General features: G+C 37.0%; 4 pseudogenes; all 4 read left to right on the top strand.

Moving 5' to 3' along the window:
• Positions 1-25,501: 25,501 nt before the first annotated feature.
• LOC149242205 (acetyl-CoA carboxylase 1 pseudogene) lies at positions 25,502-26,787 on the top strand (annotated as a pseudogene).
• A 4,151-nt stretch (positions 26,788-30,938) lies between these two features.
• On the top strand, positions 30,939-32,251 carry LOC149242204 (acetyl-CoA carboxylase 1 pseudogene; annotated as a pseudogene).
• A 1,443-nt stretch (positions 32,252-33,694) lies between these two features.
• LOC149242203 (acetyl-CoA carboxylase 1 pseudogene) lies at positions 33,695-42,579 on the top strand (annotated as a pseudogene).
• Positions 42,580-43,844: 1,265 nt separating this feature from the next.
• Positions 43,845-45,339, top strand: LOC149242202 (acetyl-CoA carboxylase 1 pseudogene; annotated as a pseudogene).
• Positions 45,340-58,313: the final 12,974 nt, after the last annotated feature.

Here is a 58,313-nt window from a genome sequence, read left to right as displayed (position 1 = left end):
AACATTTCCTTCTCATAAATAGCTTTGTGTAAATATTTTCCTTTGATTGGATGACTTTCAAAAGAAACAGATCTTTCTTCTTGCATTAAAACAACACCAATTCCATTTCCTGAGGTAGCACATTCCAATATTACTTTCCTTGGGATTTTAAACGTTGACAAGTATGAATATTACTATGGATACTCTGAGATTCAACTTAAAAGAAATGAACCACAAATGCCTGAAATCCAAAATTATATCCCTATATGGAGGGGATACATGGAATGAGACCATTTTACTCGAAAATTTCAGAATAAAGATAGCAAGAAGAGCTATAGATCTTCAATTTCTTAAAAATTGCCGAGACAATAACCTAATTCCCTCTTTTGCCCATATTAATCATAGATTACATAACAGACATAATGATAAAGCATTTTTTAAACTAAGCAGATCTCTGGTGCGTGCAGAAATTAGAAAAATCATGGCTTCTCTGGATAGTCTTGGAAGATTAGCATTTTCTTCCCATCTAAAACTGGCCAATAGTATTAACAAAGATATCTGGTCTGTAGTTGATGCCAAGGCGGCTCTAAAAGTGCAGAATGAAGGCCATATTGCTCAAGCAAGATAGCACAAGAAAATCTCCAAATTATTAAACAGATCCATGATTATTAACAATAACATGATTAAAGGAAGTGACGAACCGATTCCATTCAACAACATAGGTTCATGTTCAAAATATTCAGGTCCATGGAGGTCTGAAGACTCCATAAGAACCGAAGTAACCAAGTCTGACACGAACAAAAAGCTAGGTTCCCACAGCATCGAGAACCATTCAACGGTTTCAAACTAGTTATTACCCTCCAACATGAGTAGCAACACGATAAATTCAGGTTCTAGAACAAGAATCGTGGTGAAAGCAGCAACTTTAAGAATAGAAAATAAGAAAACCGACCTCAGAAAGATAGAATGTAGATCAAAAGAAGGAAAAGGTTTTGAAGACACTGACAAACAAGTCAACAGCAAGACGGATGGGATAGAGGAAGCAGTAAGGTCATTGACACCGTCGACAACCTAAGCCAGGCTTCACAGTTATTAAACATATCCGCAGATGGAGTAATGACCAGTGATAACATGAACGACCCAAGCAAGGTTTTAGTAATGAAAGACATAAAATTCAGCACTAATGAATGGGATGAGATGATTGTCCCCATTGCCGCGGATGAATTAAAAACCTCCAAGATTAATTTTCTGTCAGATGAGATGAGAATGGAGACTATAAATTCCAACACCGGCAATGACCTTTGTTATGATAAACCGATTCCCATCTCTGCTGATGATCTAAGAAATTCAGGGTTGTCTTTAGACAGTTGTGTTTCAGTCAGTAAGGGAAGTAACAAAACTACAATGAATGAAGATAAAATCAAATAAGTTTGAAAATAGACTTAAATTAAATGATGATGACACTACCGTTGATATTAATAACAATAAACCAAATAGGAACCATGAGGTAGGAAGGACCATTAGCAGCAGCTTAGGCCCCAGTCAAATAGTTTAGAACAGCACTTGTGAATCCATTAGGAGTAGTTCTTTAGACTAAAACTCGCTGAATTCTGTGAACACATCACCATTCAATAACCTAGGTTCCATCTTATCCTCCAAAATAATTCCTAGAAGAAAGGTGGTTAATTTATCTTCTCAAGAATTAGACTCGAAAATTATTAATGTTCTCAACAAAGGTTTAGGGTTTGTAGTTGCCCCTAGGAACATCCCTCTTGAGAGTATCATTTGTAGCCTAGAGGATGGGATGAGTAACCTCTCTCTAGAAGAAAAGGAGGTACTAAGACAAGAATTTGCCCTCATAATGTGAAAGGCTAAAACTCCCAAGAGTAATTTAAGTAAGGAGGAGCAAATTGCCGTTAGGTCCCTTCGGAATAATGACAGGATTGTGGTTTTAAAGAAGATAAAGGAGGGGCAGCCATGATCCTTAATAAAGAAGACTAAAATTATAAAATGAATGAACACCTCAGTTGTGCCAGTTATAAGAAGCTTAAAACTAACCCCATTCCTAGGATTATGAGAGAAGTCAAGAAGGAAATCTCAGACTCCAAACTTGATGAAAAATTAAAAAAGAGACTAACTCCATCGTATGAAATCTTCCCAAGAATTTACGGGTTGCCCAAAATCCACAAGGAAGGGGTTCCTCTTAGACCAATAGACTTTAATACCATTGGTTCCCCAACCTATGAGCTCACTAGGTATGTTACAAAGATCCTTAGGCATCTCGTTGGGAATACCGATTCTTTTATCAAAGACTCCCATGATTTTGTGAAGCTTATTAGAAATGAAAGGGTAGACCAGGATGAAATCCTGGTATGTTTTGATGTGGTATCGTTATTCACCAAGATCTCCTTGGATGATGCTATTCAAGTTATAAATGAGGTTACTAACCCAGAAACCACAAAACTTACTGAGATTTGTTTGCAGTCAACGGTTTTCACATTTCAAGGAGATTATTATGAGCAGACATCTAGGGTGGCAATGGGATCACCCCTGTCACCGATTGTGGCCAACTTATACATGGAATACTTTGAAAAGAAATCCCTTGAAACATACCCTCTCAAGCCAGCATGGTGGAAGTGATTTGTCGATGATACCAACCTAAAATGGACTCATGGAAGGACAGAACTCAATAAGTTATTTATGCACCTTAACTCTATCTCTCCCAAAATAAAATTTACTATGGAGCTGAAAGAAAACAATAGTATCCCATTCCTAGACATTCTTATCGTCAGGAAGGAGGATGGCTCTTTAGGACTTAATTTTTTTAGGAAATAAACTCACATAGAAAGCTACCTCCACGCTGAATCCTACCATCACCCAACTCTAAAACTTGGTGTCCTTAACACTCTTGCCATTAGAGTCATTCGAATTTCTGACTCTGAGCATCTTGAGGAAGAGAAAAATCATTTATATTTCATATTTAAGGGTATAGGCTATAAAGGGAAAGACATCAAAAAATCTATAGAAAGAGCAGAAAGGAGACTGCTATCTCAGGAACCTAAAGCCCAAGACCTACCTCAGTGTGGTAGAGTTTTCCTACCATATCTTCAAGGGGTGACAGATAGGATTGCCAAAATATTGAAAAAGAAAAACATAGTCACTCAATTCTTAGCTCCTGGAACAATTAAACAAGGAATGAGATCAGTCAAAGATGCTATTGATAAACAACAACTCGAAGGGGTTTATAAAATTGATTGTTCTTGTGGAAAAAGTTACATTGGTGAAATGGGGCGTTCTCTATAGAAGAGACTAAAAGAACATGGAGCAGATATTAAGAATGGAAGGTCTCGTACATCATCCCTTGTGGAACATTCCTTAAAAAAAAAAAAAAATATTGTTTGGAGAGCACCTCAATTATCACTAGAGAAGAACAATACCAAAGATGGAAGATTAGGCAGGCTCTTGAAATTATTAAACATCCACAAAATCTTAACAAGGATAGTGGTATCGAGATTAGTGGAAGCTGGCTTCCTTTAATCAAAGGGATTAGGACCACCAGTGCATCTTAGGTAATCAGGTAACGACTTCCCTCATATTATATTTTATTAATACTTCTAATCTTATAATAAAAATACAAATATAAATAAAAAGAAAAATAAAAATAGTTAAGAATAAATTATTATTATGATTCTTAATAATATTTCCATTATAATAAATAATTATAGGTTAGTTACAATAATAATTATTTCGAACTACGCCAATCCCCAAATCGCTTCACCTTCTATCAAATCTCCTCGACTGCACCATTCCGTCCCTCCTCTTTCAGAACCGCCCCCCTGTGAATGTTCAGGTCACCTCTCTCAGCCTCGACTTAGTGTCATATCCGCACCCCGCCGCCAACCTCAGGCTCTGCTCAGACGGCAATCATTCCAATATCTTCATCGCGTGCAGTAAAATCTCCATCTGGCCTCATAGTCACTTCAGGATCCGATTTGATCATCACTAGACCTCCCGCTCAAGCTGCCTCTCTCCCTCTATTTATAGCAGAATACCCCTCCCCGCAATTCCATCTTTCTCTGTCTCGTTGGGCATTGCTGGTGCCTTCTCCCTGCACAGTCATTATCTTGAAGACGGGCGCAACCACCTGGAGATCGGATCTCGTCCTCCATCAGCGGTATACTCACGCATTTTTAATCTCAGTGTTTCGTTTTATACTAACAATCTGGTTGTTTGGCTGTGTCAGCACTTTCCCCTCCCCTCATACGCTCCCTCGTCTCCCTGCTCCTCTCATCTGGCCCCAGTCCTACTCTCCTCCTCCCTGTCTCTTCCCTTCATCACCTCCTCCCCCAGAAATCGTCCCTCCCTGCACCACCAGCCCGTTCGTTCCCTCCCCAAGATTGAAGAAATGGAGGACCAACAGCACCAGCAGGGAGCTCAGGAGCCTACTCCAAATCCCCTCGAAAATGTCATTACAAACAGTGAATGCACACTTTGCAAAGCGCACACCTTTATGATAGGTAGATTCATTAAGCGCTTCAATGATCTCAAAGATGACTATCAGGCGGATAGCAGAGCCAAAAGGAAGAAGCTGGAGAAATATAAAGCTGAGATCGAGGCCCTGAAGGACAGATGCACCCATCTAGAGGAAGCCATTGCCCATATCAGGAATGTCACCCAAAGTATGCATGCGGAAGCCTCAACCAAAGCTAGTGCAAGGAAGGAACCCCTACCAGATGACTCTGTTAACCAGAAGAACACCTAAGACTCATGAATTGCAAATTTTGTTGGCTTGCAGGCTCCTTTATCTGACAATATAGCCGTTACCTCTTTTATTTCAGTTACCGTTTCTATAGCAACAAGGATCAAGGGTCTGCGAACCCGTTTTGGATCCTCATTGCATTAGTTTGTCATCCCGATGTAATAGGACTCAGTCCTTTGAAGTTTTTATAATATACCAGTGTCCGATTTTGTCAAAAAAAAAAAAATTATTAGTATCAATTAATATTTTTAAACAACAATTAATTACTGTAATCTAGAATGAAAATACAATAATAATAATTAGTCATTATAATATTTATTTATTAATTAATCAATTAATTTATAATAAAATAAAATAATTTCAGATCCTATAGTAAGATAATATAAGTAAATAAAAATAATTAATATCAACATTAATTATTAGAATCTACAACAATAAGTAGCATCTAATTATAATCATAATATCTATTAACCATTTAATTAATTAAATCTATCTTTTATTAAAATAAAATTAGTTATCATAATTATTAAATAATTAATCAATTACTTAATTAAAATTAAGACATATTAATAATAAACTATTTAATCAATTAACATTATACATAATCTATTAATTTACAATAAAATTATTTTTAAAAAACATTTACATCTATTAATTAGTTAAACTAATTAATAATAAAATACAATAATAAAACTTTAAAACATGGTTAAAAAAAAACGGACCTCATCTTCTTCTATCATCATTCAACAAACGTCCTGATGATGGATCCCCATTGGAATTTGAAACATTGACAAGTATGAATATTACTGTGGATACTCCAAGATTCAACTTAAAATAAATGAACCACAGATGCCTGAAATCCAAATGACAATAAGAATCTAAGGGCACAACAATAACAATAAGGGGCTACAATGACAATAATAATAAGGGAATTCACTAGTATTATAGGGTCCTAACATAGTTTTCCCAGTTTTGACTCAGTGTGGGATTAGTGAGATGAAGTTGAAGAAGAAAAAGACTTGAGAATGACCACACACTTAGATCACTTGAAGACACAACACATGACACTTAGAACACATGAACGACACAATTTCCTCAGTGCAACAACATTGCAACAACTCACTCCAAGTGTGACACTAAAGATACACTTTCTGACGACAGTGACAACACTTATGCGACAATGCTTGAAACTTTGGAAATGAGTATGATACATGTTTACATGATGATAAAAACTCATTTTTTCAAATATTACCCTTTGAAACACACCAAAAATAGATTTTATACAATGTCCGAAACTTAACATGTTAAAAGACGACATTTGCAATATGAGCAGGAAAAGTGTGAATGACAGTAAAAGCGACACATACCAAAGAAAAAATAAAATGAAAGCGATACTAATTAGAGTGAAATAAAGAATAAGAGATAGACGAAAACATGAAAATGACACTTGCAAAAGTGAAGGTGCTTAAAATTGATAGTTTGAAAAACTCACCAAAATAGAAGTAAAAATGTAGCGAAAAGTGAGGGACTATCAATCACATTGCACACTCACTGTCAACATGGTTTGAACATTCAATAGGAACTATCTTGATGGATTTTTCTATGCTTGTTCAAGCTTGTGGAAAATAATGCGCTCATGAATTTGTTGCGAACTAAGCATCTGTGAGCCAGTGATTTTGACCAATCAATAAGTGACCAAGGAACAACCAATCACAAGATCCATAGTAGGCTCCAAAATTCAAGTGTAGGTAAAATTTTGGAGGGTGCTTGTTGCAGCAACAACACTTGGTGACACACTGGTAGATATCGAGCTTCTCTGCCTTGGTCAATTATTTCATGCAAGTTTTATTTCTTCTAGGAGTATTGATTCATCATTCATATTACCATGGATTCCCCACTTACCCCATGCATAAAAATAGTCCCCTTCATTCCGTTACTTGGTTAAACATAAACACAAGATCAACAATCACACAACGTTTTGAATCAAGAAAAGGTAATGAAGTTTGTGAGCTTTATATTTTCAGAGTATATTTTTTCATCTCTGGTGTTACTCTACTGCTAGCAGGCCTGGACAGTACCCCGATGGAGTCACTTCAGGGGCATAAACATTGCTCTACTACCAACAGGCTTGGACAATATCTCGACGTAGTTGCTTGCTTCACCTCTCTAAGAAGGAATCCTTTCTCTTCTTTCGTCTTTATTTATTTATTTTATATAGTATTGTGCATTGACACTTATTTATTTCATGGATGGAAGAGGGATCCCGACTTATTGAGATCATAAGAAGTTTTTCCTTTAGAGAAGCATATATGAAACCTCTAATATTGATTTTCTCATTTATATTTTCCCTTTGTCCTTCTCTGCTTGATTGGATCATCCTAAAAAAATGAAACATAAAGACCTGAGTGTAGGGATGGGGTTTCCATAATAGACATGGAGATCATGGTTCGACACAAACCTTTCCTTATGCAAGGATCGTATTTTATGTGGGAACATTATCGACAAAAAGATGCAACCAAGACAAGGAAGAAGGATAGAGAGTTAGCCAAATGTTCCAGTGTCACAAAATCCTTTTCTATTTTTCCACACTGTCTTTTGAGACTAAATGGGACACCCTTCATGCAAAGTCTCATTAAACAAACACAAAAAACAAAACACAACAAGGAAACAAAACTAGAGGACAAAACAAAAGGAAGGTAACTAAACATATGATGCAAAACAAAAATGAGAAAACAAAATACAAACTACAAAAAATGAATACAGGATGAATGTGCAAGTAAACTAATATGCAACTAGACCTACTCCTATTGTAACCAACTAGAAGGTCGGGGTCATGTATAATGAAATTTCCAATTAAGCCAATGTAGTTTTTCTTGACCTGTAATCACAAAGGTGTGATCGATTAAAATTGAGATAAAACAATGTGCAACATGAAAGATAAGAGCTTGAATATTTTGCACAAGAAATTGAAGTTCTCTCTTGCCAACAGAAATATGTCATAACCACTACTTCTAACCATTTCGCACTTTTACCTTTTTTTCTTCTGAAAACCATAAGAAGAAAAACCTTGAGGGCTTCTTACAGATGTATCTTCATCTACACTGTACTCCCTAGCAAAACCACGATAAAAGGATGAAATATGTTATTTAAGACGGAGCTTGTTAGGCACGATTGATCTAACCATTCCTCAATTGGGTCATGAAACTAGAAATAGTCCTCTTGAGAATCCTGAAATCTTTGAAAAGATGAATTTGCAATTAAAAGCATGGGATCAGTATGCGAATCTTTCAAGGGAACTGATGTGAAACAACTATCATCTGATATACTAGTGGGAAAATGATACAATGAATGGAAGTTAATATTATGATGAGATGGACTATTTTTGGAATGAGATTATCAGTTCAAAGATGGGTCAATTTGAACATATTTATGAATGCATTGAACAAATAAATCATCTTCCTTGCACGATAGATATGACAACCCATTTCCTTGTAATTCGTAACTTACTACACTAGCATCGTAATCATCGAAAGAAGTGAAAATGAATGTGTGTACAACAAAGACATGAAACCGGTCAAGATATGATAAGTAAAGAATAATTGTATTCGCCAAATAACTCATGCATTCATTATCACTCAAGAGGGTTTGAGGTGCGATGAAGAAAAATATTTGTAATATAAAATTAGCAAGAAAAACTAGGAACTAACTTTAAGAAATGAATATGATTCCTTCATCCAAATATAGTCTTTGAAATGATTAACTTCACAATTCCATGAATCTATGAGAGAAAAACATTCCATGACTCTATGAGCCTTGCATGGAGATGAATAATGTGAAATAGAATCTTGAATCCAATCAAAAACCAAATCTCAAAAGTTCAAAAGATTACATCTGAAATACCAAACATCTTTCAAAAAGAAATTTACATCGAGTGAAACCATGCAAAGAGAAGGATTTTGTGAGAGAAACCAATTTTGACTTAGTTCAGGGGACTTACTAGAGTTGCGAGATCTTAACATAACCATCAATGAAAGTTGAAATGCCTCAATTTCCTGACAAGTCGTAGAACTTTCAAGGATTGTAAAATCGCATCCTAAAGATTGAATCAGATCATGCATGGTGTGAGGATTTCTATTTCCTCTAATCTCAATCGGACCACTACTAACTGGATGGAAACCATCTCTATTAGTGATTTGACTGCATTCTATGATTTCAACGATGAGATTACTTAAATTGAAACACTAGTAGAAAATGATGAAATTAGAGACTAGGTGACTAAAAACATTAGTCACCACAATTCTTTCAAGTGAATTACTACTAAATATTGGCAATTTTAAGTGACCAAACTAAAAATTTCTAACTTAAACAACTAATTTAGTTTAGGGATAAAATATACAACTACTTAATAAGTGACCAAACTAAAAGTGACTAACTAAAATTACTAATTTAGTCCACGAATAGAATCTATGACTAGATAATAAGTGAAAAAATTATTAATGATTAACATAAATGACTACTATAGTCCAAAAATAAAAATATGGCCAAATAAGAATTACAACAAGTATATGAATTAGTAATTTATGTTAGTAATTTTTAAAGGTGTCACTCCAGAAATGGAAAATTGCAATTTTGATACTGAAGTTTTTCATTTCACTACAGGGGTCCTTGAATCCACCTGTAGTGTTAAAGTTTAGAGACAAATGGGTCTCTGAATTGATGTTAAAAATTTTAATACCCTTTTGTCTCCAAATTTTAACATTGCAGATGGATTTAGATATTCTCAACAATAGTCTGACCTTCCTTCACCATTGAGGAAAGGCTCTCCTTCATCAGTTCATCCAAGGAGGGCAAGGCCAATGACAATTGAGATGAAGGAAAACAAAAAAACAAACCAGAGAAAGTCATAACTTCTAAAAGCCCTAAGAAAGTCATAACAAATTGCATGCATTTCTCTAGTCTCTAGGATGAAAGGGAAACAAAACTCAAAGCTAGAGAGCCCCAATAAGATTTTTGCAGCCCCTTAGAAATGGCCTCGTGATGGGACCAGCCCAATACTTTACAGTCTGTCGTAATTAAAATGATTAATGTGGTAATTATATGTTTGGTTGAATAATTCGGTTGTGATTATGCGTGGAAGGAATGCGCCATTAGATATTTTGGGTTTGTATTGTGTGCCATTCAATTACACAATAATGAATGGGTACTTGCCTCGAATTTCGTATTCCCGCTCATTCCTATGCCTAAACCCTTTGTTCGTCATTCATTTTGGTCATTTTTTGTTGGCTTGTCGAGGGTTTTCTCCGTTATTCTCTACAAGTTTTGGTGGGAAGCTTTGCTGCGAGTCTTGGGCATGCCTCTGGTTGTTTCTGTAATAGTTCTTTGCTGTGAATGTGGTTGTTCTTAAACCTTGGTTTGTTGGCAGTTGTGGTTTTCCCTGTAGCCGCTTGGGTAGGTGATATTTCTATTGTGGTTTGTTTTCCTTCTGTTGTTGGTTCAACATGCCGCTGTATTTCAAGTTTTGTGCTGGTCCTTCTCGTTCTGGTTGGCAACTTAGTGATTGACTTGTCTCCAGGCTCAATTCGATGGAATTTTTTCGTCCTCAGCTTAAAATGCAGGTAGCCTTCATTCTCTGTTTCAATTTTTGATTCCCTTTCCACAGCTTCTGACCTGGTTTGCTCCTTCGTTGTTGTAGTTAGTCGGAACTTTGGGTGGAATGCCCGTCTTCGGCTCTCACTGCAAACTCTCAGGTAAAGTGGATGCAATTTCCATTGGTTGTTCTCTCCAGGTCCTGTACTTTCACTTTGGCAACATTACATTTGCTAACACCTGTGTATCATTCGTTGTACAGGTGTTGAGGGTTTGTGGTTGGAGGTCTCGGCGCTGTATGCCTCGGTCTTGTCTAGTAGGCTCTGCTTCTTTGTGTTTTCTTCAGTCCTTAGTTTGGTTTCAATTTAGGTTGTCTGGTCATATGGCTCAATGCTTGTCAATTGACTCATGCTATGAGTGATGCTCTATCGTTTTGAGGTCTGGACTTCCACTATTTCGTTGACTGCCATTTTCTATATATGGATGCAATTGTCTTTCGAAACCCTCAACTAGGCTTTGTTATTCAACGGTCTGCATGTCTATAGTTGTGTATGGGTAGGTGTTTGAAACCCTCACCTAAGGTTTATCGTTCACGGTTTGAACGTTTACAGCTTTGTTTTTACACTACCACTATGCAACTGTTATACACTAGACTTTGAAATTTTGAAAGAAAAAAATCCTTTAGGAAAATATAATGGGATTTGGTTTTGATTTTCCTGAATGACATTTTATTTTGGTTTACTCCGAATGCCTGGCCTGAACTACAGTTATGATTCTTCAGTTTTTCTTGTGATTATATGAATGTGCATGAACGCTGTAGATACACTGGTAATTATATATGACTGTCAATTTATATGTATGGTGGAAACTTTCGTCCGATCGTGGGTGCTTGGCCTGCACCAAAACTGTTTGTATCACTCTTGGTCTGTCTTCACTGTTTTCTTCAAATGAATTATAAACCCTCGTATTATATCTATTCTTCTGTCTCGTTATGAGAACTAGTTCTTTCTCTTAGGAAACAAGAAAAAGGAACCAAACTCAATAATCTGTATACAGTAGGTTGTCTGTTTAGATATTCTTCAATCGAAAAACACAATAGAATACAATAGAACACATAGATGGACAGAACCTAGTTTCTCTGTTATTTTTATTATTCGAGTGCGAGAGGTACCGAACCCCTTACATGATTTGTCATGTTACATTTATATGTTTATGGTTCCAGTTAATGAAGCTGTATAGTTGCTTTTCAGTTATAGAGTTTACAGTTACATGGTTATTAGTCATTCGGTTCTATCCTTATGACAAGATTTTCCTTTTAGAAACATTTGTCCTTTTCTTTTTAAAAGAATAGGACAATTATTAATCCATGACTTATTAGCAATAGACAAACAAATAACCCTAACCGATCAAACTACCCTTGACTACTTTAGAAATTAAGATAAAAATAAAAATCCTACCTCTTATTCTATCAACTAACATAAAGACAAATAAAAAGTTAACTCAACTCTTCGACATGGTAGAGACTGATACCCGGTCATGGTGCCTGAGCTGGATGCTCCTGCATCAGGCTCCCGGGCAAAAGAAAATCATGACTCCGGTCCATGAGCTCCTCAACTGAAGAACCTATCTGCTCAATCTGCCTGGCATCAAGCCACGGACTGTCCTCAATAGGACGTTCTTCCACTTCACCAGGTATTGTAGATACTCCTTCAGCCGAGTTCGTTTGGCCACCTAAGTGTCAAGAATGTGCTCGATCTCAGGATGCTGAACGTAAGGCATCTATATCATCCAAGCTTCTCCTCCATCCTTGGTATTCCGTGTAGGCCACATGGTTCTTTCATCTTCCTTCTCTTCTGGTTCAACCGTGTAGGGAAACAGATCTGGTACATTAAAGATAGGTGAAATGCCTATTCCAGGTGGCAACTGTATCTCATAGGCATTTGCTGAAATTTTTTCAAGGACTTTGCAGGGTCCTATCTTTTTATACTTTAACTTATTTTATGTACCCCTAGGGAAGCGTTCCTTGCGCAAATGTGTGAGGACTTCATCTCCCACATTAAATTGTACTTCCCTTCTCTTTAAATCTTCTTGTTGTTTATACTTTAGGTTGTTGTCCTGTAATTTGAATTTTACCTGCTCATGCAAATCTCTCATCGCGTTAGTGAAATCTTCCCCATCTGTGCTTCACCTTTCTTGCAGTCCAAGATCCCGCAACTCATGCACTCCGCGAGGATGCATGCCGTATAGGATTTGAAATGGACTGAAGCCTATGCTGCGGTTAGGTGATTCATTATTAGCGAACTCTACCTGTGCCAACACTCGATCCCACATCCGCGAATTCTCTCCAACTAGGCTTCGTAGTAGGTTTCCTAGACTCCTGTTTACAACTTTTGTTTATCCATCGGTTTGCGGATGATAAGCAGAACTATAACCCAACTATGTATCCATTTTCTTCCACAGGGTACGCCAAAAGTGTCCTGTAAACTTCACATCCCTGTACAATAGGATAAACTTAGGCAACCCATGTAACTTGAAAATCTCTGTGAAAAACAAGTGGGCCAAGTGAGTGGCATCACTGGTTTTTCTACAAGGGATGAAATGCGCCATTTTTGAGAATATGTACACTACTACCGTCACTAAGTCGTAACCTCACTGTGTCTTAGGTAGACCTAAGACAAAGTCCAAGCTAACTAAGTCCCACGGTCTGCCTAGAATAGGTAACGGTGTGTACAGTCCCATGTTTTGACTGTGACCCTTCACCAACTTGCACACTTTACATCTGGCCACAAATCAATGCACATCCCTTCGTATCTTTGGCCAAAAGTAGAAATGACTGAGCTACTCGAGTGTCTTGTCCATGTCGAAATGTCTGGCCAGACCTCCACTATGCTTCTCTTGAATAATATTATCCCTCATCGAGTAGTCAGGTATGCATATATGTCCTCCCTTAAACAACAGTTTCTCCTGTAGGCTGTAATCCAACCATGGACTGTTATCTCTCACCAAGGGATTCTGACATGCCTCATAGGCCTCCTTAAAATCTGTATCAGTCTGGTATAAGTCTTTTAAGTGCTCAAAACCCATCACTTGTACAGTGCATTCCTGCAGAAGTAGAGCTCTCCTACTTAGTGCATCCGCCACCTTGTTGGCCTACCCACTAATATGCTTCAATACGAAGTTGAAACTCTAAAAATACTCCACTCATTTGGTGTGTTTTTGGTTCAACTTGTGCTATTGCATTACATACTGTAGTGCAAAATTATCTGAAAACAGCACAAATTTGTTTCCCAACAGGTAATGCCTCCAGTGTTTTAATGCCTATATAATAGCATAGAACTCCTTATCATACGATGAATATTTCTGTCAAATTTCATTTAGCTTCTCACTGAAAAATTCTATGGGCTTATCCTCCTGGCTTAGTACATCTCCAATAGCTATACCACTAGCATCACAGCGAACTTGAAAAAGCTTCTTGAAATCTAGCAATCTCACGATCGGCCTCTCAGCGATCCTTCTCTTTAATAACTAGAAACTTCTCTCCACTGCATCTATCCATCGAAAAGGCTGAATGGCCTTTTTAATGGTGTCCAACATAGGTGCATAAATTTCGCTAAAATTCCTTATGAATTTCTGGTAAAAACTTGCTAGTCCACAAAAGCTACGTACCTCGAATAAAATTTTCGGAGATGGCGAATTAACTATTGCCGCAACCTTCTCTGGATCCATCTTCAGTTCATTTTCTGCTATTACAAAGCCCAAATAAATCAACTCCTTCTGTAGAAAGGTACATTTCTTCAAGTTTATGAGCAGTTTATTCTGCTGTAATTTTTCCAACACTTTTCGTACATGTTGAAGGTGTTCTTCCCTTGTCCTACTGAAAATTAGTATGTCGTCCAGGTACACTATCACAAATTTCTCGATGTACTCCTTCAGCATCTCATTCATCAACCTCATAAATGTACTAGGCGCATTGCTCAGTCCAAATCGCATGACCAGCCATTTGTACAGTCCATCATTCGTCTTAAAGGTTGTATTCCATTCGTCCCCCTCTCATATCCAAATCTGATGGTACCCGCTCTTCAAGTCTATCTTAGGAAATATGTTGCCCTGCTTAAGCAATCTATCATGTCATCCATCCATGGCAATGGGAACCTATCACTGATGGTGATTTTGTTGATGGCCCTTAAGTATTTGCACATCCGCCACTCTCCTCCCTTCTTGGGGGCGAGAACCGTTGGGACTGCACAAGGGCTCAAACTTTCCCTTATCAATCCCTTGTCTTGCAATTCTTGCACCTGCTTCCTAATCTCTTCATTGTCCTTGGGGCTCATTCAGTATGCCGCTTTGTTCGGCAAACTAGCTCTGGGTATGAAGTATGATGACTTATACTCCTCTTGGGGGGTAATTTGTCTGGCAAGTCATCCACCACTATATCTGTAAATTCCTGCAACATCTGCTAGATTTCTGTAGGTAAATCTGGTACCTCTATATGCAACAACACTATCCTTGCTTTCTTTATAACTGCATAACCTATCTCACTGTCCTCAACTTGTTTCAAAAATTGTTTTCCACTAACCAAAAATGATCTTGGTTCACCTGTCCCTGTTGTCCCTTCTCCTTTAACGGGCACAAGCGTATGCTTGATTCCATCCTTGACAAACTTATAACAGTTCATCAATCCATCGTGTACCACTTTCCTGTCGTACTGCCAAGGCCTGCCTAGCAGTATGTGACATACATTCATTGGCCTGATGTCACAAACGACTTTATCCTTATATCTACCTATTTGAAACTCCACCTCGCACTATTCATCCACCAACAACTGATGGCCTTTTTGCAGCCATGAGACTCTGTCAGGGTTGGGATGTTTCAAGCGCTTCAACTCCGACTTTTCTACCATCTCTATGGACACTAAGTTATCAGTACTACCACTGTCAATAATTAACTTACAACACTTACCTCATGACTTACAAATTGTTCTAAACAAAGCCTTCTATTGTGTTTGTTTGGTGACCTCCTTGACTAGTTGTAACAACACCTTCTGCATCAGCAGGGCTTCCCCTATCTCTGGATCATTTTCTACTTCTTGGGGAGGTTCTGCTACTTCTTCTAGTTGTGCAACATATGTACCTCGTTGTCCAACTTGATCTGCCTCTAGACATTCAAACGATCTGTGTCCCCATTTTTGACACCTGTAACATTGATAACCAGCCCCTCTTCCTCGACCATTTCCCCTGCCTCACTGGGATGACCTACTGCCTCTTGCATTATCACCTCTATCTGCTGATCCTGAAGTTCTGGAACTACTGCCTTCCACATTACTACTAGCAGCCTGCCCTCTACCATATGACTGGCCTTTTTCCCTGCCGGCTCCTAGTCCTCTCTGGGCATTCTGCCTTCTAGTAATTTTCTCTTTATCTTTCATCGCACTCTGATACGCTTCTTCTATGTTCTTTGGAGATAAAATACTAATTTCATCTAAAATTTCTAATCTTAACCCATTTACATACCTAGCTATTCTTTCTGCGATATCCCCTATATATCTGAATCATAAGTTCACTCGAGAGAAATCCTCCATGTACTCCCTTACTGTCATTCCTTTGTGTCTCAGATTCTTCACTTGCCTATGTAGTGCAATCTGATAATCTTTCGACAGAAATCTGCCCTTCAACTTGGCCACCATCCCTGACCAAGTTCTAATCGGCATCTTGTTCAATCTCTTTCTCTCCGTCTGGACCCTATCCCACCATAGGGCTGCATGTCCCTTCAATTCTGTCGCATCGAACCTAACTCTACGGTCTTCGCTAACTTCCTCACACTCGAAATACTTATCCATCTCACTGATCCAATCCAATAAAACCTCGATAGATAGGCTTCCATCATAGGTTGGGAGTTCTGGCTTGGGTTTACTGCTTGCCACTAAAACAGACCTCAACAGTCTCACTTCTAGGGTCTCACCTTCTAGTCCATCTGTTGCTGCTTCAGTTTCCTCTTCGCTGTCATTGCCTACCTCTGGGTCTCTTCTTCTCCCTGCCTCCACTGCCTCCAAACGGGCAGCAAGAATTTTGATCTCCTCTCTCAGTCCTTCCTCCGATATCATTTGAGCACCTCTGCCACGACCTCACCTTCCTATTTCCATGTCTTCAGTCAATTTAACATGCAATTTAACCTGCTCTGATACCACATTGATGGGACCAGCCCAACACTTTACAGTCTGTCGTAATTAAAATGATTAATGTGGTGATTATATGTTTGGTTGAATAATTCGGTTATGATTACACGTGGAAGGAATGGGCCATCAGATATTTTGGGTTTGTATTATGTGGCATTCAATTACACAATAATGAATGGCTACTTGCCTCGGATTTCGTATTCCCACTCATTCCTATGCCTGAACCCTTTGTTCGTCGCTCATTTTGGTAATTTGCCATTGGCTTGTTGAGGGTTTTCTCTGCTGTGCTCTACAAGTTTTGGTGGGCAGCTTTGTTACGAGTCTTGGGCATGCCTCTAGCTGTTTCTATAATGGCTCTTTGCTATGAATGTGGTTGTTCTTAAACCTTGGTTCGTTGGCAGTTGTGGTTTGCCCTGTAGCCACCTGGGTAAGAGATATATCTGTTGTGGTTTGTTTTCCTTCTGCTGTTGGTTCAACAGGCCGTCGTATTTCATGTTTTGTGCTGGTATTTCTCGTTCTGGTTGGAAACTTAGTGATTGGCTTGTCTCCAGGCTCAATTCGATGGCATTCTTTTGTCCTCGGCTTAAAATGCAAGTAGTCTTCCTTCTCTGTTTCAATTTGTGATTCTCTTTCCACAGCTTCTGACCTGGTTTGCTACTTCGTTGCCGCAGTTAGTCGAAACTTTGGGTGGAATGTCCATCTTCGGCTCTCACTGAAAACTCTCAAGTAAAGTGGATGCAATTTCCATTGGTTGTTCTCTCCAGGTTCTGTAACTTCACTTTGACAACATTGCATTTGCTAACACCTGTGTATCATTCGTTGTACAGGTGTTGAGGGTTTGTGGTTGGAGGTCTCAGCACTGTATGCCTCGGCCTTGTCGGTAGGCTCTGCTTCTTTGTATTTTCTTTAGTCCTCGGTCTGGTTTCAATTTAGGTTGTCTAGTCGTATGACTCAATGCTTGTCAATTGACTCACGCTGTGAGTGATGCTCTATCGTTTTGACGTCTGGACTTCCACTGTTTCGTTGATTGCCATCTTCTGTATATGGATGCAATTTTCTTTCGAAACCCTCACCTAGGGTTTGTCATTCAAGGGTCTGTGTGTCTATAGCTGTGTATGAGTAGGTGTTTGAAACCCTCACCTAGGGTGTATCGTTCACGGTTTGAATGTTTACATCTTTGTTTTTATAGTACCGCTATGTAACTGTTATACACTGGACTTTGCAATTTTGAAAGAAAAAAATCCTTGAGGAAAATATAATGGGATTTGGTTTTGATTTACCTGAATGACATTTTCTTTTGGTTTACTCTGAATGCCTAGCCTAAACTGCAGTTATGATTCTTTAGTTTTGCTTGTGATTATATGAACGTGCACGAACGTTGTAGATACGCTGGTAATTTTGTATTACTGTCAATTTATATGTATGGTGGAAACTTTCGTCCGGCCGTGGGTGCTTGGCCTGTACTGAAACTATTTTTATCACTCTTGGTCTGTCTTCATTGTCTACTTCAAATGAATTATAAACCCTCATATTGTATCTATTCTTTTGTCTCGTTATGAGAACTGGTTCTTTCTCTCAGGAAACAAGAAAAAGGAATTAAACTCAATAATCTGTATACAATAGGTTGTCTGTTCAGATATTTTTCAATTGGAAAACATAATAGAATACAATAGAACACATAGATGGATAGAACTTAGTTTCTCTGTTATTGTTATTATTCTAGTGCGAGAGGTACTGAACCCCTTACATGATTTGTCCTATTACATTTATATGTTTATGGTTCCAGTTAATGAAATTGTACAGTTGCTTTTCAGTTATAGACTTTACAGTTACATGGTTATTAGTCATTCAGTTCTGTCCTTATGACAAGATTTTCCTTTTAGACACATTTGTCTTTTTCTTTTTAAAATAACTAGACAATTATTAATCCATGACTTATTAGCAACAGACAAACAAATAACCCTAACCAATCAAACTACCCTTGACTACTTTAGAAATTAAGATAAAAATAAAAATCCTACCTCCTATTCTATCAACTAACATAAAGACACATAAAAAGTTAACTCAACTCTACGACCTGGCAGAGACTGACACCCAGTCATGGTGCCTGAGCTGGATGCTCCTGCATCACCTCAAGCCCTGAGCTAACCAAAACTAGAGGACCCTAGATGTGCATAATTGGAGTAGGGGTTAGGGCCTCCGAATTACTAGATGACCACCCTATCAAATTATTAACTTTCCTTTCTAAAGACCTGGTAGACCCAAAAACCAAGGCATGGTCATGAACTTTCGATATAACTTCCAAATGTGAATGGATCAAATCCTTGCGACTAACCAAACTTTGTTGAAAAGCCCCTTCTCTAGGTCATAATCCACCAACTTCTCCTCCTTCATGTGGGTCTGATAGTAAGAAACCAAGATATCATCTAAAAAACATATTTGATGAGTAGTTGTGTATCTTCAAAGGGTTTATCATGACAATGATCTATGTACTTAAAAAATATACATCATGTCAAAAAAAATGTCATGGTTATCATTTAATATTATTTTTAATTTTGGCAGGGATATCAGATCCTAACATTGTCTAGAGCCCATTCACTCTTCATTTGGGAATTATGCAAAGAATAATAATGATTCAAAGAATAATAATAATGCCCATATTCCTAGTTTAAAGCCCTTTTCATGTCCATTGGTAAAAGCCTTGAAAATTATTCCTAATGTGCAAAATCTGGAAATGTTGTGAAAATATTAGTAAAGATAAAAAGGCCAATATAAATTTGTGAATGGGTCATAACCTTTAATAATGCTAAATCTATATATTGGCTTCATTGTGATAGGTGGAAGATTAGTTAAAAAATAATAATTGTTACCTTTCTATATACAAATCATTTTTTTTTTACAAGTTGTGGGATTCAAACTTCAGATCTAAACAATATGAGGGTGCAATCGCTTTTTGCATTCCTACTAGGTTTTTCGCCCCGATCCATGTTTCAGTCGACGAACAATCCTCATTCTCTCTGGGGGTTGCCTGAAAAACCCTTTTTGTGTCTTCCGCTATCCATGAAGTTCTTCCTTCCAAGGTAAATTTTTCTCTTATTGAGAGTAATTTGAGTGCTGAGATTTGAATTTTTGTTGTTGATATTAAAAATAGATAATGGGATTACCTTGGTCATTTTTTTTATATGTTGGAATTCAACTTTTGTGTAGTTATTAGGTCCCAGATTCTTTTGTCGCAACATTTCTGCATTTATATATTCTTCTCAACTAGTTGGTCATTTGTACAAATAATAACCCAAATTTTCAATTTCTTGATGAATCAAGTAGCATCATACCTTTGTTGGGGTTACAAGAGAATTAATTTTAGGTTAACCTGATATCTAACTTTCTGCAGGCTTTTCCCTGATATTCCAAAACAGAATGCCAAAAATTAGTTTGGCTTGTTCAAAACAAACAAACAAACATATTTAGCAAATAACCAACCATACAAATTTTCACATTGCTTAACTTCTATTCAAACCACACAGAAGCCTCCTTTGAAGTTTTACCGTCAATTTTTTTCCTTTTTTGCTATTCTAGGCATCCTTTGGCTCAAATGATAGGTCCAAGGGGTAATTATTCTGTCAAGATTGCCCAAGTCTTGCAGAGGCCTTATCCTTTTCAATATCATTTGATTTAGGTGAGGAAAATCACTTTTGGAATGGAACCCTAATGGATGGCTTTATATTCCTTCTAATTCACTAGTCAATTAATGCACTGTTGGCGGTAGGCCTTGATTTATTTGATAGATTCCCACCTCAACATAGTTTATTTTAGGCCTTCAACAAATTATACCACTCAACCCATATAGCCACTATGAAACCCTAACACAATCCAAAGAGAGATTGTTGGATACCTTTCTAAAACCTAAAGGATTAGTAACCTTTGAACACAAGCCTTCAATACATTTATACTTTTGGATAGTTGTGTCTTTGAGCTCCACACATGCATAAGTAAAAGCAATAGATTGAGATCTTACTTGGGTACAATTACCCAAGCCTTGTATGGTTGAAAAGGTACAAACTCACCCCCAGAGGGTGCAAATATATTTCGAATACTGGCGAGCTATTTAGGTATACCTAGCTCATTGGGGCAAGACCAAAATGAAAGATTCTCAGATGATTCATTTGAGAAATTCAAAAATTATTTGTCCATCAGTATGCCCCCTTCATCCATCAATCAATCCTCAATTTTCATTTTGTATTCCAATGCTAAATCTCTTATTTGACAGACCACCAAAAATGATGAAATCTCCTTATCCTCTAAAATCATTTGATTCCTAGCTAGCCACACTCCTCAACATGACCAAACTCTAGAAATCAGAAATCCTATGTTGTTTTCTAAAGGAAAAAATGGAAAGAAGTTTTATTTTTATATAAAACTGGTTATTATTTTAGTGGGTCAACAAACCTGCAATTTCAGGAATATATGTAAACTATATATCAAAAACTACCATCCCAAAACTAGTCTGTACCTAAAATATGAAACTTCCACTACCCAAAAAATATTTACTATAATTCAAATCACCTGGCTAAACTTGATCCATTGTACAATTGTGTGAGATTTTAGGTAGTAGCTTGACCTATTCCTAAAGCATAGGTGAGTCTAACTTCCCCTCTCATCCTCAAGAAATCCTCTATCTTTACCTAGGTAGCTTATCATTGGTTGCTCTGTCAAATTTTAGACATATGAACACTTCAAGGATTGTTACAAACTTCAAAGTGAGGACGTTGGTTTACAAGTAATTTATTTCTTATTATAGCATTTTTGTTTCCTTTTGTATATCCATTAACTCCTTTAAGTTCCAACATTGATTATATTATTTCCCCCACAAGTAAGTAGCCTCATCTTGGTTTGCAGGGATTCCTTGACTGAGATGGTGACACCTCCATATGGTTGCTTCTCCACTGACTATATCCTCATAGGTCCAAACAATGATAAAAAAGTAAACTTCCAAAAATATTATTCTTTCAAAAAATAGGCAAAAATGTCTTTGCAAAATTGACAATACACTATTTTGTCCCTTATGGAACTATAAGCTCATGTATCTATTAGTCTTGCTCATAGAAACAAATGGTTGACCATCTTCTCAACTTCTCTTCGGCCCATGAAAGCCTCTCTTCTCAATATTATTATGGGTTAGAATCTTATCATGGCATGTAAGCCATGTAAATTCAAAGATTTGGATTTTGAAATGTTATCCCACAACCCATTTCTTACCTCTTGGTCCCATTGTCTAAGTAGGGGTATTTAATATCCCTATTGGCTATATGTTGTTTATTTATGTTTGGATCCTAACAAAGTAAAAAATAGTGTCCTCTATATGAACTTTAAACCCTTAGTGGTGTTTATATTCAAAATCATGCAATTGATTTGTCGAGGGTATATTCCCCTATCTTTTACAAATCTTCTACCTTTTTACAATGATGCTAATATTACATAGCTAGATCAATAAACTCAAGTGAATATGACTTCCAAGAATATTTTTCATGTTAAATATTTATATAACCTATTTTATGTTTCCTCAAACCCCTATGTCTGCCAAAAGCTATCTTTTAGGATTTCTTGTTAGGATTATATGGATATCCATTAACTCCTTTGTCAATGCTGAGCTAGGGTGATAGATTTCTAGGGTTTCTCAAACCATCCTTCTATTTATTTAGAATAAGTTTGATTACCAATTGAGAAAGGAGAATTTTACATTAATTGAGAGAATTTAATTGTTACCTACTGTTGTAATGAAAGATTGAAATAGATGCCTAAAACACATCACTCATCTAGTTGTTTGTTAATATACCATGATTTCAAAAGAATTCTAATTTAACACATGTGAAATATTAACTACCCTAATCATGGAATCTGATCTAAACAAGCACTTAACTATTGTGCACATGAATAAACATAACAACCTTTTTATTGTTATCTTTTTGTAAAAATATGAATGCTAATCCTTCTTGGTTGCATGGTAGGTGAGATAGGTGTGGAGGGAGATGAATGAAATGGGTCAGATGGATTGGGAGGAAAGCAGGGGTCTTCTCCTAACTTTTATGATGTTTTTTTCACAAATCGGGCTCAAAATAGGCCACTACAGGTTTTCCTATAGGATGTCTACAAGATGTCCTAGTTCACCTACAAGATCGCCTATTTTCCTACAGGAACAGGCCGAAAGCATAAGGAGTGATTTGGAAAGTTCCATGGAGCTTAGGGAAGGGGAGGAATGGAAGAAATAAGGTAAGGGCATGGTTGGAACTCACTCAGAACTCAAACCAAATCTTTATGATGGTTGGATTTGCTCAATAAGCATGGAAAGTTGTCTTTGTAAAACGATACTTTGAATTGAAAACTTAGTGGCCCTTGGTGATCATGGGTGGATATGGTTTGGTAGAGGCTGACGAAATAAGGTCTTCTTGCAATGTAGAAACTCCTACAACATATACATCATTGATAGCATTTATCCATAAATCATCTCAAAACAAGAAGGGTTTACAAAAATATAAGAAAACAGAATTTGCATCATTTATTTGCCAAGTTCATGCATGGAAATGCTTGAAACCTATTATGAAAGCAACATGAAATCTAATAAAAAACTTAATATATCAAAAATGACAACTGCAACCTATCTTCTAAAATTGAAAGAGGATGACCTAATTAGTAGAAGAACCCTAAATTTCATAAGAAACCAGAATTTTGTCTTTTTGGGATGAATGGGAGTTGTTCCTCAAGCCATGGTCCCTGAAGGGAGGAATGAGGTAGGAGCCACCTATTATCAGCCTTTTTTGAATATTTTATTATCTCTATAATTCTACTGTTAAAGTTATGGATAGATGGAAGCATTCTAATCAAATCTACCAATAATTTCAATTTAACAATACCAAAATCATTTTAACAACTAATCTATGAGATAACCTAAGCATACAAGTACAGTAAGAGGAACCTCTGATGCTAGGGCTGGGCCCTAACCAAAGATATTTAGCACTATGATTCAAATCAATGTTGGATCAAGGGAATGCTACTCATTTTCATTAAGATATTAAAAAAAATACATAATTGTGTTTGGTAACAATCTTTGAACTCAAAAACTGCTTAGATATCTTGCATAAAAAATCTGAATCCTAATGAGGCTCTAGGCCTCTTTATTTACACAACTAAATTTTATAACAACTTCCTTAAATCTAAGGTGGCTTGGCTCCAAATCTTGAGATTAACTGGTTCTTAATTATCATTGGCTTGGCTGCCAATGATCCTCATGACTCAGTTCCCTGGAACTCTGAGCTGGTGTGTTTTGATTGAGGGATCTTCGAGTGAGTGAGGATTTAATGAGGGAGATACATGTCCTATAATCTCTCTTTCTTGTCTCATTCGAGTTCTTGCACCCTAATTAGCCATAATTTGTTCCCAAAAACCTACAATCAATGCACATTAGACCACTAGACATGACATCTTACTTTTATTCATCCCATTAAGAAAATATAATTAAAACATGTAAAGAATTATGAGAAGAGTTGATTTTAGTAAGACTAGAGGTGTATTAAGGTCCATATGTTTTACCCAATGATGAGCCTCCTCACAAGCTTTAATCATTTGAATTCTCACTCAAGTCAGCCACCTATACCTCCAAGTTCAAACTCTCCATCTTTTACTTAAACTTGTCTAACAACACTTTTTGATGCCTCAACCAAACATCTTTATAGATCCTAAGTAAACACATTGTAAATTAACCCTTTTGAATCCCAAAATATCATAGATTTTCTTATTTCTTCTGTTAGATTTGTTTAGTAGATATACCTTTGATTTTAAATTATTCAATTTGTGTTTTGAGGTAATAAGTAGTTCAACCGATCTTCTTTAGAATTTTTAGTCCTATATATTTGGTTTTGCTGATAATTCAGTTTTTTTTGGTAGCATCACTATCATTACTATCATTTATAATTTGTAGATAGGTAAGGTTCAAAGTACTAGAATTAACCTTCATCCTCAAAATTGTCTCTTTCGTTTTCCTTTGAGTCTTTTCCCAAGTTTCATGCCTAACTATAATAGAGTATAATAGGTAGCACTACCTTTGACCCTCTTCTTGAATTAAATAAATATAGTTTTCCCACATAACATTACTATAATTTATAGGTTCAAAGCAGTGGAGGTAACCTTCATCCTCAAAATTGTCTCTATGTCTTATGTCTTCTTTGAGGTTGTTCATAAGGCTCATGCCTACTTCCTCGATCCTCTTATTGTTTTAAACTTTGAATAAATACGTTGGAAAAAACTTAATAAGAGTTGCAATATATTACCCATTCCTCCACTATTAAAAAAAATTAAACTTCATTATAGCTAGAAGTTCCTAATTTATGTTATTGAAGGCCTTCGCCATATCCATCTCACCTTTATAAGAAGAGTAAGCCTCTTCGTGATCTTTGTTACAAGGATTTCCCTGGGGGAATTTACATGGTTGTTAATTGTCAATTATCTGCCTTTTATGGGTGAAACACATGTTTTGAAAATAGTCCCATTAAAACATTTTACAATCTGCTTGTCATTACCTTTGTTTTTTGTAATTAGAAAGCTTATATATTCAAATAATTGTACAATAATTTGAAAAAATCACCTAGAAGTGGGTTTTTGTTGAAGGTGTTTGGACATGGTCTGAGAAATAAGACTGTGAACTACTTGTCCATTCCAAAAGAACTATCTAATAGGATACACCACAAACAGTTTATATACTTATCCTGATGACTAAAATTTATACAAAACCAATGACATTGGATGCCTTCATGGCCACTTTTGTTGATAAGGTCCAGGATGTTAAGAACTTTTGATTTAACTTGACTCATGGAAAATGCAGGCTCTTTTGGTACCAAGGTCCGGGTGAAATATTTGATAGGAGTTTTAGAATAATTAGAGTTTCATGCCCATAATGCCCATGATGCCCTTCAAAATTAAAATGGAAAATTTAGGTTCTTTTGTCACAAGAGAAGATGCCCTTTTTTGCTTCTGTGACTGATCTTGCTTGTCAAAAGAAATTTCCTTTGATATATTTGGCTGCCAACTCTGGTGCAAGAATTGGAGTGGCAGCAGAAGTCAAAGCTTGCTTTAAAGTTGGATGGTTTGATGAGTTGTCTATGAATTTTGGGTTTCAATATCTTTATCTCATTCCAGAAGACTATAAGCTCATTGGTCTGACTATAATAGCACATGAGCTAAATATAGAATCTATTGAAATCATATGGATTATATATGACATCATTGGTAAGGAAGATGGACTAGCTGTGGAGAATTTATCAGGCAATGGAGCAATTGTAGGTGCTTATTCAAGGGCATATCAGGAAAAGTTCAAATTGACATATGTAACAAGTAGAACAGTTGGTATTGGTGCATACCTTGCGAGGTTACAAATGCACAACATTCAACACCTTGATCAACCTATAATTTTCACTGGATACTCAACTCTAAGTAAGCTTCTTGGATGGGAAATGCATAGCCTCATATGAAATTAGGAGGCCCAAAAATCATGCAACCAAATGGTCTTGTTCATTTAGTTGTATCTGATGATTTAAAATGTGTCTTAGCCATCTTGAAGTAGCTTAGCTATATTCCTCCATATATAGGAGGACCTCTTCCTATTGTGAAACCTCTAGATCTTCCAAATAGACTAGTTGAATATGATCCAGAGAATTCATGTTATCCTTGCATAGTTATTCGTGGTGTAGAAGATAATGCTAGGTGGCTTGGTGGCCTCTTTGACAACGAGTGATTCATATAAACATTAGAAGCATAGCAAAAAATAATGGTTACTGGAAGAGCGAAGCTTAGAGGCATCCTTGTGGGTGTTATTATTGTTCAGACCCAAACAATGATGTGGGTGAATCCTACAGACCCTGGTCAACTTGATTTTGCTGAGAGAGAAGTACCTCAAGTAGACCAGGTGAATTTCCTAGATTTAGCATGTAAAATGACACAACCCCTACTAGATTTTAACAAGGAAGAGCTTCCTCTATTTTTCTTGGCAGATCAGACAAGGTTCTTTATTGGTCAAAGGGATATTTTTGAAGGATTTATTCAAGTTGAATCTACCATTGTGGAGAATCTCTACACATACAAGAAACATGTGTTTGTATGGTCCCCATTAATATTAGTTGTACAGTGCCCACGCAGAACCTGTGTTTTCAGGTTTGCAATGTTTAATCAAACCAATATGGCCCCAAAATTGGTGGGCCTAGATGGTTTTGCCAAACTCAGTATGATTTTGATAATGTTGCGCTAAACATTAATATATTGGGAGAAAACTACATCACAAACTTTAATCATTTGAGTCCCCACTCAAGTAAGCCACCTATAGCTCTAAGTTCAAACCCTCCATCTTTTACTTCAGCTTGTCTAACAACACTTTGTGATACCTCAACCAAACATATTTATAGATCCTAAGTAAACACACTGTAAATTAACTCTTTTGAATTCCAAAATATCATATATTTTTTTATTTCTTCTATTAGATCCATTTATTAGATGTACCTTTGATTTGAAATTATTCAATTTATGTTTTGAGGTAATAAGTAATTCAACAAGTCTTCTTTAGAATATTTAGTCTATTTTGTTTTTCTAATAATTTAGTTTTTTTGGTAACATCACTATCACTACTATCATTTATAATTTGTAGATAGGTAAGGTTCAAAGCACTGGAAGTAACCTTCATCCTCAAAATTGTTTCTTTTCCTTTTTCTTTCTTGAGGATTTTACCAAGTTTCAGGCCTAAGAATAATTGATTATAATGGGTAGCACTACCTTGACCCTCTTTTTGAATTAAATAAATATGGTTTCCATCATAACATTACCAACATTTATAGGTTCAAAGGAGTGGAAGTATGTTATGAAACCAGCTCAAGAAAAGATAGAAAAGATATATGAACGCCTTAGAAATCAACCTCTTTGAGGGGGCAACCTCCTTTACATTAAACGAATGAACAATTCTTGGATGATAAAAATGACAAGACCTCCTTCTATATATAGGAGTCTAAGGGGTCATAATATAATCAAAGACGACATAACAATAATAATGTAAGGGCACAACAATAACAATAGTTGGCTTCTATGGGGCACAATAATAACAATATGGGGACTACATGGGCACAACAATATAATAATGGGGTTGTACTAATAAAAATAGGGGTTACACTAGTATTATAGTGACCTAACATGCCCCTCTCCTTCAAAAAGTGTTGTCCTCAACGCTTGAGTAGTTCTTGATGATTCTGTGTAAAATTGTTGTCCTACCATGTGGAATCTTCAACAGGTAAGTTCTTCCACTTGATGAGATACTCTGAAATTGATCGATTTCATAGCTGTTGGGTTCTTGTTTCTATGACTGATCCATGCTCTAATATGATTTTTCCTTCCTCGTCAAGTTCTGGAAATATTGTTTGAACTGGGATCTTCTACAACTTTTGAATGAGTGGCCATACTTGTTTGTCCTTCTTCCATTCATCCCTTTCTTTGTTTATCCAATTTGGTTGGATAATAGAAATAGCATGAAACAATGCTTCCACATCCTCATCCTTTCTTGAGAGTGCATCTGCCACAACATTTTGCTTCCATTTTTGGTAGATGATTTCAAAGTCATAACCCAACATCTTTGTGACCCATTTTTGTTGCTCTTCAGAGGATAATCTTTGTTCCAAACAGTAATTAAGACTATCATGATCCGTTTTTATCTTGAAGTGTCTTCCCATTAGTTAGGGTCACCATTTCTTAAGTGCATGTAGTAGTGACAACATTTCCTTCTCATAAATAGCTTTGTGTAAATACTTTCCTTTGATTGGACAACTTTCGAAAGAAATGGGTCTTTCATCTTGCATTAAAAAAACACCAATTCCATTTCTTTAAGCATCACATTCCACAATAAAGATTTTTATTAAGTTCAACATAGCTAAGACCGGTGCTTGGCACATTGCCTCTTTAAGATGTTCGAAGCTCTTTGTTGCTTCTGGAGTCCATGAAAATGCATCTTTCTTCAGTAATGTTGTTAGAGGTGTTGCTATTCTCCCATACTTCTTAACAAACTTGCGATAATACCCTGTCAACCCAAGAAATACTCACAGATGCTTTATGGATGTGGGGATTTTCCATTCCTTAATGGCTTTAGCTTTGCTAGGGTCCACCTTAACACCTTCATGAGATACAATATGACCCAGATATTCCACCTCTTGTACTCCAAAGAAACATTTGGAGCTTTTTTCATATAATCGTTTCTCCTCCAATAGTTTGAGCACCCTGTCAACACGTTGAACATGATCCTTCCAAGACTTGTTGTAGATTAGTATATCATCAAAAAATACTAGGACAAATTTTCTAAGGAAGGGTTTGAAAATGGAATTCATAAAACCTTGAAATGTAGAAGGTGCATTGGTAAGGCCAAAAGGCATGACCAAAAATTCATAATGACCCTCATGAGTTCTAAATGATGTTTTCAAAATGTCTTCAGTCTTCATTATGGTTTGATGTTATCCCGAATGAATATCCAACTTGGTGAAGTAAATTGATACATGCAATTCATCCAATAATTCATCAATGACAGGGATGGGAAATTTATCTATAATAGTGAGATTGATTGAGCTCCCTATAATCCGTACACATGTGCCATGACCCATCCTTCTTGTGCATCAATACTACTAGAGCAGAGAAAGAACTTTGATTAGGTTGAATTATACCAGCCTCTAGCATTTCTGTAACCATACGTTCAATTTCACTCTTTTGGGCATAGGGATATCTGTAAGGCCTGATGTTTGGAGGAACACTTCCTGGAATGAAATGAATAGAATGATCATGATCACGAATATGTGGGAGGCCTTTGGGAGTCTCCAATACCTTGGGATGATTGTCTAAGACCTTTTGGATATCTGGAGAAATAGATGATTTCGATGTGGGAACCTCTAGCGAATGTAATTGTGCACTTACCCCTCATTTTTCTTTATTTAGAAGCTTTGTCAGTCCGTTAGAGCTGAATATCTCTCCCAGTTTCCCTGTGATACCCCTTAATTCAACTTCCTTTCCTTCTGAAGAAAATTTCATGAAAAGTTCTTGAAAATTAAAAGCTACTGTACCCAGGGATTGTAGCCATTGGACTCCTTGTACAACATCAGCACCAGCCATTGGAATGGAAAGCATTGGGCTATTCAATACATATTCTCCCATGGATAAATTGATATTATGGCACTTTCCGGATCAATTTATGGCTCCTCCACTTGCAACGATCACTTGACACACTCGTGCTAGATATAGGAAGCAATTCAATTCCTTGGCTATCTTATAATGAATAAAATTATGCGTACTTCCTGAATCAATCAACACTATTACCTTTTTCTTCTTAATATGTCCTTCTATCTTGATAGTTTTAGGAGTGGTAATTTTGGCCAATGCATTACAAGATATGCTTGGATTCATTTCTTTTTTATTGATGTGATCTTTCACTTCTTGAACCTTTTTCTTCTTGATATGTCCTTCTATCTTGAGAGTTTGATGAGTGGTAATTCTTTCAAATGCTTTACAAGATATGTTTGGATTCATTTCTTATTTCTTTGGGGTTGGTTCTTGGTGTATATCCTCTTCTTTTGATGTTTCTTAATCCTTTTCTTCCTCCACTTCACAATCTATGTAAAATAATTTCTTCTCAAAACACTTATGACCTTTAGTGTATTTTCTATCACAAATGTAACATAACAAGAGTTGCAATATCTTACCCATTCCTCCATTATTTAAAAAAATAAACTTCATTATAGCTAGGAGATCCTAATTAAGGTTATCAAATTCCTTGGCCATATCCATACCAGCTTTACAAGAAGTGTAAGCCTTTTCTTCGTATTTGTCATAAGGATTTTCCTTGGGGGAAGTTACATGGTTGTCACTTGTCAATTATCTCCTTTTCATGGGTAAAACGCTTGTTCTGAAAATAGTCCCATTAAAACATTTTACAATCTTCTAGTCATTATCTTTGTTTTTGGTAATTAGAAAGCTATTATATTCAAATAATGGCACAATAGTTTGCAAAAATAGGGCAGAAGTGCATTTTTCGTTGAAGGTGTTTGGACATGGTCTGAGAGATAAGATTGTGAACTACTTGTCCATTCCAAAATCACCATCTAATAGGATACACCACAAACATTTTATATACTTATCCTCATGACTAAAAGTTACATAAATGCAATGACATTGGATGCCTTCATGGCCACTTTTGCTGCTAAGGTCCAGAATATTAAGAACTTTTGATTTAACTTGTCTCAAGGGAAATGCAGGTTCTTTTGGTACCTTTATTGGTTTGCGTAAAATATTGGTCTCGGTCATGGTTTGAGTGAAATATTTGGTAGGGATTTTAGAAGAATTAGAGTTTCATGCACATGATGCCTGTAAAGATTGAAATGGAAAATGAAGGTTCTTTTGGAAAAAAGAGAAGATGATTTTTTTGCTTCTGTGACTAATCTTTCTTGTCAAAAGAAATTTACTTTGAAATATTTGACCACCAACTCTAGTGCAAGAATTGGAATGACAACATAAGTTAAAGCTTGCTTTAAAGTTCGATGGTTTGATGAGTTGTCTCAGAACTGTGGGTTTCAATATCTTTATCTCACTCCAGAAGAATATAATCTCATTAGTTTGACTGTAATAGAACATGAGTTAAAGCTAGAATCTGGTGAAATCAAATGGATTCTCTATGGCATCATTGGTAAGGAAGGTGGACTTGATGCAGAGAATTTATCAAGTAGCGGAGCAATTGTAGGTGTTTATTCAAGGGCATATTAGGAAATTATCACATTCACATATGTAACAAGAAAAACAGTTGGTATTGGTGCATACCTTGCAAGGTTAGGAATGCATTGCATTTAGTGCCTTGATCAACCTAAAATTTTCACTGAATACTCAACTCTAAATAAGTTTCTTGGATGGGAAGTGCATAACCTCATATGCGATCAGGAGGCCGAAAAATCATGGAAACAAATGTTGTTCTTCATCTAACTGTACCTGATTATTTAGAAGGTGTCTTAGCCATCTTGAAGTGGCTTAGCTATATTCCTCCATATATAGGAGGACCTATTCATATTATGAAGCCTCTAGATCCTCCATATAGACTAGTTGAATATGCTCCAAAGAATTCATGTGATCCTTAATCGGCTATTCGTGGTGTAGAATATAATGGTAGGTGGATTGGTGGCCTCTTAGATAGAGAGTACTTCATAGAGACACTAGAAGAGTGGGAAAAAACAGTGGTTACAAGACGAGCGAAGCTTGGGGGCATCCTTGTTGGTGTTATTGTTGTTGAGACCCAAACAATGATGCACGTAATTCATGCAAACCCTTGTCAACTTGATTCTTCTAAGAGAATAGTACGTCAAGTAGGCTAGGTCCAGTTTCTATATTTAGCATGTAAAACAACACAAACCCTGCTAGATTTTAACAAGGAAGAGCATCCTTTGTTCATCTTGGTGAACTGGAGAGAGTTATCTATTGGTTAAAGGGATATTTTTGAAGGAATTCCTCAAGTTGGATCTACCATTGTGGAGAATATCTGCACATACAATCAACTTCTGTTTGTATGGTCCCCATTAATATTAGTTGTACAGTTCCACACAAAACTTATGTTTTCAGGTTTGGAGCATTCAATCAAAACCAATATGCCCCCAAAATTGGTGGGCTTGGACGATTTTGCCAAAATTAGTCCAGTTCTGATAATGTTGTGCTAAACATTAATATATTAGGAGAAAACCACATCACAAAATTTAATCATTCGAGTCCTCACTCAAGTAAGTCACCTATAGCTCCAAGTTCAAACTCTCCATCTTTTACTTAACTTGTCTAACAACACTTTTTTATCCCTTAAGCAAACATCTTTATAGATCCTAAGTAAACACATTGTAAATTAACTCTTTTGAATCCCAAAATATCATATATTTTATTATTTATTTTGTTAGATCCATTCAGTCAATATACCTTTGATTTGAAATTATTCAATTTATGTTTTGCGCTAATAAGTAGTTCAACAAATATTCTTTAGAATATTTATTCCAGTATTTGGTTTTGTTGATAATTTAGTTTTTTTGGTAGCATCATTATCACTACTATCATTTATAATTTGTAGATAAGTAAGGTTTAAAGCACTGGAAGTAACCTTTCTTCTCAAAACTATCTCTTTCCTTTGACTTCTTTGATGCTTTTCCCAAGTTTCATGCCTAGGTATAATTGAGTATAATGGGCAGCGCTGCCTTGACCCACTTTTTGAATTAAATAAATATGGTTTCCCCCATAACATTACTAACATTTATAGGTTCAAAGCAGTAGAAGTAACCTTCGTCCTAAAATTTTTCTCTTTGTCCTTTTTATTTTTTGAGGTTGTTCCTAACGCTCATGACTACTGCCTTGACCCTATTATTCTTTTAAACTTTGAAGAAATATGTTGGAAAAATCTTAAAAGTTACAATATCTTACCCATTCCTTCGTTATTTAAAATAATTTAAACTTCATTATAATTAGGAGTTCCTAATTGATGTTACCGAAGGCCTTATCCATATACAACTCAATGTTATCAGAAGAGTAAGCCTCTTCTTGGTCTTTGTCAGAAGGATTTCCCTAGGAGCAATTACATGGTTGTCACTTTTCAAGTATCTTATTTTCATGGGTGAAACACTTGTTGTGAAAATAGTCCCATTAAAACAATCTACAATATGTTGTCATTACCTTTGTTTTGTGTAATTAGAAAGCTATTATATTAAAATAATGGTACAATAGTTTGCCAAAATTAGGCAGAAATGGGTTTGTCGACGAAGGTGTTTGGACATGGTCTAAGAAATAAGAATTGTGAACTACTTATTGATTCCAAAAGAACCATCTAATAGGATACACTACAAACAATTTATATGCTTATCATGATGACTAAAAGTTACACAAAACCAATGACATTGGATGCCTTCATGGCTACTTTTGTTGCTAAGCTTGAGGTTGTTAAGAACTTTTGATTTAACTTGTCTCATGGAAAATGCAAGCTCTTTTGGTACCTTTCTTGGTCCACATAAAATATTGGTCTGGGTCATGGTCTGGGTGAAATATTTGATAGGAGATTGGAGTTTTAGAAGAATTAGAGCTGCATGCCCATGATGTCCATCCAAATTAATATGGAGAGCGCATAATATTTTGGCACAAGAGAAGAACATAACTTTCTTTCTTTTGTGACTGATATCGCTTGTCAAAATAAATTGCCTTTGATATATTTGGATACCAACTCTGGTGCAAGAATTGGAGTGGTAGCAGAAGTCAAAGCTTTCTTTAAATTTGGATGGTTTGATAAGTTGTCACTGAACTGTGGCTTTCAATATCTTTATCTCACTCCAGAAGACTATATGCTCATTGGTTTGATTGTAATAACACATGAGATAAAGATAGAATCTAGTTAAATCAAATGGATTATCTATGACATCATTGGTAAGGAAGATGGACTTGGAGTGGAGAATTTATCAGGTATTGGAGAAATTGCAGGTGCTTATTCAAGGGCATATTAGGAAACTTTCACATTGACATATGTAATAGCCATAATATTTTGTATTAGTGCATACCTTGTGAGGTTAGGAATGTGTCGCATTCAACGCCTTGATCAACCTAAAATTTTCATTGGATACTCAACTCTAAATAAGTTTCTTCGATGGAAAGTGCATAGCCTCATATGAAATTAGGAGGCCAAAAAATCATGGCAACAAATAGTGTTGTTCATATAATTGTATTTAATGATTTAGCAGGTGCCTTATCCATCTTGAGGTGGCTTAGATATATTCCTTCATATATAGGAAGAACGCTTCATATTATGAATCCCTTGGATGTTCCCAATAGACTAGTTGAATATGCTCCAGAGAATTCATGTGATCCTTGCTCAACTATTAGTGGTGTAGAAGATAATGGTAGGTGGTTGGGTGGCCTCTTCGACAAAGAGTGCTTCACAAAGACTGATATGAAAATCACTCATGAATGATCTCAGTTAATTAATGAAGGTATTGTAGACCCATGTGCTGGGGGTGTGCCTATGTTATTTTAAGCAACAGATAGATAAGATTGTGAAATACAGAGGCACTTGAAACAGTAAGAGAAACACAGTAAGCAAATACAAAACACAACATATTTAATAAGGAGTTCACCCAATCCTCCTGGGCTACGTCTCCTAGTCCAGCCTTCAGTGGTGGCCTCTTCTATTGCGTCTTAAAGCAAAGCTTTTACAATAAGGAGCTCAATTTGAGTCTCACTTAATAGATGATGATCAGTAAGGTGGTACTTGGATTCCCCAAGCCTCTAGAGTACACAGACTCCTCCCTACTGAGTCTTGACCTCAACTAGTCTCATTGATATGAGTCCAATTTGGTACTCAATACCTGACAGGTATACACAGAGGAGCTGCTTGAACCTCTCAAGCCTTCTCTGGAGTTCACAAACTCTCGGACTCTCTCTGTTTTGTCTACTTGATGCTGCCTTTGCTCTGCAGGTCAGCTCGGCTTCTCTGTTCTCTACAATTAATTTCTTTCTCTACTTTTGTTCCCTCTGCTCTTTGTCTGTTTATGGCTTAAAGCTAATCTGCTCCCTGACTGTTCGTTTCTGCTTCCGAACTCTCTGGATCACCTACCTCTGTCTGTTGGAATTCCCCTGCTCTACATCACCATCGCTGTGTAATGCTTCTCAGAGAGGTGGCCATCTGTTTCCTCATGAATTGAGTGTCAATTCTCTTTGAATGGTTGTTATTTCTGTTACTCCAAGATCGCCCATGAAAATGATTCCTCTACCAACTCATTGGTGATATCAGACCTCAAATCTCATGCACCTCAGTGTATTTCCCCGTTAAATCCGGTCTTCCATCGGGTTGATTCTCCGCTGTTGATCTAGAGCCTCCAGATCCTACGGTCCTTGTCTATATCGCACGGGTAAGTTTCTCAACCATTACTCACATGATGTAAGTGGTTTCCTCTCTCATCCACTAGACACGTGTCACCCAGTGTGTGCAATTGCACTAAACTCAGCCAAACCTGCTTACCGCTCGAGGTGCATGCGATATGTTGCCAGTTTTGGGCATGGGACCCACCTTCTGACGATTTCCGCATGGTTTCCTATTTTCCTCATGACCGAGCACTCGGGGATTTCCTTTGCTAAGATTTTTACCCTGCGATACGCGATTAGCGCTTTGCGCTATCAGAAACTACCTCTGTTTTTGGATCTGGGCTTCCGATTGCCAACTTGCATCTGTGCGTAGTCTCCATGGGCCAACGATCAATGTGCTTTGATTGAGGGTCCTCATTGTTCTGTGTTGGCCACAAATTGCCATTGTACAAAGGTCATTTTTGATAAGCTCGTTATTCATAAGATTTTGAAGCCTGACATAATTTGAAATAGTCGTGGAAATGTTTAAGGATCCAATTCGGATCACAACCTTCCCACTGAAAAATCTTTTGGACCACCAAGAGTTGGTTTTCAAGAATAGACTAAGTGAGCGTATAGTTGTCTCACTTGTCCAATCTCTATCCATTTTGCACTGCTTGGCTTTGAACCCTTGAGTCCAATCCTAAGGTACTCAACATCTCCCTTGCGTGTCATCCTCACTTTCCTGTCCAGAACTGTGTCTTCCTGCAATTCGTTGAGATATTGAGGTAACAGATCATTAATAGAAAGCAATTGACTCTACTCTTCAGGATCTTCAATTAATGAAGGTTCAAATAGTCTCAAGCTGTCTGCATTAATGACTGAGTATATGTGCATGTAAGCTGGTAAATCAATGCGAAAAGCATTCTCAACAATTTTCTCAAGTATCTTGAAAGGTCCATACCTTATTGGCTTTAGCTTTTTACCTTCACCTTGTATTTTGTCCTTGCTAATATACAGCTAGACTTGATCACCAACTTGGAGACTATGCTCCATCCGATGCTTGTCATGCCTTGCCTTGTATTTGGCTTGGCTCCTTTCCAGCTATTCTTGTACTGCCTAGTGGATCTCTTGGAATTATTCAATGAACTTGGTTGCCTTGTCCACATCACTATGTCCATCAACTACTATGTCTTTACCAAAGATAAAATCTAAGGGAGACCTTGGTGTGAAACCAAAACAGGTCTCAAAAGGAGATCTTTGTGTAGAAGAATGTTTTGCTCGATTGTAAGGATGCTGCACATAACACAAATGTTCATCCCAAGGTTTGGGATGCTTGCTGCAATAGCCTCTGAGAAACTGGATTACTGTCTTGTTGACCACTTTCGTCTAGCCATCTGTTTGTGGCTGAAAGGCTATGCTTTTCTTCAGTTTGTTGTCCATCAGTTCCCACAGACTCGACCAAAACTTCCCAACAAATCAGGTGTCTCAATCAGATACAATGGAAGTGGGTAATCCAAAATGAACCTATACATGCTGAAAGAACAACTTTGCAGCTTGTTCATCTGTAATCTGTTTGTTACAAGGTATCAAAATACACATTTTGCTAAACCTGCCCAAAACAACATATAAACAGTCATGACCTTTTCTAGATTTAGGCAGTCCTCCAACAAAGTCCATGGAAACACTTTTCCAAGGATGAGAAGGAACTGGCAGTGGAGTGTACAAGCCTAGTTTTCTATTGTTGGGCTTGCTTTTAGCACACATGGTACACCCTCTTACATATCTACAAACTGCCTCATTCATTTTTGGCCAAAAACAAAATCTTTGCATCTGTGCAACCATTTTACTTACCCCAAAGTGACCTGATATTAGAGAAATGTGTGCTTCTCAAATTATCTTTACTCTTTCAGTTTTTGGAATGCATAACTTCCCACAATAATACAAGAGTTGGTCCTTAACATGATAATCCAATTGTTCTACTCATTTTCCTTGACTTAAAGTTGCTTATACATCTTTAAAATCTATATCTTGAGCATATTGTTCAATGTAGCTCTCGTGTAGTACTGAATTATGCTTAAGTATAGTGGATGCATTTATAATAGGTCTAGATAACATATCTACAACTTTATTGTGTATGCCCTTTTTATATCTGATGACTAAATGAAACTATTGTAGAAAACCCATTCATCTATAGTGTCTTGATTGCTGCAACTTAGTTTGGGAGTGTAGATATTGAAGTGGTTGATGATCAGTATGTATAATTGTCTCTTTTCCCATTAAGTAATGTTTCCACTTTTTCACACTCTATAATGATGCATACAATTCTTTATCATATCTAGGATAGTTAACTACTGCATATTTAAACGTCTCAGAAAGATAACATATGGGTTTACCATGTTGTATCAACACTGCTCCCATGGCATAGTCACTGGCATCTATTTGGATCTCAAATGGTCTTTGAAGATCGGGCAGTGCTAGTATTGGTACTGTACTAATCTTTTCTTTCAAGGTGTCGAAGGCTTTCTGCTGTTTGCCTCCCCACTGAAACACCTTGTTCAATCTTGTTAAAGCATGTAAGGGAGCTGCAATTAAGGAAAAGTTAGAAATGAACTTTCTCCAATATTATGTTGCTCCTAAGAAGCTTCTGACTTCTGTAGAAGATTTGGGTTTAGGCTAGTTTATAATGACTGCCACCTTAGAGGGATCTATCTTCAATTCACCACCCCCTACTATATGTCCCAAACAATTCAAATATGTTTTTCCAAATTCACATTTTGAGAGTTTAACATAAAGTTTTTCTCTTTTCAAAACATCTAACGTCTTCTTAACATGCTTTAAATGTTCTTCCCACATTTTGCTAAATATAAGAATGTCATCCAGATATACAATAACAAAATCATCAAGAAAAGGTATGAGTACATCATTCATTATTCTCATGAAAGTAGCAGGAGCATTAGTTAAGCCAAAAGGCATAACCAACCACACATACAATCCCTACTTTGTTTTGAAAGCAGTCTTCCATGCATCTTGCTCTGCAACTCTGACATGGTGATATCCACTATGCAAGTCTAACTTGGAAAAGTAAATAACTTCTTTTAGTTGATCTAATAAATCATCTATGCGAGGAAGGGGATAACGATTTTTTATCGTTATCTTATTCAGTGCTCGATAATCGATGCACATTCTCCACGAGCCATCTTTCTTTCTCACCAAAATGATTGGAGACCCATATGGTGATGTGATAGGTTTGATGAACCCCTTCTTGAGCAACTCCTGTACTTGCTTCTTGATTTTTGCATTCTCTAAAGCAGACAACCTGTACATTCTGATGTTAGGCAATGGAGCATCTTATTGCAAATTAATATCATGCACTATTTCCTTTTTGGGTGGCAGAGCTTTAGGTTCTTGAAACAATATATCGTATTCTGAAACAACTTTTTCTAAATCAGCTTGCTGTTTAGCATCATAGCCCTCAAATGCATTGGTTTTATCAAGTTTCTTTTCCTTTACAACCATCAGTAAAAATTGTTTGCATGAATTTAAAATTTGTTTCATTTGCCCTGAGTTTATGAGAGTATAATTATTCTTGAGCTTATGAGCTCTTACAAAGTATTCGATTCCATCTTTAACCGGTAGATACATGTTCTCAGCTCTATAGAAAATAGCTTTTCTATCGTACAAGTAAGGACTTCCTAAAACAATTCCACACATATCCAGAGGGACTATATCTAACTCAACCTCATCTACAAATGCTGACCCAAAAGAAAACTTAAGTTTACATTGTCTAGTCACTTGTAGTTGTGCTTTATCACTTAACCAACCTAATGGTTATCGTTTCTTGTGAGGTATAGTCAGTAATACCAACTTCTTTTCAATTTCTTCAGAAATTAAATTTACTTGTGAGCCACTATCAAACAAAGTCTCAATCTCTTGATTCTTGGAAATAACTTGAATATGGAAAAGCTCATGTCTTTTTCTCTCAGTTTCTTCATCATTAATAGATTGTGTAGAATTTTTAGTAGATGCTTTAGAATTTTTACCTTTTATACCTGTGGCTGCAATAGTTGATTCATCTCCTAAGTCCGACCCCAAATCTTTCTGAATGGCTGCAGCAATCTTCTTCTTCTTTCCCTCGAACTTCTTAGGTCTCAGCTCCAGATGCAGAATCCAACAGTGCTCATCATCATGCCCATCCTTCTTACAGTGAGTGCATGAAGACTTGATTTTCTGTGCAGTGTTGGCCTTCCTCTCTTCCCATTTCTTTTTTCTTTTCTCCTTATTCTTGCTTGCAATGGGCTTAGATGATCCTCCAACTTCTGGGTTCCCATTCCTTCCTCTAGCTTCTAGATGCGTAGCTTGAACAGATACCTCATCCATACTAGTGGGATTAAACATGAGGATAGTGTGCCTCATGTAGCTGTGTAGACCACCTATGTACTTCAACAGAGTCTCAAGTGAGTCTAATGAAATTCCTAGAATCAAAGCTCTGTTCCTAAATTCTTGGTTGTAACCTTGCACACTTTTCCCTTTCAATTAGTGAAGAGTTTACCAGCTCATCATGGTTTGCTACATGTAAGCTAGTGGATAAAACTGTTTTTTGATTGCAGAAACAAATTCACTCTAGACAGAAAGAATCTTACCATGTTTCTTCATGTCAACTTGGGTTCTACCTTCCCACCATACTAAGGCAGTGCCTCCAAGGCGTAGGCTGGCCAGCTGAATCTTACTCTTGTCTGAGTCAATACTCTGCACTCCGCAATAAACATCAATTTTTCTGATCCAATTATATAGCTTCTCTGCATTCAACTCTCCATCATATATTGGTAAATCAAATTTAACATCTAATTTAATCAAATATGTCTTCTTTTTATGTTCAGGGCTATTAGGAGGTGTGATGAAGTTTTCTTCTTTCCCTTTGCCTTGCGAGTGGTCATGGAGGAGAGACTCTTCTTTCCCTTTGTCTAGTTTGGAGCCTGATGAATCTTCATCTTTATGTTTTCTAAAGTCCTTATACATTTCCTCTACCATGGACCTCATGGCTAGGAAACTATCTATAAATTGAGGGTCTGGTCCCAAGGGAATTTCTTCTGACATTTTCTTCTGAAGATGGACTCTTCCAATTTCTGGGTTAGTTTCGACCAACTATCCTTCTCCTAATTTAAGTTCTGATCTAGTTAGCATTCAACAACAAAATCCAGCACAAGCTTGCCTAACCTTAAACAACCTAGAGCTCTGATACCACTTGATATGAAAATCACTCATGAATGATCTCGGTTAATTAATGAAGGTATTACAGACCCATGTGCTGGGGGTGTGCCTATGTTATTTTCAGCAATGGATCGATAAGATTGCAAAATACATAGGCACTTGAAATAATAAGAGAAACACAGTAAGCAAATACAAAACACAATAGATTTAATAAGGAGTTCACCCAATCCTCCTGGGCTACGTCTCCTAGTCCAGCCTTCAGTGGTGGCCTTTTCTATTGCGTCTTAAAGTAGAGTTTTTACAATAAGGATCTTAATTTGAGTCTCACTTAATAGATGATGATCAGTAAGGTGGTACTTGGATTCCCCAAGCCTCTAGAGTACACAGACTCCCCCTTACCAAGTCTTGACCTCAACTGGTCTCAATGGTATGAGTCCAATTTGGTAATCAATACTTGACAGGTATACACAGAAGAGTTGCTTGAACCTCTCAAGCCTTCTTTGGAGTTCACAGACTCTCGGACTCTCTTTGTTCTGTCTGCTCGATGCTACCTTTGCTTTGTAGGTCAGCTCGACTTCTCTGTTCTCTACAATTCACTTCTTTCTGTACTTCTATTCCCTCTGCTCTTTATCTATTCGTGGATTAAAGCCAATCTGCTCCTTGATTGTTCATTTCCGCTTCCTAGCTCTCTAGATTGCCTGCATCTATCCGTTGGAATTCCGCTACTCTGCATCATCATCAATGTGTAACACTTCTTAGAGAGGTGGTCACCTGTTTCCACACGAACTGAGTGTCAGTTCTCTTTGAACAGTCATTATTTCTATTGCTCCAAGATCGCCCATGAAATTGATTCCTCTGCCAGCTCAGCTGTCATGTCAGACCTCAAATCTCATGCACCTCAGTCTATTTCCCCGTTAAATCTGGTCTTCCATTGGGTTGATTCTCCGTCGTTGATCTAGGTCTCCATCTATATCACGAAGGTAAGTTTCTCGACCATTACTCACGTGATGTAAGCTATTTTCTCTCTCATCCGCTGGACATGTGTCATCTTGTGTGTGGCATCACGCTAAACTCTGCCAAACTCGCTTACCACTCGAGCTACACACGATATCTTGTTGGTTTTGGGCACGAGACCCGCCTTCTAATGGTTCCAACACAGTTTCCTATTTTCCTCGTGACCGAGCACTTGGGGCTTTCCTTTGCTGAGATTTTTGCCCTACGATACGTGAATCGCGTATAAGAAATTGCCTCTATTTTTGGATCTGGGCTTCCGAATGACAACTTGCATCCATGCATGTTCTCCATGGGCCAATGGTCAGCATGCTTTGATCGAGGGTCCTTGTTGTTCCATGCTGGCCACAAATTGCCATTGTTGAGAGGTCATTTCTGATAAGCTCGTTATTCATAAGATTTTGAAGCCTGACATAATTTGAAACAGTCATGGAAATGTTTAAGGATCCAATTTGGACTAGAGACATTAGAAGCATGGCCAAAAATAGTGGTCACTGGGCAAGCTAAGCTTGGGGGCATCCTTGTCGGTGTTATTGTTGTTGAGACTCAAACAATGATGCAAGTGATTCTTGCAGACCCTAGTGAACTTGATTCTGCTGAGAGAGTAGTACGTTAAGTAGACTAGGTCCAATTTCTATATTTAACATGTAAAACAACACAAATCTTGCTAGATTTTAACAAGGAAGAGCTTCCTCTATTTATCTTGGAGAACCAGAGAGGGTTCTCTATTGGTCAAAGGGATATTTTTGAAGGAATTCTTCAAGTTGGATCTACCATTGTGGAGAATATCTACACATATAGGCAACCTATGTTTGTATGGTCCCCCATTAACATTAGTTGTACAGTTCCACACAGAACCCATGTTTTCATGTTTGCAACGTTCAATCAAACCAACATGGCCCCAAAATTGGTGAGCCTGGATGGTTTTTCCAAAATTAGTTTGGTTCTAATAATGTTGTGCTAAACATTAATATATTGGGAGAAAACTATATCCCAAACTTTAATCATTTTAGTCCTACCTCGGGTCAGCCACCTGCAACTCCAAGTTCAAGCTCTCCATATTTTACTTCAACTCGTCTAACAACACTTTTTGATACCTCAACCAAACATCTTTATATATCCTAAAAACATATTGTAAATTAACTCTTTTGAATCCCAAAATATCATAGATTTTCTTATTTCTTTAGTTAGATCCATTTAGTAGATATAACTTGGATTTGAAATTATTCAATTTACGTTTTTAGGTAATAAGTAGTTTAACAAATATTGTTTAGAATATTTATCCCAGTATATTTGGTTTTGCTGAGAATTTAGTTTATTTTGGTAACATCGCTATCACTACTATCAGTTATAATTTGTAAGTAGGTAAGTTTCAAAGCCCTTGAAGTAACCTTCATCCTCAAAATTGTCTCCTTCCTTTGCCTTCTTTGAAGCTTTTCCCAAGTTTCATGCCTAAGTATAATTGAGTATAATGGGAAACATTGTCTTGACCCTCTTATTGTTTTAAACTTTGAAGAAATATGTTGGAAAAAACATAACAAGAGTTGTAATATCTTACCCATTCCTCCATTATTCAAAAAACATTAAACTTCATTATAGCTAGGAGTTCCTAATCGATGTTACTGAAGGCCTTAGCCATATCCTCCTCAGCTTTATAAGAAGAGTAGGCCTCTTCTTCGTATTTGTCAGAAGGATTTCCCTATGGGTAGTTACGTGGTTGTCACTTTCCAAGTATCTGGTTTTCACGGGTGAAACACTTGTTTTGAAAATAGTCCCATTAAACATTCTCTAATCTATTGTTCATTACCTTTTTTTTGGTAATTAGAAAGCTATTATATTCAAATAGTGGTACAATAGTTTGAAAAAGCCAGGTAGAAGTGGGTTTTGTTATGAAGATGTTTTGATATCGACTGAGAAATAAGAATGTAAATTACTTGTCCATTCCAAAAGCACCATATAATAGGATATGCCACAAACAATTTATATACATATCCTGGTGACTAAAGGTTACACAAAACCAATGGCATTGGATGCCTTCATGGCCACTTTTTCTGCGAAGGTCTAGGTTGTTAAGCACTTTTGATTTAACTTGTATCATGGAAAATGTAGGTTCTTTTGGTACCTTTCTTGCTCTACGTAAAATCTTGGTTTGGGTCATGGTACGGGTGAGATATTTGATAAGAGTTTTGGAAGAAGAGTTTCATTCCCAAGATGCCCCTCTAAATTAAAATGGAAAATGCAGGTTCTTTTGGCACAATAAAAGATACCTTTTTTTCTTTTGTGACTGATCCTTCTTGTCAAAAGAAATTTCCTTTGATATATTTGGCTACTAGCTTTGGTGCAAGAATTGGAGTGGCAGTAGAAGTCAAAGCTTGCTTTAAAGTTGGATGGTTTGAAGGTTTTTCTTTGAACTATGGGTTTCAATATATTTCTCTCACTCCAGAAGGCTATAAGTGCATTGGTCCAACTATAATAACACATGAGCTAAATCTAGAATCTCGTGAAATCAAATGGATTATCTATGACATCATTGCTAAGGAATATGGACATAGTGTGGAGAATTTATCAGGTAGTGGAGCAATTGCAAGTGCTTATTCCAGGGCATATTAGGAAACATTCACATTGACATATGTAACATGTAGAATAGTTGGTATTGATATCTACCTTTCGAGGATAGGAATGTGCTGCATTCAGCGCCTTGATCAACCTATAGTTTTCACTCGATACTCAACTCTAAATAAGCTTCTTGGATGGGAAGTGCATAGCCTAATATGCAGTTAGGAGGCCCAAAAATCATGGCAACAAATGGTGTTGTTAATCTAACTGTATCTAATGATTTAGAAGGTGTTAGCCGTCTTGAAGCGTCTTAGTTATATTCTTCCATATATAGGAGTACCTCTTCATATTATGAATCCTCTAGATGCTCCTGATAGACTAGTTGAATATGCTCCAGAGAATTCATGTTATCCTTGCATAGCTATTTTTGGTGTAGAAGATAATGGTAGGTGTCTTGGTGGCATCTTTGACAAAGTGTGCTTCTCAAATATATTAGAAGTGTGGGAAAAAACAATGGTTACTAGGTGAACAAAGCTTGGGGGCATCCATGTGGGTGTTATTTCTATTGAGACCCAAATAGTGATGCGGGTGATTCCTACAAATCTTCGTCATCTTGATTCTTCTAAGAGAGTAGTACCTCAAGTAGGCCATGTCTAGTTTGTAGATTTAGCATGTAAAACAATACAGACCTTGCTAGACTTTAACAAGGAAGAGATTCCTTTGCTTATCTTGGTGAACCATTGTGGAGAATATTTGCACATACAAGCAACCTGTGTTTGTTTACATACCAAAAACAAGGGAGCTATGGGGAGGAGCATGGGTGGTAGTTGATAGAAAGATTAATTAAGATGAAGTTGAAATGTATGAAGAAACAACAACAAAAGGTAGTGTACTATAACTAGAGGGAATGAATGAAATCAAATTTTGTACAAAAGATCTACTTGAATGCATGCATAGGCTTGACTCGAATCTCATTTCACTTATGATTAAGTTACATGAAGCCAAGGATGATGATACCTAGGCTGAAATAATACGCCAACAAATTAAATCATGGGAAAAATAGATGCTTCCATTTTATAACTAGATTTCCATCAGATTCGTTGATTTGCATGACACTTCCTTCAAATCCATGGAGTTGCATGACACACCCTTACCCAAATGTTCTTGATATAACTCTTGTGTAATTTCCTTGTATAAAAAAGGTTGCAGTGGGTGATCAACTTTCTGATATTTAATCCTAGATTAGGGCAATGATTTTGTCATACATTAAACATGAAACATGCATAATTCTAGAAGTTTCACTTGCAAATGCAAATTTGTCAAATTTTGAAGCCCTTCATATGGAAATAATTGTTGATCCTAATGGTAAGTACATTTTTAGGGTGTTTGAGATGGAAAATGGGATCTAAGTTTAGTTTTTTCCATTTTGACATCCAAGCTTTGATGGATGTTTTAGATGATTCTTGGAAAAAATATCCATTATTATATTTTTATTAAATTGGGGTATTCTAATTTTTTAACATAAATCTTCATGGTAGAGCACCGAACTATATGTGAGTTTACAAAGGTAAAATTGTTACAAAAATTAGTTGAACATATTATAGTATTGTAATGCTTTTGTATGGAGTTGTGAAAATGACGCGATTTTAATGCACTTTTCCAGCTATATATTATGGATCGAGGAACTGATCCAACTAATTTCCTTTTGGGAAGTGTAATCCCCCTATCCCTAGATTATATTGGAGTTGTCGATAAGTGTCAAGCATCTCATTTTTTTCTAGAAACTAACTTTTGTAATTTTAATGATTACACACTTGCACTCATACATAATATGCTTCACAAGTTTTGTATAAAGACACTATTAACATGTGCAATGAATTATCTACAATTTCAACTTTCTCCTATTTACTTCAGTCTAGATAATAGCAATTTAACTATTCTAGCTTTGCTTCCTTTTCATTTTTCACATTTTAAATTCCTTTTCCCATAACCTCTTATAAGGTTGGACATCAAAAGAACCTAACTTGCAAAAAGTGCACTATTGGCACAAACACAAACACAAATTGGAAGGTTGGTAGAATAGGTAATGAATGTGAAGAATTTAACCAACATGATTTAAGCTGAGGAAGTGATATGTTTGTTATTGATTAACTTGGTGAAAAATAATTTAATGTGCATTAATAGTATGAGTGACATGGTAGATCAAATCATTTAAGGCATGATCGATAAAGTTTCCATTATTCTAAAAAAACTAAATGTTCTGCTTGTGTCATTAAACTTGACATGAAAATTGTTATTAAATTTTATAGTTACTACATATGGTTGAAAGTAAAAGAGAAGATCTTGTTATTCAACCATTTCCTTGGTAAACAACACCACCTCATAGTGATGGAAAGGGCACTAGGTAACCTCCTATCTATATTTATTTACAAAGTAGAGGCACCAAGACTTGAGCTTGATAAGTACTTAACCATCCTTAATTATGTTAAATTTTTCCATACATGAACATATGAATTTTGTAACGCATTTGATGTGTGCAACTAGGTTTTGACATGGAACTAGCTTTTCATAATTATTTAGCTGTTGCATTCAGTTTATTTTTCAGAAAATTTTAATGATATAGCAACTAATGTGTTGGGAATCTTATTGAAAGAGTGTACTCATACTCACAAGGTATTCAACAAGCACAACTTCAAACAAGAAAGAAACATTATGTTGTCTCTATTAGGCTCTCTACTCAACTTACACACTAGACCACACCTTTTTCACTTGAAAATTTTGGAAAGTAAGATTTCAAAGCTAGCTTACATTCTCCTTGTTAGTATGTACATGTTTCTGTGATCCAATGCATTTTATGCCCTACATTTGAAGTAACCAATTGAAAACTAACCCAATTATTTACATCAACCAGATTGAAAGGGTCATGGAAGTGCCCGTGTTCATGCAACCATCCTCATTGGATGTCTCATCCATGAGATACATGTTTCAATCAAGATTATGTAGTGTCTAGTATTAAACTGTTCTCCTCTAGCCCACCAATTCCACTGGATGCACGATTCACTACCTATAATGGAGGTGGTCTGGATGGGAATGGATTTTTACACATGGGAAGTTTAGAAGGGTTTCCAGGATCTATTGAGAAGTTTCTCATGACTAGGATGACAACAAAGTTGAATACAAAGTTTCCAAATAAACAAGGTATGGAATATTTTCTAAATGTTTGAATTTCTTTGGAAGTTGAAATTTGATGTATTTGGATATTCAAAAGATGATTTTTATAGACAAAACTAACTAGGTTCAGGTATCAATTACCCTTCTAGAAAGTTTGTATGGTAATTATACATTTGTTTTCATCAGGTATGGATAATTTTATAAGTCCACGCTTCCAAAATACATGTAAATCTTCATTTCATTTCAGATATGTATCACTTATTATTTTCTTGAATCCTTGCAAGAGAATTTAATAATTTATGTTTGGGAAATCTAAGAATTATATAATACCCCCTGCAGGTGAGGGCATAATTGTGGAAGTTGTAACAGAAATAGTCTATAACTCATACCAAGACAGGGTATAATGACTTGCAATTTGGTTTCCTTGTGTAGAGATGAAGACAAAAAGGATGAAATTTGTAGAGATAAACGTATGAGAGAAAATAGGGATAGCTAAGAGATTATAAATATTTCAGCTTCCATGAGCAGAGTTAATTGTTAGTTGTTAAGTTGTCATTGTCAAAACTAGTAGTGTCTTTCCAAATCATCCAACTTTCCCATCCTAATGACATATTTGTTTATGCAGGGTCTAGATGATTACATTCTCATGTGCCATCCAAAATAATGAAAAAATAGCCATGCACTATAATTTGTGAAAAAAATGGTCGGAAAAGAACCCCCAAATTCCATATGTAATAAATGGAAGCACCATACTTTTTCACTGTAGGGTCAATATGACTATTCATTGGCTTTAGTTCCTAGAGAGAAATAAGTGTCCTCATAAGGTTGGGGATATTGTTATAGACATTTTTGTGCCTTACAGCTATAAGCATGAAATGTCCATAAACCAAGGGATCCTAAGTCCCTAAAGGTGTTGTTCCAGCTCCTAAAGAAACAAGGTCAACAAATTACAGCTTCTCCCAGAAGTTCTCCACTAGAAACTGCTCAGAACTAGTCAAATCAGGATCATTTCAGCTGCTCCACTAGCTAGTTGCGTTGCAAAGCACCCAAATACACTGGCTAGGTGCGTTGCAACACACTTGAATGCACTACCAGGGTGCGTTGAGCAGGAAATGACAAGTGGCAGAGTCATTCCACGAGGTGGAGAGACAATGGAAACTTCCAGAATCTTCTCCAATGACACTTGCCTCACTGAATTCGACCAGTGATGAGTAAGAGGCTCTCAGTCTCCAAGTGGAAGCAAGAACTGACAGAGAGAGGCCACTAATCAATTCATGAACTGACTCATCCTCTTTGCATACATCTATATATGGATCCCTCACCAAGAGATCCAGAGGCTGGAATTTTGTACATTGCAGAGAATTGCTGTTGGTTTTGAGATAGATATCAGAGTATTGGGTGATTTATGCTTTGTTGGAGGTGAAGAAGGGATTCTATGCTGGGAGGTTGATGCTGGATCAGGAATCATCGGTTGTAACTCCTCCTGGATCTTCTTGTTTTATCAATAAAACTATTTGAGTTTCTCCTACATGCTTGTATATCACTGATGTTTGTTATATTCGTATGTTTAGCTTAAATCTGATCCTAAGCTTTTTATGAACATAAATCCATGTCTTTGTGTAGTTTCCTCCTTCTGTGATCTTGCAGGAACTTGGTGACGCTGGGCAAGTAAGGGAGCAGGTAGCTGGAAGTTGTCAAAGAGAAGGGAGACTGGATCAAAGGACTAGCGCAAGACACAGGTTGGTTCATCCTATTCCTCTTCGTTTATAGTTCATAAAGGAGAATACAAGAGTAGTTTTCCTTGTTTGTTTCTGAGGTATCTGTCACAACCCAGTGGGATAGGGTCGTTCTGAATAGAAACTTTTCCCGATAACAAAATGGCGACTCCGCTGGGGAACGTGTCTAGTTAGTTTGTTTGTGTTTCTCTGATTGTTTGTTTCATAAACTTAGAAGTAGCGAATCGAACTGCATTTGCCATTTACAAATGCAAAGTAGACATCTGCTACTTCAATCCATTCACTGGATCTGTTTATGATCTGAACAGCTGATTCACAAATGATCTGATTACCCTTTGTGATAGCTCTTAAACCTCTTTTAAATCAACCCTCTGATTGTGCATTACTGATTGCTTTTACCCGGCCAAAAACCATAGATTAAACTGCAAACCGTGACCCAGAACCCAGAGAGAAATCTCGTTTTTGTCCCAGCGCAGGCTCTGTGAAGAGATTCTGCATTTCAACGCAGTTCCCGAGAGGGCTACCTGCGTTGCAATCCAGTTTCTCTGTGTAGCAGGTGCGTTGATCAGCTTAGCCCTGTGTAGCTGAGGTTCTTTGCTCATTTTTTTCCAGTTTTACCTCTGATTTTTGCAGCCTGTGTTCAGTGTGTGTGTCTATTTAAAAACCCCTTTTCTTTGCCTTAATTCTGCCTCAGTTGTATAAAAGAAACTGTATCTATTTTTGTGTGTTTGTTACGTCATTTACAATTTCCCATTGCAAAAGTAGACTAGTCATACTGTCGTCCTTGGATTTAGATCTGTCGTAAGTGTCGATTTTGATCTTAGGAGAAAGTTTATTTGTTGTTGACAGTCGATTATGCTTTTACTTTTGCCTTTGGCTTGAATTTGTGAATTTCTAGTGTCTAAACAAGTGTTTACTTCAAAATCACAAAGTGTCGTAATCATCTCTACCTTTTGATTTCGAAAAGAAGCTTGTTTGTGTTTTTCACCTGAAAGCGAATTCAAATTTGTACAACAACTTTCTTTTTAGGCATCAATATTAAGAAAGTGAAAAACAAATACATGCACATGTGCATTTGCATATTGACAGTCTGTTTGGCTTGATTTAGGAAAAGTGCATTTACAGTGTGCTCTTTGCTCTTTGAGAAAAGATTGTGTCTTTCTTTTCCCCTTGTAGCTAGGATTTTCATTGCTGAAAAGAGATAAAAGCTTGCTTATCATCTTTAGATTGCATTTTAGGAATTACATCTACATCTCGTGGTGAACCCAAAAGGCAAACTTCATAAGAAAGATCAACCTAAAATAAATTCAATGAACTTAACAACGCTTTGTAACTTAATGCACAACATCTAGAGGTCTAGGCTAGAGATGTATTCTGGCATCATAAAGCCTGGTAACTGTTGTCCTCACTGATGGTTGGGTGGTTCCTCCACTTTGAGACGATAAGTGCCAGTACGGACTTGTGCTCCCACGTACCGTCGAGTATATATTGGGAGACCCCTATAGGCATAAAACCTTTATCCATAGGAAGCCGTGTCGGCCGCCCTACTGATCGCAATGCACCGAACACAGCATTCGGGAAGATTGACTACCGTACCGTAAAAAGTATTCTGCAGTTTTGTGATTGGTTTGGTACTCCCTCTACCTAGACCTCCAGAGCAGTCCCTTTCATTCCTTTTCAGACTCCTTAACGGAAAAGGTCCATCTGAGCACTTGTCACCTCAGGCTCATTAAAAATCGAAGGAGACTAGAGTCATCTTTTGTTTTTTCTCGACTCTTTAAAACTGAAAAAACAAGTTGTGTCAAAGCGTGTTAAAATTTATTTTAAATGGAATATTCATCCCCTTTTCCTACATTGAATCTTTAGGATGAGAAAATGGAGCCTACCAACCAAGGAATTCCCCTTGGTGGAAATCCTAGTCCCTTCTCCTCTTGGGGAGATGTTGGTGCGCCCCATATGGCCACATTGTCGCTTCCAGGACTGAAAATTGGCTTGCCAGTATGGCTCTTCTCAACCAATGTCGTTCAGAACACCACTATTCCTGAACAATCAAATCAGCAATTAGACGAGTCCAGAGTTACCCACCAGCCTTCTACTTCCTCTAATTCTTCCTCTCCTCCTTCCTCTTCGCTTGATGGGACTGGTAAAGCTAGAAGCCAAGTTCCTAAGGAGAAGAAGGAAAAGAAGAAGAAAGAGAAAAAGAAGAAGGAGCCAAAGGCAAATGGGGGAAAACGAGTGTCGTCTAATGAAAATCCACACACAGCACCGACCAGGCCTAAATCACCATGTGTCATTTGCAAAGGAGACCACTTTCACAGAGATTGTCCTTACATCCCCCGGATACTAAGGGACTGGTCTCCTCGTTTGCACAATCCGGTGTCATCAACCTCTGGAGATCATGTTGAAAACACACCGTCAACTAGTGAAAGTGAAGCCCTAGGACAAAAAGGAAAAGCTAGATTTCCTTGTAAACTGTGCGAAGGCGACCATGCCCTCCACCGTTGTCCCTTCTTAGACGAAGCTAAAAGAGTTTTGGATGATCATCCTGTTTCACCGTTACGACTTCCTCCTGGATATAAAAAACTCTTGCCAAGTCCATCACTAGTTGAGAATCCAGCTGGCCCGCTCAGGTGGTCGGCTGAAGTGCCTATCATTGAAGATAAACCAACTGAATCCATACCAGATGAAAGTCAAAAGGTCGAGGCGGCAGTTGACCCGGTTTTGCCTTCAGAGGTTTTATCTTCAGATGATACAGTCACTGAAGAGAACAAGGATGACACCGTCCAAATTCTCTTCATCAACACAAACTCCGACGAACATGGGGGCAATCTACCCATTCCTTTAACGCAAGAAGGAAGTTCGTCAGAGCCATACCCGGCCGTCTACTCGGTCCCACCTCCAAGCAACCTAGTTGTCTCTTTCGATTGGAATCAACTAGGCAGACCCCGCTTACCAACAAGTGTACCATTCCGAATTATCGTTCAAATATATAGAATGGTCATGGCTGGTACCATCATAGATTAGGGGGCTTCTGTGAGTATCCTTTCCTCTATTGCTTGGAAAGCGCTTGGTTCGCCATCGTTGTTGCCTGAAATGAGAAATATGACAGGCTTTGATAAAGGAACCAGTCGACCTTTAGGGATCCTTCCCGATGTGCCCATAACATTGAGAGGGAAGACAGTTCGCATGAACGTCATGATCATTCAAGGACCCTTGGATTATAACCTACTCCTTGGATGAGATTATATTTATTGCATGGGAGCCATCGTCTCCTCACTCTTTAGAGTAATGTGTTTTCCGCACGAAGGAAGAGTGGTCAAGCTCGTGGACCAGCTTTCATTTCCCAGATCACGCATAGCAAATAGTCATATACCATCCCTAAATGGTCTCTTCACGCAAGAAATGTCTCAAGTCCTAGTCCGTCCTCCCGATGAGCGTGAGTAATTCGGAGGGATATGACTGAAACCCAGGGGGCATGCGTCCTGGTCTGCTTCGGCGGGAAAACTTCGGGTATAGAGTAGGTTTCCGCGGGAGAATATGACTAGTCTGTACCCCGTCCGTCGGTGGAAGAGGGGTTATTCTAGAATAAGATTCTTTTGTCAAAGTTATGTGAGTTGGTTGATCTCGCCACTCACCTTTGTTTATCTCGGTAGACATCACCGAAGAAATGTTTTGTTTACGACGTAAATAGAACAATCTTTGGGTAACCTGTAAGAGGTAGGCCTCTCTCGGGAAAACAAATGTTTTAACGGACTGAAGTGGAGGTAACTTTGAAACTCTGTTTTATACCTGGGGGCATGCAAACCTTTTGGAGTGCAAGCGAAGGGCAACTATTTATTTTTTAAATTTTTAGGTCCTCCCTTTAAACCCGTAGGCTAACCCTTTAAACTCGTAGGATTAGTCGTCATCTAACTTGCATAAAGGAAGGATGTGGAGCGAAAATCTAAAAGCTGCCGTTTTTATATGAGACATTCTTATCATATGACTGGATTAATCGAGCAGTTTTAGCGCATAGTTCAAGCTCGTTAAAAAATAAACATAAGACTGAGCAAGTGTTTCCACCCGCGTTTAAGCTCGTTAAAAAATGAACTATCCCTGGTAAATAACCACCGTGAATGTAGTACTTCAGCCATTAAAGCCTTGGTCGTGTTTGCACCATCACCTCCACTTTTCCATTGGCCGATCATTCACCTCCATTTGATTGTTTACCCATTTTGAGGAACAGCTGCGAAGAGTGATTTCACTAGCCATCCTTGTGACACTGCCATGATTGGAAAATTCCAAACCTTACCTGGAATCAGCTGCTACCCGTTTTTATCACTCGTTCCTCAAAAGACGAGTCTTCTTTAAGCTCTTTTCATCTGACTCGTAAAATATGAAAAGATTGCCGAGTTTTGGCCTTCCAGCTCGTTAAAGCGACCGGAAGTGCTATCCCTCCTCTAGATTTTAATCTTTTTGGACCTGAGGGATTATTGCACAAAAAGATCGAGCGCTTGTTTTGTTCGGCTCGTTAAAACTATCGAAAACTCATCCCTTCTGTATTGTTTTATACTTTTTCGGACTTAAGGGATTAGATGACGAAAAAGGAACTTTGGAGTTACCTTTACGTACCTTTTCATACTCTCTAAAAATGAAAAGGACCGAATTATCTTTGTCGTTAGACTCGTTAAAAAGATTAATAGCGACAAACTTGTCTTTAGGCGAGAACGAGTTTCACTATCGCTAGGCTCGTTAAAACATAGCGATGGGTTTGCCCGAAGGGCAAATTATAGAACAAGCATATGTTATCCTCCTCAAGCTTGACAAAAATAAAGAGGTACTGGTCAGCAATGACTGGGGAAAAATTGGGAAGAAAACTCAAAGAAACTTTTTTGGTAGCAAGTCGCTCTTGAACATGACACTTCCACTCCGTGCCAGAGTCGGGTTGGGTTGTTTCATTCACCGGTCACATCACCATGGTCACGCCATACCATCCACATTTGGGGTAAATGCTACCCATCCATCACATAAGTGTCGCCGACATGTTCAAGAGAAGTCATCCAGAGAAGTCACCCGTGTCCCATCCACTACCATACATTATACTTCATTCTTTCATGACCGCCACCCTGAATCATATATCACCAGATCGTTTTCACCTCCATCAAAATCATTTGCTCCGTTTCATGTCATTGATGTGGGATTCATTAAGGCCCTCCTCTGACGAATCGCTTCTTGTCGACATCAGCTCATTATCCAAGAAGTTGATCTAGGAACAACCCCTTCAGTACTTTGAAGCTTGCATGCCTCAATGGCAAGTTTCTCACTTCCGACGACATGTATACATCAATGACCTTCGACCGAAAGATTTTGCATGGTGTTCGACGCCAAGTCCTTTATTCACACCACGTGAATTGTACTGCAGTACCTTGAGGGTCATTATCATTATCGGTGATTCCTCTCGCGCTTGTTAATAGTTTACATCATTGACTGGTAATCAAGCGATGTCTTTCCATGTTCGACTTCAAAACATCTCTCACATGGATTGACTTGTACTTCGAGTGAAGATCGGATGAGATTGAAGACCCCGGATCTAGTTTCATCCATCTGGGCTGCGATATATATTCAGGAAAAATAAAGACATTGAAATGTACAGCATTACAGCACAGATAATCATCCTACCAAAAGGATGATGATTTCATCAGAATCATCAGTCTACCATCAGACGATTGTCTGTCCTATGTACATAAAAATGAATTTATAAAGCTGAGCATGGGAATGCCCGCCTCAGCTAGATCATGAAAACAATATGAAGATAATATATTGTATTGTATCTTATTACAGGTCTCCTCCCAGCATTGAAAGAACTTCGGATCCTCCTAATAAAGCATTTCACCCGATAAACGGCCTCATACTTTAGGGGGCAACTGTTATAGACATTTTTGTGCCTTACAGCTATAAGCATGAAATGTCCATAAACCAAGGGATCCTAAGTCCCTAAAGGTGTTTTTCCAGCTCCTAAAGAAACAAGGTCAAAAAATTACAGCTTCTCCCAGAAGTTCTCCACCAGAAACTGCTCAGAACTAGTCAAATCAGGATCATTTTAGCTGCTCCACTAGCTAGCTGCGTTGCAAAGCACCCAAATACACTAGCTAGGTGTGTTGCAACGCACTTGAATGCACTACCAGGGTGTGTTGAGCGGGAAATGACAAGTGGCAGAGTCATTCCACGAGGTGGAGAGACAATGGAAACTTCCAGAATCTTCTCCAATGACACTTGCCTCACTGAATTCGACCAGTGATGAGTAAGAGGCTCTCAGTCTCCAAGTGGAAGAAAGAACTGACAGAGAGAGGCCACTAATCAATTCATGAGCTGACTCATCCTCTTTGCATACATCTATATATGGATCCCTCACCAAGAGATCCAGAGGCTGGAATTTTGTACATTGCAGAGAATTGTTGTTGGTTTTGAGATAGATATCAGAGTATTGGGTGATTTATGCTTTGTTGGAGGTTAAGAAGGGATTCTATGCTGGGAGGTTGATGCTGGATCAGGAATCATTGGTCGTAACTCCTCCTGGATCTTCTTGTTTTATCAATAAAACTATTTGAGTTTCTCCTACATGCTTGTATATCACTGATGTTTGTTATATTCGTATGTTTAGCTTAAATCTGATCCTAAGCTTTTTATGAACATAAATCCATGTCTTTGTGTAGTTTCCTCCTTCTGTGATCTTGCAGGAACTTGGTGACGCTGGGCAAGTAAGGGAGCAGGTAGCTGGAAGCTGTCAAAGAGAAGGGAGATTGGATCAAAGGACTAGCGCAAGACACAGGTTGGTTCATCCTATTCCTCTTCGTTTATAGTTCATAAAGGAGAATACAAGAGTAGTTTTCCCTGTTTGTTTCTGAGGTCTCTGTCACAACCCAGTGGGATAGGGTCGTTCTGAATAGACACTTTTCCCGATAACAGATATGCATAAAGAGAATTATGCTTTTAAGGTTACTTTTTTACAAATTATCAAATTTCATTGTTTCTCGCTTGAGGAACATCCTCTTAAAATCCTTGTTATGCCTTACTTTGTACAAATTCATTGTTTATCTATAACTATAAGAGAACCTTGCAATGTTACATTCAAAATTCATGGTTCAAAATCCCTTTTTTACATAATTGTGAGAAAATCCATGCAGTGAGTATCCATATATATATATATATATATATATATATATATATATATATATATATATATATATATATGTGGTGGTAATTTCAAGCCTGTGCATATTTTGCACCAAATTATCAACCTGCAGATACTTTTGTGGTGGTTCAAAAACATCACCATACCAGACTCTTTGCAAACAATCATCCAGATCAAAATGCTACAAACAAGAGTAGAAACATATTGCCAGAAAAGAAGATAATTGTTATGGAATACACAAACCTTAGCTGTCACATATTGTGTATGATAGTCTTCTATTAATCATAATTCTATTGTACACTTCCTTTTATTTTACAGAAGAGTAACTAATTATGGTCCTTTTTTATGATATGCTAGGCACTGTAGTTGACTCAAAAATTTTCCATCCAACAGAATCTGATTTTTATCTCTATAGTGATGTTGGTATTCATGTACCATTGATATTACATTTTCCATTTGGTTGGATAATAGATAGATATCTTCTGAGGGTAAGATGTTATTATGTTTTCTAGCTTAGCAGAAATGAACATGTTGATTGGAGGATTAACTGATATTTGTTTATGATGTTTATATGGAACTAGTAGATATGCCCATTATCATGTTATTTCGGATGAAAACAAATTCACAGTTGATGGGTTGTATTCCTTAACCAACAATCTCTGTTACACGTAGATCTCTACCTCATCGTCGTTACTCCTAATGAATTGTGTAGATTAGATAGCCTATTTTCAAAATATTATAATTCATTTTTAGTGTATTTATTATCAGTTTTGACTTTTACTTTTCTTATTGGTTTTCGAGTTGTATATTGAACATTTTATAGTTTCAATTTTCAAAATTCATGTTTAAGAAGTAGGATAAGAGTTAGAAGTTCTAGATGGAAAATATAAATAGATATGCAGTTGTAGTTGGTTTTAAAGTAAATATTCATTAATGTTTGAAATAATGTTAGTTCTTGATCAATGATTGTTTTTCAGTTTCGAAAAAATCATTGGGCTCATCTAGTTAAAAAATGAGAGGTAGTTTTTGTTCTTAAATTGAAACAAATTTAGAAAAAAATTGATCCCTTGTTTATTTTATTGGGTTCCTATTGACTTATATCGATTGGTTTCTGGCAAATATGCGAGGTGTACACACTTAATTTCTATAGGTAGGTCTCCAATGCTAAATCATAATTATATACTTGGTTCATATATTTGGGGACTATCCTTGACATATATTTTATTTTTTATTATGTACTATTCTCAAGCATATTATGTCCATCTGCCTACATTTCATGATCAGTTTTATATGGAGCCAGAAACATCAAACAATGGTTCCTTATCTAATGGTGTTCCTAGTAGTCGCATGATTGTAACTAGTTCAGGTTCTCGGAGCAATCATGTACTTATAGGAACAATTGTTTGGATCTTACCATATATGAAAGAAAATGTCAAGAAAGTTAGGTTTTACTATTAGATTCTGTACACAGATGTACATTTTTGAGTTCTATATATCCATCCATTTGTTGGGTTAAGTAGGAAATTGTGTGATGGGATAGGTGCAACATTGTCATGCTTTCAAATTGTAAAGTTCTAGACACTTGCTTTTAACCTCTTGTACCATTTGAGATTTTTTAATTGGAATTGGCCATTTTAGTTAAAGAGGCAATTAAAATTTGGTGTGAACATTTGTGCTATGCATTTTCATATTATATGGACATGAATATTGTATGATATTTTTTTGAATATAGTCACAAAATCATACTAATTCATTTATGTTGATTAATAATGAACATATAAAATGAATACAAAACTATTGAATTAGTAACTTATATTGATTAATAATGAATACAAGTAAAATGAATATACAATGACTAAATTAGTCATTTATAATGATTAGTAATGAAAGTAAATGAAATGAATATAAACTAACAAGTCAGTCGTTTATATAAAGAATATGAAATTACCAAAAAAGATAAATGATTACTATAAATTATAAATTTGTGATTACAAATGATGAGTAAATTTTACATATATACGACTATTAGTAGCTAATTTACAGTATCTTATAATACAACCAAAA

This window comes from Pinus tabuliformis, chromosome 8 (assembly GCF_031772625.1).
Source record: "Pinus tabuliformis cultivar Carrire ecotype Pingquan chromosome 8, CPIR1, whole genome shotgun sequence".
Classification (NCBI taxonomy): Eukaryota; Viridiplantae; Streptophyta; class Pinopsida; order Pinales; family Pinaceae; genus Pinus; species Pinus tabuliformis.
This window is presented reverse-complemented; position numbering and strand designations above follow the sequence as displayed.